This window comes from Simochromis diagramma, unplaced genomic scaffold (assembly GCF_900408965.1).
Source record: "Simochromis diagramma unplaced genomic scaffold, fSimDia1.1 OVJJ01000363.1, whole genome shotgun sequence".
Lineage (NCBI taxonomy): Eukaryota > Metazoa > Chordata > Actinopteri > Cichliformes > Cichlidae > Simochromis > Simochromis diagramma.
This window is the reverse complement of record NW_024386745.1, coordinates 1-65925: the sequence shown is the minus strand read 5'-3', so window position 1 is coordinate 65925 and position 65925 is coordinate 1. Positions and strand designations below refer to the sequence as shown.

The 65925-nt window shown below is 43.5% G+C and overlaps 3 protein-coding genes and 5 long non-coding RNA genes across 8 annotated transcripts; 6 read left to right on the top strand and 2 right to left on the bottom strand.

Annotated features, from left to right (window-relative positions):
- Positions 1-1597: 1597 nt before the first annotated feature.
- On the top strand, positions 1598-6568 carry LOC120724210 (ovostatin homolog). Its single transcript, XM_040016320.1, has 7 exons — positions 1598-1643; positions 2449-2595; positions 2689-2798; positions 2894-3061; positions 3296-3523; positions 6290-6353; positions 6453-6568. The coding sequence occupies exons 1-7, from the start codon at positions 1598-1600 to the stop codon at positions 6551-6553; spliced, it is 864 nt and encodes a 287-aa protein (XP_039872254.1). The 3' UTR covers positions 6554-6568.
- A 429-nt stretch (positions 6569-6997) lies between these two features.
- Positions 6998-8568, top strand: LOC120724673 (alpha-2-macroglobulin-P-like). Its single transcript, XM_040017015.1, has 4 exons — positions 6998-7153; positions 7999-8142; positions 8249-8368; positions 8465-8568. Exons 1-4 carry the CDS (start codon positions 7055-7057, stop codon positions 8528-8530), a joined length of 429 nt encoding a protein of 142 aa, XP_039872949.1. The 5' UTR covers positions 6998-7054; the 3' UTR covers positions 8531-8568.
- Positions 8569-10149: 1581 nt separating this feature from the next.
- LOC120724597 (alpha-2-macroglobulin-like) lies at positions 10150-22293 on the top strand. The gene is given in 18 exon segments (XM_040016898.1): positions 10150-10279; positions 10282-10311; positions 11228-11349; positions 11435-11486; positions 11729-11809; positions 13863-14039; positions 14287-14362; positions 15261-15417; positions 16002-16076; positions 19628-19790; positions 19861-20048; positions 20555-20767; positions 21264-21385; positions 21496-21586; positions 21673-21741; positions 21822-21927; positions 22074-22118; positions 22227-22293. Coding segments are annotated over 17 exon segments (1875 nt in total). The 5' UTR covers positions 10150-10164; the 3' UTR covers positions 22112-22118; positions 22227-22293.
- Positions 22294-44521: 22228 nt separating this feature from the next.
- LOC120724424 lies at positions 44522-46545 on the bottom strand. Its single transcript, XR_005693923.1, has 2 exons — positions 46481-46545; positions 44522-45034 (listed from the first exon to the last, which is right to left on the bottom strand). It is a non-coding gene; the product is annotated as an uncharacterized LOC120724424 (long non-coding RNA).
- Positions 46546-46920: 375 nt separating this feature from the next.
- On the top strand, positions 46921-64812 carry LOC120724282. The gene is made up of 3 exons (XR_005693884.1): positions 46921-46931; positions 59306-59309; positions 64576-64812. It is a non-coding gene; the product is annotated as an uncharacterized LOC120724282 (long non-coding RNA).
- LOC120724492 lies at positions 47157-57547 on the bottom strand. Its single transcript, XR_005693946.1, has 3 exons — positions 57537-57547; positions 54607-54609; positions 47157-47283 (listed from the first exon to the last, which is right to left on the bottom strand). It is a non-coding gene; the product is annotated as an uncharacterized LOC120724492 (long non-coding RNA).
- Positions 47326-48455, top strand: LOC120724373. Its single transcript, XR_005693906.1, has 2 exons — positions 47326-47728; positions 47810-48455. It is a non-coding gene; the product is annotated as an uncharacterized LOC120724373 (long non-coding RNA).
- Positions 60948-61602, top strand: LOC120724324. The gene is made up of 2 exons (XR_005693896.1): positions 60948-60993; positions 61133-61602. It is a non-coding gene; the product is annotated as an uncharacterized LOC120724324 (long non-coding RNA).
- Positions 64813-65925: the final 1113 nt, after the last annotated feature.

Here is a 65925-nt window from a genome sequence, read left to right as displayed (position 1 = left end):
TAATCTGCCTACGATTTGTTTTGTTTATTATTATATAACATATTTTTAAATTGTTAGAAATTTACACATACACCAATTCGTACCGCGAATTTACCTACGAATTCAGTGATTAGTTCAGGATATCATTCGTCTTTTTCTATTTGTAGTAGGGGCAGACTGGACTGACTGGACTACGGACTGGACTGGAGGGGACTGGAGGACAGGAGACGGAAGTACAGGGGGCTGGAGTGAAGGCTGAACAGCAGGTGAGGGAACTGACTGGAGTGGAAGCTGAACAGCAGGTGAGGGAACTGACTGGAGTGGAGATGCTAAGGGATGAACAGAGGTAGGCGAGGCTGACGACGGAGCTGAGGTTGGTGTGGCTAATGGCTGAGCTACAGACTGAGCTAGTGACGGAGATAAAATTACAGCTTGGGCTAGTAAGGCTGGTGCCTGGGCAGGGGACAGTTCAGCTAATCTAACTAGGGATAGTGCGAGGGCGTGAAAGGCTGGGTCAGGAGGTGGATGAAGTGGTGAGGTAGCAGGTGAACCGGTTAGCTCTTCCAAGCCTCTAGGGAGGTCTGGCTGGGTTCTGGCTGCCCTCAGCCTGGGCGCTGGGACAGGCACGGGAGGTGGCTGGACACCAGTCACCCCCACCCGAGAAACAGAAGCGGGTGTGGAGGTAGACTGGGTCACAGCTGCCCTCGTCCCAGGAGCTGGCACAGGTTTGGGTGTAGGCTGACTGATAGGGGTGGAAATAATGACTGGGTGGGTGAATCTGCCAAGTTTCTCAGGGATTATGCTGGTCCTTCTGTCACCACTATTTACAGTCTTGGGGGGAGCAGAGCAGAACAAATCTTCCCAGTCCACAGAATCCTCCAGGAGGGAAACATCCCATGAATGAGATATGGGTTTATTATTGGTTTTAAGTGGAGAGTCAAATGAGGGTGGAAAACAGTCACTGGAACTCAACACCAGGAATTGCTGGAAATAGTCCATTTTATGGCGGCGTGTGCGCCGCTTTCTCCGGGAGGAGGAAGCGGGCGGGGTACACGTCCGAGCCTCTGGCACGGGAACCTCTGTTGAGCCGAGGTGGGAGGCGGAGCCGCTGTGCCGTGGCGAGAGTGAAGGTCCGGTGAATGAGGCAGGTGAGTGTGAGCGAGGAGCGACTCGCGAGAGAGGGAGCCGCTGAAGCGCAGCGCGAAACGTCCACTCTCCGCGGCAGACGCTCCGGTGCAGGTGAGGCAGCAGGTGGGAGAACGCGGTGTCTCCGAGGTCCGCCCAGAGCCAGGCGAGTACCCTCGAAGATGTGCTCTCGCTCCGCGAAGAGCCGCTGTTTCTCCTTGAGCTTTTCCGCCCACAAGGAGAGCGCTACCTCCTGCCGCTCGTAGAGGTCCGAGTCCGCTGGGTTCCAATCGTGTCTTCGTGGCACGGGTCGTGTCATTCTGTCAGGCGTTGTGTGGAGGCGAGGAAGAAGGAACCCAAACGCAGGACTGGCAGGTAGGTGAAGGTTTATTATAGGGAGTGGGTGAACAGAGGGTGAACGGACACTGACTGGCTAGACAACTGAACGGCTGACTGAACTGAGGGAACACACGGGAAGGACAACGTAACATCAATGACACGACAAAGAACTGGTGAAACCGAGGAACTTAAATACACAGGTTGAATGATGACAATGATTGGAAACAGGTGAGTACAGGGCTGAACATAATCTGACTAATGACACGAGAGACAAGCTGACACGGGGAAAAAACAGGAAGTGAGAACATTAATGTGGCGAACTAAACTGAACATGAACAAACTGAAATCACTGGGTCAACGACCCAGGAACCCTGACATAGTACACACTAGTAAGCTATAGTACTTTTTTTTTCCTTTAGGAAGATACCATCTGTGCAGTCTGCAGTTCTGTTGAAGAAAGATGTTGAATCTATTTAATTATTCTTGAAAAATAATTTATTTCTGTGTATTTTCTTTCACCCTGCATCAAGCTAAAGTTGATTACGTCGATTAAGCACCATGAGGTGGAGGGTGGGGGTGGTTCCTTTTTTCTTTTGCTGGGAGTTTGCAACCCTATTAGTTAGGTTGCTTAATATTTCTGCTAAGTACTCTTTAAAATACCAGAATAGGGAGGATGTTGTTGAGGATCAGTGTTGCTGAACTATGAAATGTTTTGGGCGCAGTGTATTTTTTACATACTGATATAACAGAATAGCTTTAGTGTTTTGTTTATTTAAATTTGAGTTTGAACTTATACAAAATGCAGCAAGATATTAAAAAAAAGTTTTATTGATTAAAAACACTATATCGGATTCATATCGGTATCGGCAGATATCCAAATTTATGATATCGGTATCGGACATAAAAAAGTGGTATCGTGCCATCTCTAGTTTGAACTTTTAATATATTTTATAGATTCGATTGTGAATGAGATTTGATTCTAATTTGGTTTATTCTTTGTATCAGTGATTTTCTTTCTTTATTGTTCTTTCCAGGCAGACAAGACTGGCTGTGCAACTGTTTCCTTCAACATGTCAATTTTTACTAAAATAGACCAAAGGAGGCTTCATGATGTTCTGGATATCAGGGCCAAAGTTGAAGAAGAGGGAACAGGCAAGGATTTTTATTTCTTTATAATGACACATCGATGTGTATTTAACCAAAAAGGCATTCACAGGATTGTAACATGAAAGTTTTTACATTCAGGTGTTTCACTCCCTCAAGAGAAGAGAGTCAGGATTTCTTACGTCCTTGGAAAAGTGTCTTTCATTAACGTGCCCAAGGTTTGGGAACGGGGATCTAATGTGGAAGGAAAAGTAAGCCTAACATGTTGTTTTCAGCTCAGTTTGTCGTACAAAGCACATTTAAATTGTTTGTATTTTCCATGATAGAGCATTGTGCTTTTCAACAGGTCAGAGCAGTGTACCACAATAATACACCAGTTTGTGACGCACCGGTCTACCTGTTCACGGGAGAAATGTGGCAAACACGCTCACTACAAAATCTGACAACTGACAGCAACGGTGTGGCCTCATTTTCTTTCAGCACTGATAACTTTGACCAGGATATCCAACTCCATGTGAGCTGACACACTGAAACAATGTGTAATTTAATGCAGCCATGACAGCAGCATGAAGCCACAATTGGTTTCTGATAGGCTGCAAATGTCCAAATACCTCCCACAGTAGTAAGCTGCAATCCTGAAACAGTTTATGACTCATCTTCCTCCACCTTTGCCTTGCTTATAAAGCCTCGTTGTCCAATGTTATTTGTAGATCAAGTTTTTAAATTTTTGTTTCCTATCCCCAACTAGGCAAGCCTGACACCAACACTGGGCTACCCAGGATACAGAACTGCATACTATGACAGGGGAGTTCACACATTATCCATGTCCCAGCCGTCTTCTCCTGATATTAAAACAATCAGCTCTCTAGAGGTACAGAAGAAGGATAAATCACTTCCCTGTGATGAAGAAGAAGACATATCAGTCAACTACACTATAGTGGGAGAGTCTCCGGGGTCTGTGGATGTCATTTATCTGGTGAGTTATCTCTGGGTTTACTACAAAGTTGAACATGACCAGACTTTTTGTGTGTTTGCTAAAAAACTACTGTTGTAAAACCCATCCTAACTGAAGAAGACACTCTCAGTCCATCATTAGAATCCAGCAGCTTCGATCTATTTCAGCATAAATACTGATTCAGCCCAAACTATATGGTTTATCAAAACGTAAAACTAGGGAGGGCGTCTGTCTCCTGAATCACAGACTTCATGTCTGGTCCCTGTGCTTTGTCCCTCATTATTTTCTGTCAGCTTAGTAATTAGCCTCAGTGTTTGGTCCTTTGTTCATGATATCCTTAGTTTTCTCTCTCTGTTAAGTATTTAAATTCTAAGGCCTTCTTAGTTTTAGTCATCTGGGTTCTGCTCTCAGTTAAAGTTGTTTGTATTTAGCCCTCATTATAGTTATTGTGCTTTTCCTGTGTCCCCTGCACTTTTGACTGATTGATTGATGACCTTTATTGACCCAGAAGGAAATTGGGTTAAAGGCTGCCAGCACTCCAGCGCCATCTTACCCTTCCAGCCATACATACATTGCACAAACATCACATGGGGACGACAGGTCAGAAGAGGTAGAACAGGAAATACACAATACACGAGGAAAGATGAGGAGAAAAAAGACCCGCCCAGGACACTACTAATCCATCCCACAAAAGGCTTGCTAGCCAATCAGTGATGTATAGATTGCAGTTCTCTTAAGTAACATAAAGCCATTAATATAACATGAAAAAATAACCATATTTACATTATCTTTGTCCTTATATCAACTAATAAATTAGTATTAACTGAACAGTTTTATATGCAGTAGTCCGTCAACAGTATTCAAGAGTGGCCGATGGTGCAACAAAGCAGCCTCGCTTCTGTCAGTGCGCCCCAGGGCAGCTTTGGCTACAACTGTAGTTTGCCTCCACTATTGTGTGAATGGGCGGATGACTGAATGTGAAAAGCGCTTTGGGGTCCTTAGTGGACTAGTAAAAGCGCTATACAAATACAGGCCATTTACCATTTTACACGAGGAAAGACGAGGAGAAAAAAGACCCACCCAGACTGAGCCCTTAAAGGGAGATCGGTTTGAGAACAGAAAAAAACCTCAGCACACGAATCTTCAAATCTCACAACAAAAAAGACATCAGAGGCATTATTAACCCTTTAAACCCGTCGGAGCGGACACGCTCCATTTTGCGTAACTATTTTTAAATCCCGGTAGCTCTGCAACCACGTGAGCTAGCGCAATCATTTTTTTGCATATGAAACCGGAGGAGTTGTACTTACATCTTATGCCATCAGCTTGTCCTAGGTCACGGTTTCCTTCCACATATAGCTTTGCAAAACTGCATAAAAAGCACTGCAGCAACAAAAACATAATATTCCAGAAACACGCTTTGCCGATCCAATCAGCTGTTTGTAACACTTCCTACGTCCATCAGCGTGAACTATCGCATGTCCACCATGACCTGCCCGAAACCGAAGTGATGTCATTTTGCGGAAATGTAGTTTTTTACCATCAAGGCCTCATGAGCCTATACTGGTGTTTTTAAAAGTTATGTTTGACTTCATGACTTTCTGTGTCGTTTTTCTGGGATGCTGAGGGCTCATATTGCACTGCTGGAAATAGTTTATTTTGATGCCTTATGCTGTTATTTTCATAATTCTTTCATAAGTTTTTTCATAAGTTTTTTCCATAATATTTATTTTCGTTTTTTTCCTGCAGTATACTGAAATTGGTGTATTTCAAAAATAAAACTATGAAGACACTCATAGTCCCACTCACCAAAATATATTTCCTGTGGGGGGAAACTAGTTTGTGCAACTTTTTTGTATTTACAGTTTTGAGGGATCAGCCTCTTAACTTTCTCTAACTAGAAATATATGTTAAAAAAAACAAAAACCATTTTTCACAATTTTTTTTTAGTTATTGCACTTTTTTGCAATTTATGTAATTACTATGCTATATGGTTGTATTGATGTATATCAACTTGGAATGCTCCCAAAAATGGCACTACAGCATGTAAAAATATAATATAAGCTCTGGCGGACTTGGTTCTATGGTAGGTCTTAAAGGGTTAAGAAGAAAAATCTTGATCCCAATGTTCTTTCTAACTTCAGGCCAATTTAAACTTTCTTTTATGTCCGCAATTTTGGCAAAAGTTGTTTTCAAGCAACGTCCGACCTTTTTAGATGTTTGTGGCATTTGTGAAGCATTCCAGTCTGGTTTTAAATCTCGTCCTGAGACTGCACTTTTACGAGTTTTTAATGATCTTCTTATAACTGTAGACTCAGGTTGTTCTGTTGTTTTAGTCCTTTTAGATCTGACTGCTACCTTTGACACAGCTGATCACAACATTCTCTTATGGAGACTCAAGCACGTTGTTGGTCTTAAAGGCTCAGTTTTATCATGGTTTAAATCAAACCTGTCAGAGAGCTCATGTTTGTTGCTATTGGGCAATACCCCTCTTCCTCTGCCCCTGTGTGTTGTGGTGTGCCACAGGGCTCTGTTTGGGGTCCAGCTCTGTTCTCCTCATACACGCTGCCTTTTTTATTTTTATTCCTATATTTAAGAATACAACATTCCCTTTCATTGTTATGCTGATGACATCCAAATGTGCTTCCGCCTTGAATCTGGATGTCTCTTAACCTTTTAATTCAAACACATTGAATTAAAAGGTGTCAAAAACCTTTCACTGGTAGTGATGTCCACAGATATCAGTGCTAGTTCATTCTTGTTTTTAAATGATTTCTGGTCTTCCAGGTGTTGTCCAGAGGAGCTGTCACCATGCAAGGACAAAAACAGGTTGAAGTGCAAGACAGATCGGGTTAAATTCCCATATTTCCACAAATGCCACAGCCAAGAGCATTGACGTTGGTCTGTTTTTTGTTGATTCTGTGGATGCATGTTTGGACCTGTGTTTCAGTGAATGAGGGCCAGGTGTCCTTTAAAGTCAGAGTGTCTCCTGAGATTGGCTCCAGAGTTCCCAGGTTGTGGCTTATGCCGTCCTGCCAAGTGAGGATGTAATTGCCCACAGTGCTGACTTCTCTACTGAACAATGCTTCGCAACAAGGTGAGTGTAATTCTAGAGGTGTGCTGTGTGTTTGGTGTCTGCAGTCATGCCATGTCGTTCAAATCAAAGTCAAATTCAGTTGGCTAAATCACCTGAGGATTTCTAGCATATACTGGTTGTTGTGGACTGGTTGTTGCACAGCTGTTTCTACTCTACCTGAGGACTCAAGCTTCTTTATATGACCTCATGACCCGCTCACTCCCATTTATACAAGCACTTTTTCAATGATGATGCAAGTCCTACCTATCTAACACTGACACAGATTCATACAGTGTCCAATGTAGTGTGCAGCCATCTCATGGGACTCATGATTTGTCACTCACCACAGTGAAGCAGCACATTTAGCCAGCAGTGAGTGGGGACTCATCACAGTAACTTCTACGGGTGTTTTGTGTGTGTGTCAGGTGTCAGTGGAGTTTTCACCGTCTTCAGCCGTCCCAGGTGAAGAGACCAACATGCAGGTGACGGCCCTGCCACGTTCTCTGTGTGGTGTGAGCGCCATCGACAAGAGCGTTCTCATCAAGGAGCCTGGGAAGACTCTGGATGCAGATAAGGTAACTGCTGATATAACACCAGTGAGGTGGACACATCCCTTATTTCCAGAGCCCGTAGTGTCGTGAGTTACCAACAGCTCAGGCCTTTGCTCTGGTACTTGTGTCCTGATAAGTATTCTTTGGGTAGTCGTACATTCAACTGTTTTAAACAGTCAAATGCTGAGTTTGTCTTAAAGCAAACTAGTGTTATTACTACTATTACTAGTAAGTAAGTACCGTGCTTGTTGCTCATGTGGTTGCAGACAGCAATATTTTAATCTTATAAAATTAATTCCCTTTGGGCAAATTAATATTTCAAAATGGAGATAAATCCAGGATCATGACTTTTTTTTAGCAAATAATTCAACCATGCAACAATCTGTAAGTGCATCACCTGCCAGTCAGTGTCTGCTTTATTGAGAGACGACTTCAACTTTACATCAAAACTGCTCAAATACACGAGTGTTTGTTGATGTTAAACACAGCAAAACTTGAAAAAAGTGAGACTTGGTGAGGTAAAGGAGCTACAGAGACTTCAAATGGAGAACACTTACCATATAAGTCACTAAGAAGAACAGTTTATAGAGAAATTGGACAACTTCTGTAAGATCCCTCAACTACAACACCTCATATCTGTGGAGGCTTACTGCTGACTCCATCATTTTTATTTATTTATCTTTTAAGAACCCTTCTTAGGTAAACTAGCAGTTCATTTGAACCTAATCGGTTCTAATATTTACACCAGTACTTCATTAAGAGTTTAACAAATATGTGGACCAAATGTGACCATGATCATGATAGATCAGTCAAACTTCATAGGACTAAAAATGTTTGGAGGTTTTGCTGAACTGCACTTTTCTTTTCAGATATTTGACTTGCTCCCACTCAAGAAATCCTCAGGTATCCCGTATGAGGTTGATGATGCTACAGACTGCCTTAATGTGAGACCAAAAAGATATGTTTTGCCGTACCCCAGTCAAGAGCAAAATGACGCCTATGCAGTTTTCCAGGTATCATACAAGTATACCTGTGAGTCCGTCAAACATAACGTAAATACAATAGTTTTTGTTGTTGCACCAGTTTTTGCTGATCTTTGTGTGCTGCTGAAATATCTAGAATGTCGGACTGAAGATGGCGACAAACTTGCTTATTCGATTGCCTTCATGCCTCAAGTTCAAAGGAAAAGTCTACCATGATGGCCCTGGTGTCTACCATATAACTATCTTGTCTCCTACGGTGACTCATTTGCTTGTTTGCGTTGTGTTTTTGATACAAATTTTCTTTGTATTCACCAAAAAGAAAACCAGTAATTATTTTCCTTTCTTTTCTTAGATATGGTTACTGATCATAGTGATCTTCTGGTCCTGGTCTGGGATCTGCTGGGCATCTTCCTCCTGAAGCTGCACCAATAGTGACAGCTCGCTCTTTCTTCCCTGAGACGTGGATCTGGGATCTGGTGGAAGTTGGGTAAGTATCTGTTGTGAAGAGATCTGGTGCATATTACATTTTTAAAAAGTTTATACGATCACATTTAGAAACCCATGTGAACTTTCTGCTGTGGATTTGCACACATGAAAAACATGAAAATAGAATAATTGTGAGTTTTTTCTTAGCATGTTTTGATGCTTCAGGCTGATGTTTTGTCATATTTAAAGTTTTGTGGGATATGTATTGTTAGAGATGTATTCTAAAACACTTCTTCAGCAGAGAATCAGAGAGGAGAAACACACAGGTTTTCTTGCTAGCAAGGCAGTCACCAGAGCGCTCGCACGAGAGAGTGAGGGCTCAGAGACTCGCAGCTCTGAGACTGCCCTGGTCTTTATTTATACATCAGTGGGCGTTTGTTCCTTACATTGGAATGTGGAGGTGTATATGTGTGTGTGTGTGTGTGCATGTGTGTGTCAGAGTGTGACCCCGTAAACTTAAACGAAAATCCAACAGTTCATCTGTATGTAAAAAAGGGAGTAGACATAGCTACGTTTATCCTACAGTAAACAATAAGACGAGGTACGACCTCTCCCACGCTCCCAGGATGTGGGCGTGAAAGCCAGAGCACTCTGGAATGCACGCAAAGCTTTTGCAGACTATTAAGGATCGCACATCCTATCACTACCATATGTAAACTTATATTATTAAAAGATTATACTGACTACTGAGTACAATTTTCTATTGACAATATTATTTCACTGTCATCAGCAACGTGGAGCTCTTTTACTTTGTCAATGCAACAAACAAGTAATTCACACTGCAGGATGTAACTATGATATACAAGTAATTTACAGACATAAAAACATGTTTGATTATGTTACAGAATGTGTTTGTGTGTATCTGCTGCTTCAGAGACGATGGAAAAAGGGGCGTGTCCCTGACTGTCCCAGACACCATCACCACCTGGGAGACGGAGGCTTTCTGTTTGTCCTCTCAGGGTTTTGGTTTGGCTCCTCGTAAAGAAATGAAAGTCTTCCAACCTTTCTTCCTTGAACTCACCATGCCCTACTCCATCATCCGGGGGGAGCACTTTGAACTGAGGGCGACTGTCTTTAACTACCTGACCAGCTGCATCATGGTAATGAATGATTAAAGTGTTTAGATACATGTCTGTTCATAGCCAAGGAAAACCATACTGAAAAGATGACTTTCTAAGCAAAATTTATATCATAGTTATTAAAATACAATAGAAAATATTTTTTCTGCAATAAACCATGCAGGATGCAGGCCGTTCTTGAAGGGCCTCTGCTCACCAACACCTACAAGCTCACCTGCAAGCACTGACACCAGGATTGCCCAATCACATGTCTTTACACTACCAGCCCTCCTCTAGCTTTCTTTGTGCGCTCATGCACCTTGTAGAACAGAGTTTAGTGTGGAGGCTGTAAGAAAACAGATGGAGGGAAACGATTAGGAAGGGAGTGATTAAAGTATCCAAGTAAAATGAAGGTCTACTTTGATCATGAGTTCATAACATCAAACTTGTGCATTCGTTTAGATGCTTAAAAATGTGTTCACATTTGAACTCAGGTTTAAATGTAGCCATGTCTGTGTTCCTCGTACAGGTTACTGTCACTCCTGGGCCGTCCTCAGATTACACCCTCACGCCTCTCTCTGGTGATCTGTACACATCCTGTTTGTGTGCCAACGAGCGCAAGACCTCAGGTGGACCATGATCCCAACAGCCTTAGGTGAGGATCAGGCTTTGGTCCTCCACACTGCCAGGAAACCGCTGTGTGGCAGGCTGAGTACGACCCAAGTGCAGCACCCAGAAGCAGGAAGTGAACTCTCAGGAAGTGACTTAAAAAGAATCCACATAAGATGGCTAAATAGAATAAATGAGATTAAAACAATAAAGAGCAATTATAAAAGCACTATGTGAGAAATAGCTGAAATAGAAGTTATCATAATGAAATGAGAGAATCTGAGACCCAATAAGCTATATTCATGGAATTTAGAAAGCTGTGTGTGCATTAGACGACAGTGAGTGTGCAGTGTAGAGCTAGGACATGTAGACAGTCAAATGCAGCTGCAAATCCAGGTAAACCAAGAATATAACCCCTGTGTTTGGAAGGCTAAAGTGGGGGTTGTAGGGAGTGGGGCAGAACGTCTATACCTCCAGTCTGAGGGCAGCAGCTGCCTCCATCCTCATGCTTTACTTAATGCAGCTGTCTTAGCCAATTACAAGTCATTTTGAAACCTTCCTTTCAATTCATTATGCATGTTCCCTTGGTCAGTATCATTAGAACAGACTGTTTGCAGTTGCATTGCCATGCAAATGATTTCTTCTTAATCTTAAATGGATCTTATGATTTGCAGTACTTTGGCCTCCAGCAGGACTCAGCAGCAACCCTGACATCATTTTGGACTGTTTTTTTCAGCTCATGTTTTTCATGCCTGATGCAGTAAAATTTCCAATTGTAATTGATCTTACCTTCGATTTAAAACCAACATTAAATCTAGCTTTAGATCTAGTGTGATCACAGTTAACCGCCTCCTTTTGTCCCAACACATTTCCTTCTAGTTTCTACAAAATCTGTAAAATAACCTCGGTAACCTTTATTTTAATGGAGAGACAAAGAAGGTGACCTGTGCTGCTGCTTTTAGGGGCTGTGAATGTGACTGTGTCTGCTGAGGCCGTAGCGTCCCATGTGTCATGCGATAATGAGGTTGTGAGCGTACCAGACAGAGGTCGCATCGACGTGGTCACCAAATCTCTCATAGTGAAGGTCAGTGTCATAAATACGAGACGAGAAAAACATTTTTACTCATAAAATTTAAATTGTTACTCATTTTAAAGATACTTTTCCTCAGGCCGAGGGAAGTGAGACGACAAAGACGTACAACTGGCTTCTTTGTCCAAAAGGTCAGTGTCATGTCCATCAGCACACCAGTTAAATAATGTCAGTAAACAATGACCTAAATGCTCAAAGTTAGCAGTGGAGTGCACTGTGTACATAAAATGTTATTTTTTAAAGTAAAATGTCATCTTTTACTTTCACAAAATGTAACGATATGTGCTGAAGATCAGGCCACCTGGTGACTTTGAACAGTAACTCTGTTGTAGTCGTGACTTCCTGATTGGACGTTTGTTGTGTCTGTACACAGGAAGCCCGCTGACGGAGGCAGAGATACATCTGCCTGAGAATGTGATAGAAGGATCTGCCCGCACTTCTGTATCAGTCCTGGGTAAACCTCATGATTTCATCTCAATTTTATTCAGCCAAATAAAATATGGCAGGTTAAAGCTTTGTTAAAAGGCAAATTACTAAAGCAACAGAAAATAAAAGAGACGTCATGTTCAAGTAAAAGTAAAAACCGTATTCAGCTTTTAAAAGATGATTTCATTTATAAATAGACCCACGTCTTCCTGGCCTTGTGTGAAAAAGAAATGGACCCCAAAAAGGCTGTTTGTGCCATTCTGTGCAGGAAGAACTGCAGTCTAGCTTTAGTCATAAGTGTTTTTGAAACGCTGAGTTTTGGCCCAGTCACACCAGAGGGTTTTCCAGCGCAATCGTTCTGGTCATGCAGAATCATGTGAGTAGGATTTAAGTCCAGATTTTGACTCGGCCACTTTCTGGCGTCCTGGATCATTTCCATCTTAACCCTCTGCGGTCGACAGAAGCGCCGACACGTCAAAATCACATGACCAATTTAAGACGACACAGCCACAAGATAGTGATGGGATTTCTTTCTCTTGTTGGAGAACCGGCTCTTTCGGCTCGGCGCATTAAAAAGAGCCGGGACTTTCAGCTCCCAACCGGCTCTTCAGGTTGTTTTGTTGGTCGAAAGTAACGGACTTCAGACTATATACCAGTTCTTGAATTGTGTCGATGGGCCACGTAAAACCAGAGTTATGATAAAAAATACACGTGTGTTTTCTTCTTTACAAAACAGTGGCGTTTACAGCAGGAAGAAGGTAAAAACGGTGTTCTCTACAGACAGCGCTAGCAAACACTCTCTGCTTGCGCGTGAAAAAATAAAATAAAAAACACTCCTTCCCTATTGTGTTAGAGTTTACCATGTCAGCCAATCAAAAAATGATTTGGCAACATGTGACGCTTGGTTATTTAGGGAGAAAGCATTTTTAGTAGTGACGGAAAGCGAGCAAAAAAGAGAGAGAGAGAGAGTTTTCATATGTCACACATTAGTGACGTTTGGAGGCTGTAGTTAGTGTGTGTGTAGTTATTGTGTTGTATTGTGTGTCAGTTAGACTGCTGAATGTCACATTTGCTCCAAAAACGCCGTCAAAGGCAGAGTCCAGTGTAAACGCTGTTCCCACATGGAAAACTGGACTGATGCTCCTCCTGCTGTCAGACCTGGTTCAGGCCTGTGCTGTTCTCCTCTGTCTTGTACTGAACACGAATAATTTGTGTGCCTTCTTATTTGATGCAGAACTGATTGCTATCTATCTTTGCATTTCAAGTTATGAAAATGGTTCATTAAACATGTTTGTGGGTTTTACAGTAAAAAATGTAACTTTTTCTACTCTGATTTTGACATTTTTGTCTGAATTTAGATCAATTGTGCTAATATAGTATACCAAAATGAAAAAATAACTCAAATTTCAGATATTTGAAGCTGTGCTGAAAGTAACGATACCAAACAAGGCAAGATAAACAGTTTTTAAAGGTGAGATATAGAGGTAAAATCAAAAGTAGTCAAAAACGGCCAATTATACCCTGACCCCAGAGGGTTAAATGCCCAAGTTTTAGATTTAAGGCACAAACTGATAGCTGGACATTCTCCTGGTAGAGAGTTCTTCCCTCCAGGTCGTGGCGAGCTACTGAAACAGCAGAGGCATGATTTAACAGTGGGCACCAGCTGCCTTAACCAGACCCTCCGTCGCTAACCGCCTGATCCCAATGCCCCACCCCTCCCCTGCAGCTGAGCTGCAGACAAACCTACGCCACACAGCCCCAGAGCATCACACTGCTACCACCACTGTTGGTATGATGTTCTTTCTATGAAATGATGCGTCACTTTTAAGCCAAATGCAACAAAACTCAAAACGTTTTCTCTTCAGTCCATAAATATTCTCCAAAATATCTTCTGGCGCATGGAGATGTTTTTTTTAGCTAATGTGAGATAAGCTTTTGTGTTCTTCTTGGTCAGCAGTGGTTTTTGTCCATGAATGCTGTTTTTGCCCCGTCTCCTTTGTATTGTTGAATCGTAAACTCAATAATACAAAGTTGTTTTACGCTAGTTTTGTTAGTTTTAGTGAATCAGTGTTTTTGATCAGGTGACATCCTCGGCCGGGCTCTGAAGAACCTGGATGGATTGCTGCAGATGCCGTATGGATGTGGGGAGCAGAACATGGCTCTCCTGGCCCCCAACATCTACATCCTCCACTACCTGAAAGGCACACAGCAGCTCACCGCAGCCATCATGGAAAAAGCTACTAACTTCCTCACCAGTGGCAAGTTTTTATTGTTTCCTCTAAGAAGGAAATCATTTGAATCACTTCAACACACACGGTTCAAGAAACAAGCCGACAGGAGCAGCATTAGCCACAGCTTTTGGTCAAATGCGTCATTTTCCTCATCTGTCAGCAAGAGTCATTGAATTTCCCAAATCTCGATGTACACATGCAGATCCATAAACAAATGGAGTCCAATCATCACCATAGCAACAATGTCTCGATCATGGTGTCCCTGTTGTTACAGGATACCAAAGACAGCTCAACTACAAAAGTGCTGACGGTGCTTACACCACATTTGGAACAGGACCAGGAAACACTTGGTGAGAACATCACTGATCAAACATGTCACAAACCAGAGAGGTTACACTGGTTTTTAAATGTCCCACCAAACAGAAGACGTTTCTTGAAGTTTGACTACCCATTAAATCATAAACATGTCTACCTCTAATACTTTAAATAATTCTCCATTTAATCCTTTGACTAAGCCAACATTAACAATACCTTTTGGTTATACTGTGTAATTTAGTAGGTAGAAGGAGTATTGAGCCACATAAAAATGTTATTGATCATTATTAGAATAAAGTCGAATTTTAAAGCTTAAAGTTATTTTACTTTAAGAAAAAGTCTAAATACTATTTCATAATAAAGTCTTAATACTGTTATGTGAAAAAAGTCAAATTCAAATCTAAGAAAACAGTTGAAATGATTACAGTTGTTGTTTCAAACGACTGCTATACCCTGTATAAAATGCCTTGAGTAGATGTAGTGAAATAAATCAGTGGTCTTGTGATACAGCATAGATCCTCTTTATTCCACGAGCGTGGAACCATCGGTATCCTTGCATCTGTACTTAGCAGCCATTTCCTTTTATACAAATCTAACCACATGCAGCTTTCTGCACCACTTTCTGCTTTTCAGTGTACTTATACTTACTGCCACGCTTTTTATTGCTACAAGTGACATCAGTTCCTTCCTTGTACTAAAACTGAGTCTGAAGTACGATTTCACTATTCAGCAGGGGAAAGCAACCGTGGCAGTTTGTCCTGAAATAACTGTGATATCCACATTTCTGCTTTTGTCTCAAAATACATTTTCAAATTTAACCTTGAAATTTCAAGTTTATTTTCAAATGATCAGTATTTCTTTCTCTTAATGTGACCTCACAGCCAAACATTTCCATCGTTGTAAGACGTGTAAGTGTTGTTTTCTTTCTGTCAGGCTGACTGCGTTTGTGGTAAGAAGTTTTGCCAAAGCTCAGTCTTTCATCTTTATTGATCCCAGAAAGATCGAAGAGTCTAAGACCTGGCTGCAACATAAACAACAAGAAAATGGCTGTTTTCAAAAGTCTGGGAAACTCTTCAACAACGGAATGAAGGTAACCTGCAGTTCTTCGCTGTTTAGACTGTGGAAAACAGCCTCCAGTGTGGATTCAACAAATTTTATTAATAATGTCATGCATACATGGAAACACTGTACTACATACTGTAATAGCTCACATCAGTATATCCTATTATTTTATTTAAGACACAATTTCCATTCATCTTGTTCCATTCACACCAGCACTGCCTTCTATGTTAGCATTCACACATATTTATACTAAATACAAAGTATGCACTAGAGACCAACTTGGGATTAGTATATTACCCACAAATATTTGGCATGCAGGCTGGAGCAGCTGGGAATCAAACCACCAACCTTCTGATTAGTTAGATGACTACACAAACTGTTTTATAAGGTTGGGGAAACCCGAGGTGAAGAAGAAACATCCATCTCACTGAAATACAATGTCCAGATGAACAAAATCAACTTCCTGTTCATCTCTTTAGCTGGATGTTTGAACATGCATCAAGACATTCATGATATCTAAACCACATGCAGCTGAAAATCATTTTCATGACTTCATATCCCTGAATGTTGGTGCATTGATGATAAAGTGTCTATGATGTCTTCTGTTGACAGGGTGGTGTATCTGATGAAGTGACTCTCAGTGCGTACGTTACTGCTGCCTTCTTGGAAATGAATACATCCCAACATGTGAGTAGAGTCAAAGAATATCAAGGTATTCAACAAAAAAAGGAGTAGAGTTTGAGCTGCTGAGCCATGGAGTTAGGTTTAACCAGCAGTCTAGCACCCTGCTGGTATGTGCTGGATTGTCTCAGGGGCATCTTTACACAGCCTGCACCTGGGGTCTTGCCTGGTGTGATAGACCCCAGCCTCTATGGATCTTGTACTCAGAGCTTGTTGCTGTGCTGCTATGATAGTTGCCTCTGTGCTGTCTTTCAGTCCAGCTTTTTCCAGCCACTGGTAGGATTTCTGGGTATCATCTACTTCCTCTATCTGCTGGTGGTACATACTGTGCAGGGGCCTGTCCTTCCATGATGGTTCCTCACCTCCTCCTCTTTCTTGAGTTTCTGCTGCCTGAGGTATTCACTGAGCACTCCGTCAGTTGGGGCCATCTTCCTCGTACTCGTGGATATTCGTTGTTTCATCTTGGAATGTGGTGCTGACACTCACCAGTCCCTGGCCTCCTTCCCTCCATTTAGCATGCGGGACTTGGGGTGAAAACCCTTCATGAATGGTTAGGAACTTTCTTGTCTTGATGTCAGTGGCTTCTATCTCCTCCTTTTGCTAGCAGGGTACCTGATGATGGGCAGGGCGTTAGGTTTTGATAGGCCGGATCCTGTTCTAAATTCAGCTGACTCCTCAGGATTTGCCTGCCCATCTGCAGGTACTTGGTGGTAGCAGCTTTCCCAGCAGCCTCTTTGTGGTTCTCATTTGCCTGTTGGATCTCCAAGTACTTGTAGCTGTCCTCTATGTCTGCAATGTTGCCTTAGTCGATTCCCTCAGTTCTGCCTACCTTTCCTCTCTTTGTTGTCATCCGACTACATTTCTCCAGTCCGAACGATATTCCAATGTCGTTGCTGTATATCCTGGTGGTGTGGATCAGTGAATCGATGTCTCGTTCACTCTTGGCATACAGCTTGATTGTCATCCACATACAGGAGATGGCTGACAACTGCTTCATTCCATAGTCAGTATCCGTAGGGACAGAGCATCTCCTTGATAGATGGTGATTGTGCTCTGGGCTTGAAGTTGGCCTCTAGTGTTATACGCCACATTCCCATTGAGTTCTTGATGAAGGCTCTTAGAGTCCTGCTGATCTTGTACAGGTCTAGGCATTCCAGGATTCAGCTGTGGGGCATTAAGTCATAGACCCTCTTGTAATCGATCCAGGCAGTCTCGGCTGATTGTTACAAGTAGCTGGTGTTTTGCACCTCTGGTATTCTTGCCAATGAGTGGGGCACAGGAACATGTGTCTGTTCATCTTAGCCACTATGATGTCTGACAGGAGCTTCCATGTGGTACTGAGGCAGGTTATTGGTCAGCAGTTGGATTGGACCGATGGGACCGATCCCTTCAGGACTGTCCGCCCTACAGTTATCCATTCTGGGTGTCTCTCGTCAACTAACAGCTGGTTCATTTGTGCTGCCAGACGCTCATGGAGTGCAGTCAGCTTCTTCCACCAGTAGACGTGAGCCATACTAGTGTATGGCAAGGTGCTGGCCAAGGCTGTTAGTCGTTGCTTGGCAGTTTCCATGGACCGCTTGCTATACTTCTTCTTGGGCACCGTCTTTGTCACACCTTTCTGCAGCTCCGATAGTTGGCTAACCTCCCTCCTTGATCTTAGCCTCTAGTCTCCTTCTCCTTGTGCTGTTCAACCTGTTGCCAAGCATCTCTCTGATCACTGCTGCTGTACTGTAGAATCAGCTTGTTAGTTTCGATAATCGTGGCTGTATGTATCACATTTACATCATCTAGCAGATCTTCACATCTTGGGTAACCAGCTACAGGGATTCCAGTTTTCAAGTTTTGCCATGATCCTATCTTTCAGGTCACTTTCTCTCGCACTATAAGCACTTGGGGCTTGGTACAAATCTCGGGTGGCGGTGATGACATCTCCCCCCTGGACCAGTTGTCCTGGCTCCCCCTTGCCGTAGCATTTGTGTTGCACTTCGACAAATCTCTAGCTGTGAGAGCAATACCCTTCTTTCGAATGTTGGAACACTGAGCTATTAGTTGTTTCACTGTCAGTGTGGGTGCTGGGCATTCCATAGGTCCCTCATCCTATTCATGTAGCCCCTTCTGCCAGGGTTACTTGTATAGTAGCATTTCCAACAACGCCCTATTTTCATCTCTTGCCCACCAATGCCTTCTGTTCCAGTAGTTGATCCGGGTGACGTCCGAGCTTGTCTGCATATCTACATACATACACAAAAGTGTATAAACCAACATATAATATACAATCTAATATAATATTACATATACCCCAAAAAGTTGATTTCTGTTCATCTGGATGTTTCAGTGTGAGAAAAGTTTCGTCACTCATCCACGTGACTTCTTCAGTCTCAGCTGACTGCAGGTTTCAATCTTTATAAACAGGACATTTGCATAATGACTGAAACCAGCCACTGAAGGAACAATGGGCTGGAGGTCAGTTCCTTAATCGTACTTATGCAAATTCTCATGACCATTGATCAACAACCACTGACCAAAACCCACTGATCAAAGACCACTGATCAAGGACCACTGATCAATGGTCATCAGTACCATTCACAGAGAGTTTGGGAATGGCTGCAATCACAGCATTGTAAGATGGTGACAGATGTACCCTTATGCCCCCTCCTCGATTCAGAGATGGTCTTTCCTTTTTCACGTAAATGGCCTCCTTGACTCCGCCCTCAAACCAGCGCTCCTCCCTGTCCAGGCTGTTACATCCTCATCATTGAAAGAGTGTCCACTGGCCTGTAGGTGTGAATTAGACTGCAGAGTCCTGGCCTTGACGAGGTAGCTCTTCTGTGTTGTGCTATCCTCTTAGCCAGAGGTTGTTCGATTTCCCCGATGTATAGATCCTGGCAATCCTCCTGGAACTTAACAGCGTACACTATGTTACTCTGTTTGTGTCGGGGTGGACCAATTTTTGTTGCAGCGTGTTTTGGGGTTTAAAAGCCACAGAGACACAGTGTTTAGAAAAAATGTGCCTCAGCTGCTCCGATACTCCTGACACATACGGGATCACTACAGGTTTTCACTTAGGCAGCAGTTGTCCTTCTCTCCTGGATCGGCTGGAGCTTAGGTTTACGGTACACATCAGCTTTTAAATGTCCTCCATTACTGATGGAAATCTCACAGTCTAAGAAGGCTAACCTGACACTTTTCATATCCTCCCTGGTGAATTTGATGTGTTGTTCCACCGAGTTAATGTGAGCTGTGAATTGTGGAAAGTCCTGAGAATTGATTTTCACCCAGGTGTCATCCACATACCTGAACTCTCACCAGCAAGAACTTGTATCACCACCCAACCTGTACAGTGTTTTTTCAATATGTTCTTATATTGTAAATACTACTAGAAGATTGCTCCAGTCTTTGCTTGATCTGTACTTCCTCTAATTGCTGTGTTTTCTATTATCACGCTGATATTTTGAGTGACTGAATCAGGAACTTGCCTCCTATTCTTCTCACACTGGGTTTAATAAAAGAAGGTTTCTGTTTGTCCATTAAAGTTCTTTGTTTTGATCTTTTTAAAGGATCCTGTGATGAACAAGAGCCTGTCTTGTCTCAAGGAGTCTCTCAGTGACCTGAGCAACACCTACACTACAGCTCTGCTGGCCTATGTGTTCACTCTGGCAGGAGACGTGGAGACCCGAGCTCACCTTCTGCAGCACTTAGACACAGTTGCAGTGAGGGAAGGTGAGTTATCCTTTAGCAGGACATCATTCAGGCTTTATTAGCATCACTGTGACTGTTATTGTGTTTGTAGGAGGTTTCCTCTACTGGTCTCAGACAGCAGCAGAAACATCAGCCTCCCTGTCAGTGGAGATCAGTTCTTATGTGCTGTTGGCCAAACTCAGCGCCTCCCCGACTGCTGAGGATCTGGGATATGTCTCTGGTATTATCAGGTGGCTGACTGGGCAGCAGAACTATTACGGAGGCTTCTCCTCCACTCAGGTACGACACCACCCGAACAGCATGAAGCTCATCTTTGAGTTCATCTACAGTCTTAGACAAAATCAGGGACAGAAGAAATAATACTGGAGCTTTCAGTTTTCTATCAGATATGTAAAACAGATTTGTTTAGCCAGGCAGAGAAGTTTTTATTCTTTAGTTAGAATATGACATTTAAGTTTTGTCTAAAAATTCATTGTTTTAACAGAATAGCAATGTTACCTCAGACTTCTGTACCAACTACACGTAACAGCCTGTAAATAACAGATCACCTGCGAGTTTATACCTGTAATTTCTATACTTGATAATTCTCAGTTAAAGATATTTTAACCTGTTTAACGTTTATTTAACCAGGAAGTGAACTTTGGAAAACTTGAGATTAAGGATCTCTTTTGTGAGAGGGTCTCAAAGTGACACAGGCCGTTTTAACTTAATGTCTATTCCACTTAAGCCCATGAAATATGGAGACATATGCTGTGTGTGTTAACCACAATGAATCCATCCTGTAGGACACGGTGGTGGCTCTTCAGGCTCTGGCTCTCTACTCCACTCTGGCGTTCAGTGCTGAAGGTTGGAGCACAGTGACAGTTCAGGCTCCCAGCAGTCAGCTGACGTTTGATGTAAATCAGGGCAACAAACTGCTCTACCAGGAGGAGGCGCTGCAGGACGTGTCAGGAAAATACAGGCTGGAGGTGAAGGGCACTGCATGTGCTTCAGTGCAGGTCAGTGACAGCATCACGTGAGAAGCTCCTGGTTGATGTCAGAGAAAGGGTTTCTTCTTGTTCTTTTTACTTATACAACTTTAGAGAGCATTAGCATTGTCACATGTAATAAAGCTCATCTTGCACATGTATTGTCATACACAATAAAGACATTAGACCTGGCAGTAATAACTGTAGAGAGTACAATGCTATTTTAAAGTAAATTGGAGAACTGAGCAAAAATAAATGAACTTTCTGTCTGTATCAGAATCAGGGAAACTATTAATCCCAGAGGGAAACTGAGTTGTCATAGCAGCAAATATACAACAAACATCAAGCACTCGTATAAAATGAGTGTAGATATAACAGAGATCCTCATATTAAGATGAATATAGACATATAGGTATGACTATAAAAGTATGTGTGCTAATATGTGTCATGGTGTAGAACAGTGACAGCAGGGTGCATTGAGGTGTGGTTAGTTCTGTTCCACACGTGACCCAAGTGTGTTTCCCAGATTTCTGCCACCTACAACATCCCAACACCTGCTGATGTCACCACTCTCAGTGTGAAAGTCCATCTAGAGGTCAACACCAGTGAATCTGCTAGACCCAAATTCACTGTGCAAATGCAATCACTGTAAGTATGTGACAGGTTAGAGGAGCGCTCTTTACCCGTGTGGAGGAACTGCTGGTAGATGAAAAGCAAGTGTGCACACAGGTCAGTATAATCACACTGTTCAAACACAGGTACAGTGGAAAGGAGGAAACTACAAACATGGTGATCCTGGACATCAAAATGCTCTCTGGATTTTCCCCAGACCCCGAGTCTTTGAAGAGTGTGAGTAATTAGACAGCTTCTTCCAACGAGTGCATCTCATGTGATAATTGTGAGGATAATAATAAAATGATGTCATCTCCTCACAGCTCAAACGTGGCCTCCTGGTGAGTCGTGTTGAGCAAAAGGAGGATCACGTTCTGGTGTACTTAGAGGAGGTAAGTGAAAGTCACCGTGGGGACACCAGATGATGATCTTTGGGACAAACTGTGTCTGCGATTGTTTCTGTCTCGTCCAGTTATCAAAGGACACAGCCATCAACCACAGCTTAGAGATCATCCAGGAGCTCCCAGTGGACAACCTGAAGCCAGCCGTGGTCAAGATCTATGACTACTACCAACCAGGTCCAAGTCTAACTAAGCTTTACTCCAACAGCACACTGACACACTTCAGAGGATCCATCAGACTGAACAGTTCATACAAGCTGATGTTTCCATCAGTGACTCAGAGAAATGACACGTTCATGTTTTTTCTACCATGTTTCTGTCAGGTGACCAGGCTGAGACCCAATACATGTTTGTCTCGTGAGCTGCAGGTACGAAGCTGTAACAACACACAAGGACACCTTTCACACACGTTCATGTTCACAGCATCAATGCAAAGAACTTTGAGCTTTTACTAACTTGTATTCTTCGTCTCACAGTTTGAAGAAGCTGTGGCTGGTCCTGAGGTTTAAACCTGCATTTGAATAAAGATACTTTTTCTGCTCACATGTGTGTAAGCGTGTGTTAACAGCTCCAGTATTATTAATGCTTCTTTAATAACAGGCTTCATTATTAATAATCGGCAGAATGGAAAATATAGTGCTGTGAATGCACCGCTGAGACTGGCCTCATGCTGCATTTCTGTCTTTGTGCAGGTTTAGACAAAAACAAAAAGGTGCAAGTGGGCAACAAGTGGGCAACAAGTGGGCAACAAGTGGGCAACAAGTGGGCAACAAGTGGGCAAAACATTAAAAAAGCTAAACGTGCTCGTGGGAGACATTCAGTGACAGCTGGCAAGTGACGTCCACGGAAATACAGACAGAAACATGATGCTCATGTGTACATGTGTGTACGTGTGTACATGTGTGTGTGTGTACATGTGTGTGTGTGTACATGTGTGTACGTGTGTGTGTGTGTGTGTGTCTGTGGAATCCAACAAAGCTCTTTCACTTGTGTACTTCATGTACTTCATGTACTTGTGTGTTTGTGACAGTGGAACAACATCACAGCTGTTTCCTCCCCAAAGACTGGACACCTTTAACAGTGTACAGGATACAACAGCCAACCATAAATGCTAACTGTACATGAAACTAAAAGTACACAATGATGTCATTCAAATAACATCTAATGGTACATATACATATATACAAAGCACTACAAGTAAATGGCTGCTCCTAACAGGCTGTGCTCACAAATTAGTCTGTTTGTAAAACATTTTTATCATTTTACAGTTTTATTAAACTGTGTGCATGTTTCATACTCCACTGTGTTACATGGGAAAATACAAAGATCAGTTTCAGAAAGCTTGTTGGAACAAATGTGAGATTATTAATAGTCTTGTAACGTTGTGCACACAGTCACTACATGAATCTGTGACTGTTTAGTTCAATTTGATTGTTTGCCATTAAATAATGTGGTGGCAGATTTCTTTTCTCATGTATTAATCACATATTTAATCACATCTCATTAGTTACAGTAATATCACTTTCTCACTTTACCATAGTGAGAGCACTCCTGTCACTAGTTTACATTCATGTGGAAAGTTACCACAGTGAGGCCGTTGTAATGGGAGACGTTAAACAGATAGTGGGACTCCTGCTTATCAGGGATGTAAATCTTTAGGTAATGGCCAAGCAGAAAACAAGGTCATAATTCTCTCTGTGAGGGAGGAGCTATAGCCCCCCTCTCACGGGGGGGATATACCAACATGTAAGAGTTTGTGGATGTTCTTTGTCTGTGTGTCTGTATATAAGATGTAAGGGTGGTGGCCACAATTCAGAGATGGTCCTGGTGTTTCACTGGGATGCTCTCTCCACATTGCAGTGTGTTTATTAAACCCACTTCAAATCAAGCTCACTGACTGTGTTGCAGGTTATTGTTAAATTTTCCAATTTGGCGCTGTCAGCAGGATTCCTCCGGTGAGTTTCACTGAATCACGGGCACGCAGTGACTGGCCATCCTGAGGTAAAATGGCCTCAGTCCCACCGTTGTTTTCAAAAAGGGGAACCGTGGTGTGTGCTTCAGCGACTCACACATGCAGGAGTTTTTAAAAGAACCAAGAGAGGCACTGAAAAGGATCTGCAACGGGGAGATGTTTTGATTTGGGAGCATTTTCAATGGGACCAACAGGGAAAGCCTCGCTTCCTTACTGCTGCAATTATTGGGTGCAGGTTCCTAGAAACTCAGTTTGGGTATTCTAGTGGGTATTCTTGTTGCAGTGGTAAGTGCAGGATCTTAGAAGCTCAACAAGTTCAGCCTTCTAGTGTATGGTTTTTTAGCAGTTTTGCACCAGCAAAAAAGGCAGAAAGGCCGGACAGCAGACGCGCTTGTTCGTACAATGGAAGCTGGGCCCAGCAAATGGGGGCGTCCCTACAGGTGGTCCGGGTGAAAACCCAATTTTTATTTTTATTTTTTTATCTTGTTTTACTTTAATTCTTTGGCCATAGAGTTTGGTCTGGTTTAAAAAAAATCCAAGTGTGAGAAAGAAAGAGCTGTCGACAGAGAAAAGAGTTGTTGTTTTTTTGTTGTTGTTTTATTTTTTTTTGGATGGACCACTGGGAGGGAAACCTCAGGAATTCAACGCCTAATTTCAGGACCGTCATGGGAAGGACTCTGTCCTTAGTTTACGGTGTTTAGCACTTTTGCACCACAAGGAAAAGGCCGGACGGTGAACACGCTTGTCCGCAAAGCTGAGCTCAGCAGTACGGCCGTAGGAGGCATCCCTCTGGGCAGTCCGCGCAAATCCAGGTTTTGATTGCATGATTTATCTATTTTTTCTCTTTCAGAAATATGGGAAAGAATACATGCAGTATGAAGTGTGTAGAAACTGAGGAATGCAGTAAAGAGAAGTGTGTGTGTAAGAGGTGCTGTGGGTGGTGTATAACCAAGAGTGATGGACAGAGATGTGTTAAAATGTGGACAGAAGAATAAGAGAGGGAAAGTGTTAATAAGTAGTGATGAAAATGATATTAAATGTCTTAGTGTGTTTGTACGGGTGGCTACTGTTGTGGAAATTTATTAACAAAGCCTGCAGACACGATGAGCAGTTAAAACCCAACACTTTATTTCTCATGCATGAGGAGAGACGTCAGTCAGCGGGCACTGAGAGTCGTCTCTGACAATGAACAGTTCAGGTCCTTTTAAACACAGTCACAGAACAAAAGGCTTGTACAGTTGCGATTCACAACTTGGCTCTAAACAGAAAAACTCTCTATCACCTGTGTGGATCTCCCCCACTCTGGGGTCAAGTCTCCGTCTCCTGGGAGACATTCAACAGTTTCTCACCATTTGTTTCCCGGCGTGAATGAGGTGTGAACCAGACGTACTAAACTAAGTAACATGAACGCATTTCATCAAGACAATACATTAAAGGACAATAAGCTAAAGAGAAATCCCACAACACTACGGAATTGGATCAACGTCCTCCACTAGCTCAGTGGCCGGAGCAAAATGATAGCTTAACATAATTGGAACCACACCCAGCCCGTGTTTTGGCTGAATATTACACAGCTTCACTCCATGTACATCTTAACCTGAGGAACAAGCTTCAAGGACAATCAATCTCTCCCTGAAGAGAAAATGCAGTTCGAGAGCAACTGCGTCGACTTCAAGAGTCAACAAGGTGAATAGACAGCAACACTGCCTTAAACGCAAACTCAAGCTGTCACTTTGAAATAGTCAGTAATGTAAACGCTGGACCTCTCAGCATCTGCCATTCCCGAACAGACACGTGCGAGTTTGTCCGTGACCGCAGCCGCGTCGTCAGTGTTTTCTCCAGTCATTGGTCAGCATTATAATATATGCAAATACATGCAGGTCGGAATCCCCCGGACGCCAAAACAGTGCCAGCAGAGTGAAACCGAAAAAAAATAGATTGAAACTGAAAAAAAAATTGTAAGCGAAAACAAAAAAATTACAGTTTCAATTAATTGTTTTTCACTATCAATTTTTTTCCGGTTTCAATACAAGATTTTTCAGTACATTTATTTCAGTTACAATATTTTTTTTCGGTTTCAATATTTTTTTCGGTTTCGTTTCAAGGTGGCATCGTTCTGATCCCATATGACTGCAGCACTGCATGGCAGGTTCTAATCCCTACAGCATGTTGTATCACCAGAAAGCAAAACTTTTCCTGTGATTTCTGGCAGATTTGGGGGGGGGGGGTTTGTTGTTTTTTTTAGTACCAGGCTGATTTTGACAGTTAGGTTAGGATTGTTTTCTTTTTGTAAGAGAAACACAGGTTTATTTTTTATATATATATATTTAGACATGTCCTGAACAAGGCCTAATATGATTTTTTTGTAACGGTGCACTTAGGGGGAAAAGAAACCTGCCAGGTATCATCCCTCTGGGGTGAGATTTTGTGTGTTGATGATTTAAAAGCAGGCCTGCAAGATTGGGAGTAAAAGTGTTATAAAATACTTTAATTGAGAGCAAATATAAGGTGAGCTTCTCTAGATTACAATGGGCTTTTGAGGAAATTCACCTACCTAGGATGCTGACCATATCAGATGGTAAGTCCTGTGTTTTAAAAGGATTGTAGCGATTCAATCCATTTCAAAAGAAGAATTGTTTTTTATTTTTGGAATGATGTAATTTTGCTGTCAGTGGATATTTAAATTCATGTGCGGTTTTCCACTATCAGCAATGATTGGTATGATTGCCTGTGACTGGATGAATGCATGTGATTGGACTGTGGCTGGACTGATGATGTGGACTAAGTGTGACTCACTTGAAATTGAAAGACGGTAACTATTTTAGGATTAGTCACTGCTAATGCCTAATCCACCCCAAACAGTGAAAAAAGGGTGGATGCATGTGTTTTTGTTTGCTTGTTTTTGCAGGAGCAGGAGGATGACAGAGACCAGAGGAGGAGAGACTGTAGGTTCACATGAGTGTGGGCAGGCCTTGCAGACCTAACCCTTTAGATAGCAATTTTCTGTGTTAATGATTTTGTGTGGAGAAAACTGTGTACCTGGATGCTTGTTGGTTACAGTAACACACTGTATTGATGGAAAATGTTAAATGCTACAGGGGGGAAATGTGTATTCAATGTGAAACACACACTGTGTTAAAATCAGTATCACTCCTTTCTCAGACAAGGAGGGTTGATTTACAGCAACACCTCTGGAATCTGTTGATCCAGACCCGACCTGCGAGGAAACACCACTGGCTAATGGTGTGTTTTTTTGTTCCCTCTCTAAGGGTTCTGGCATCACACAGGCAGACATGAGTGAAATGAAGCAGGTTGTGCAGTGATTACTCATGATCATATCGTTATTCATTTTAAGGCGCTGAGCTCAAAGTGTGAAAACAAGTGAGTGACATTACTTAAGAAAAGTTACTGGTTACAGTAGTTTTAATTAAACACATGGGTGATCCATGGTTTGGGAAAAGTATGGTAACAGTAGTGTTTTAATGATTTGGGGAAATAAACTGTATATGACACACTTTTGTCTGTGGTGTTGGATGCCTTACTTACTTGGGTACAGGGACGATGGTGGCCATTTTGAAGCAGGCTGGGACTACAGACAGAGAGAGGGAAAGGTTGAAGATGTGCGTGAACACTCCAGCCAGCTGAGCCGCGCATGACTTGAGGACGTGGCTGCAAATTCCCTCTGGACCGGTATCTTTGCGCGTGTTCACCTTCCTGAAGCACTTCCGCACATAGTGTGCGCACTGACATCATCCGCGGTGCGCACACTGTCCGGTCTCATGGTGTTCGCTGCGTCGAATCTAGCGTAGAATACGTTTAGATCCTCACACAGAGAGGCCGTGGTCTGCGGTGTGCTGGTTTTCCCTCTAAAGTCTGTGATCGTGTTTAGTCCCTGCCACATACTCCGAGGGTTGTCAAACTGTTGCTCCACCCTGTCCCTGTACTCACGTTTGGCTGCTTTGATCGTCTTCCGGAGTTGGTAATGTGCGTGTTTGTAGTCCGATGTGTTCGTGGAGACAAAAGCGGTGCTCCGTGCCGCCAGTGCCGCTCGAACATCTCCGTTAATCCAGGGTTTTTGATTTGGGAAGGATTTAACTGTTCTGGATGGGACGACATCTTCCACACATTTCCTGATAAATCCGCAGACTGAGTCTGTGTACTCGTCAATGTCCCTAGCAACCACGTGAAACATTTCCCAGTCCGCGTGATCAAAACAGTCCCGCAGCGCAGACTCCGATTGGTCCGACCAACGGTGCACCGCCCTCAGGGTTGGAGCTTCCTGTTTCAGCTTCTGCCTGTAGGTGGGCAGGAGCAGGATGGAGCGGTGATCTGATTGGCCGAATGGGGCGCGGGGGAGGGCTTTGTACGCATCCCGGAAAGAGGTGTAGCAGTGGTCGAGTAGCCGGTCTCCACGGGTGTTAAAAAGGATGTGTTGGTGGAGTTTGGGTGAGACTTTCTTCAGGTTTCCCTTATTAAAGTCTCCGGCTGTGATAAACGCTGCCCCTGGGTGTGCGGTTTCCTCGCTGCTGATCGCGCTGTACAGTTCCCTGAGTGCACGGTCAGTGTCGGCTTGTGGGGGAATGTAAACAGCCGTAATAATCACTGCTGTAAATTCCCTCGGTAGCCAGAATGGCCGGCACTTAATCATCAGGTACTCCAGGTCCGGTGAGCAGAAGGATTTGACCGGGTGCACGTTCGCATAATCACACCAGCTGTTGTTGATCATGAAACACACACCACCGCCTCTGCTTTTCCCAGTAAGATCCTGTGACCTGTCCGCGCGGTGCACAGAGAACCCCGGTAGTTGTATTGCGGAGTCCGGTACTTTGTCCGATAGCCAGGTTTCTGTGAGGCAGATCACGCAGCAGTCCCGCATCTCTCGCTGGAATGAGATCCGTGCCCGAAGCTCGCACAGCTTGTTCTCCAGAGACTGCACATTAGCCAGTAATAAACTGGGTAACGGTGGGCTGTTGGTGCCAGAGGTGGGTAGTAACGAGCTACATTTACTTTGTTACATTTACTTGAGTAAGTTTTACTTACTTTTTGCTTTTACTTGAGTTCATTTATGAAGAAGAAACTGTACTTTTACTCCGCTACATTTGCAAAATTCGACTCGTTACTTTAAAAAAACATTAGTTTAACACATTAGATAACATGCCGCCAGTGGAGTTTCTGGTAACTTTTTTACCAATCAGATGTGGCCATGCAGTCACATGACCAGTTTGAAACCGTGGCGGGCAGAGCGGCCCAAGCGTTTCAAAGTAGCGACACACGGAAAGAAGAAATATGATGGCAGAGTCTACGCTAGAGCTGAAGAGGATGAACACCTTTGGCCTCACAAACAAAGAATGTTTCTCTTAAAAGCAGCACAAAAGAACAGCTCTGTCTTCAGCGTCGGTGTCTTCAGTGAGAGCCAAAACAACAACTTTTCAGCATGAAACAACTCAGCTCGTGTAACCTGAGGAAACGGTAAGTTTTCTCTAAATATCTTTTAGCTGTGGTTAGCTGGATGTCAGTCTTATGTTACAGCAGCTGTGTCGAGCTCGAGCTGCGAGTCATATTTTCGGCGCTACGTTGTAGTGAGATAAGTTTGTGGGTGTTTTGTGCAGCTTCAGCTGTCTTTTTAACTGCTCGCTGGTTAGCTAGCGTGAGCTATAAGCTAACAGCTAGCCTGATTAATGATGCTAGAGTTCAACGCACATGCAAACAGCTCGTCTCTACTGCTTTAACTGTTAAAACAGAAGCAATACTGCGGGTGACAGGGTTTATTATGTGAAACAGCAGCTTGTTTAGTTTAAACAGTCTGCATTAAGCTGGGCAAACACTGTGCGATTTTTTTCAGTCACGTTATTCAGCTCCTGCTCAAACTGTACAATTAAATCGCAGAAGTTAGAAGTTCATAGGTCACGATGCAGGTCTCACACTATACATCCTGATGCTCTGATGCGAGAGAGGGATATTATACCCCTTATGTCAAACTGGGTGATTTGGCCCCCAATAAAGTTTTATGGCCATAGGGAGTAATAAAGGAAGTAATAAAAATATGATATTCATCAAAAATATGCTCATTGATTTTTCCCCTAAAAAAGAACTAATTGATTATTTAGAAAGTTTCTTATATATCAAATAGCTTTCTTTTATTTTTTAATCCATTAAAATAAAGTTTTTACTTTTTTATGCTTAAAAAACGCCATCTGGTGGTGGGTCAGCGTGTGTGTGTGTGTGTGCGCGGGCGCGTGCCCGAGGCTGTGTGTCTGGGCGCGCGCATGGGCGCGCCTGTGTCTCCGGACCGTGCTGTGTGTCTCAGGCTCCGTGCTTATGTGTGAAAATGTGTTAAACCATAGTAAAAGTGCTTAGTTAAACTTGTGCTTTTGTAACGTTCAGTATGGCCAGAAATACAGGCTGCATGCCTTGTGGCAAAACTTTATTTCAATTTATATGCATTTGTTTAATACAAACAAGGAGATTTAGAATCAAACTCAGAATCGTAAAAAAACCTCTCGCGATCCCACCGATCCCACTAAAATCCTTAGTATTTTTTCTCAAATTCAGCGCCCCGCGGCTCCCACCCCAATCCTTAGACAAAATAACCAGGGAAAAACTCCTGAAAAACCCTCCGTATTTCTCCAAAAACGCACGTCAAAAAACCCTTGTTAGGGACCCCTCTATTCCCAAAACCTATCTTCGATAACAGGGCAAAAACTCCTGAAAAAATCCTTAGTCTTTTTTCTTCAAACCAGCTCTCTTACCAGCTCCGTCTAAAATTCAGCGCAAAGTCTAAGTTCTCCCTTCTCTCTTAATCGCACAGGACTGCAGCCGCTGCCAGCGCACAATCTTGTCCTTGTTGTTTGCTCCCCGGCTCAGCTCCCGAATGCTGCTTACCTAGTTTGAAAATTTGCGCCGGAGACTAGCTGCCTAACTCGCCGCGCTGCCAATCACATAACAAAGGGGCGGCTCCCCTCGCACCCCGGTTAGCCAATCGGCTGCAGGTCCGATGGAGGAGAGATTCATGCTCAACACCGGTGGGCTTTGGGGCTATGCTTTCAGCCTTAGAGAGAGCGAAATCTTTTTCTATCAGCTAAAAGCGGGTGAAAATTTTGGCCCGCTAACACCTTGGATTGCCTTTACTTTGTCTGATTGGGGTGTTTTGATCCTCATCGCTACGCCCGAAGTGCACAAGAGCCTGCGGCCGGTTTATGCGTAACCCAAGGCCTGTTCGGCTAAGCACTCGCTAGCGAGGCACAGGAGAACTGAGGAGAAGGAGCAAGAAGGATGAGGAGACATGGAGAGTCCAAGGTCTTCACGTAGGCCGGTGTTCGCGGAATAGAAATGATACAGAAAAAAATGTTCTCCAGTGAGGCACAGGAAACCGAGGAGAAGGAGGAAGGAGGTCGGGGAGGCAGCGAGAGTCCGAGGTCCTCGCAGAGGCCGGTGTACTCGAACACCGCTTTCTGTAAAGCTAAGCGTTCGCAAGGAGACGAGTGTGATGATAATTATGATGATGATGATGATGTGAAGTTGAGAGTTGTTTCAGTTGCGGTTTGGGGTCCCTCCAGACTCCAATGTTTGCTATCGTAACTTCTGCTGTGGGTTGGGGTCGCGAAATACCTCGGGGATCTCGATCGGGAGAACTTTGGTGTAACGAAAGGTGTACTGTTTTGAAGGATTCTGTATGATGCAAAAGAAATAAATGACATGGATTGTGTGTGATGCATAAGAAATAAATGACATGGCACAGTAATATGCTAGATTTTGTTTGTTTATTATTCTCTTACATCTTTTTCAATGTTAGAAATTATACACATACACAAGTCGACCGCGATTTCCTACGAATGCCTGTGTGGCGTTCAGGACTCATATCTGGCTTTTTCTATTTGTCGTATTTTATGTAGGGTAGTTGCATGATCCAACTGGCTGTGGTTTTGTACTATCCAGTCCGCTGGGTTTTTTTATGGTCCGAGTGGCTGGGTTTTTCTTATGACTCGTTTGTTTTGATCCGACTGGCCGTGTGTGTTATTGTGTGCATGGACGATTAACAATCATGATTGTGTATGATAAACCACAACACAACATTTCACCCAAAATAACATAAAATAAGAAAATAACAGCCAGTCTGAAAATAACAGCCTGAAAATGTATTTGTGAAAACACTGCCTGATTGGAAACTGCTGCCAGTCGGGGCTCCCGGTCGGGAAAACTTTCTCGGTTGGGACTCTTGGTTGGAAAAACTTTTCCGGTCGGGGATCTCAGTCGAGAAAACTTTCTCAGTCGGGACTCTCGGTCAGGAAAACTTGCCCGGTTGGGGATCTCGGTCGGAAAAACTTTGGTGCAACGAAAGGTGTACTGTTTTGAAGGATTCTCTATGATGCAAAAGAAATAAATGACATGGATTCTCTGTAATGTAAAATGCTGGATTTTCATTGTTTATTTTTCTCATCACATTCATCTATATTTTACATCTTCTACAATGTTAGAAACCATACACATACACAAGTTGACCGTGATTTCCTACGAATGCCTGTGTGGCGTTCACGACTTGTATCTGGCTTTTTCTGTTTGTCTTATTTTGTCTAGGGTAGTTGCATGATCTGACTGGCTGTGGTTTTGTTACTATCCAGTCTGCTGGGATTTTTTTTTATGGTCCAAGTCGCTGGGTTATTGTTATGACTCGTTTGTTTTGATCCGACTGGCTGGGTTTGTGCATGGACGATTAACAACACAGATGCGATGCTATATGTAACATAAAGGTGTACTCCATGTTATGTGGAGCTCTGATGTTTCAAGGATTCTCCACATTGTAAATGACATTTGACAGTAATAAGCTGGATTTCGTTTGTTTATTATTCTCACCACGAACACTGCCCCGTCAGGAAAGTACATAGCGCTCTTGTGATCCTGTGCTGAGCATTCTAATGTACGCGCAAACAAATGTCGATTCCATGAAATACAAAGACATACTGACAAGTTTAACAGCTGAATCTTTTACTGAACAAGTTCTCACAATCATCATTGTGTATGAAAAACCACAACACAACATTTCAGATACCTGTAATAAGATAAAATAAGAAATGCCCCTACTCCCTTGCCGAGGTGGCTATGTCGAGATGGATAGATGAGTTCAAACAGAAAAAGTGGCTCATTGTGAAAACCACGGCTTATGACAAAAGAAAACCTGGTGTGTGCTGTGACACCAAACAGGTTAGGTTAGGTACCACTGCACAGGTTGCAAAAATTTCTACAGAGATCTTCTCAATAACAATGTGCCCGTTAATGAAGTTGTCGCGCACGTATATGGGCTGGACTAGAAACATAGAATTGGACGTTGTATGAATGAAAAGCCCTGGCTGTACGGTGGCGAACAACTGTAAGACAAAAGACGCCTGCTGACGTGGGCCTGCAAACAGAATAAAGTGTTTTATATACAGTATAAAGTAGGCCCACTCTCCAGTAACAGCCACGATGGCATTTAGTCAAACTGACTTTATTTTCTCTCACACTGTGAAGAAGGCCACTGATTCTAATCAGCTCGTGATATTCTCCTTGGATCTAACGGACCTTATACAGCTTGCCGGTCACAGCGCTCTTTTCACGACCGACTCGATGATGATGCCTATAGGCAGGGAGCGTGGAACAAGGTACCTGTCAAATTCGCAGTTTTGAACGGAAACAAGACAAGGTCCATAACGTACGATCAAGATAGCCGGCACTGACAGCGAACCCTTCAACCGTTCACTGTCCGTGTACGACGAAGCAAACAAACAAGCAACTCTGAATGTGTTGCAATTCATGATGTCTGAGAGCCTGTGGGTTGCGGACAGAGCTAGAGGGGCTTTGTCCTCTGACGGTAGCGAGTTCCCTATCGATTGCAAAGGCTGTTCGGTGTTGTTTGTGTCAAGAAAGATTCAAGTGGAGCATTCACATTCATTTTTCCACAGTGTGAAGAAGATATGTCCGTATGCATTCCCTCTCACAATCCTGCACACCGACAAGTGGAATATCGCGCTTTGTCTGATATCATGGCTCTTATCCGATGCGCTTGTTTTGACAATCTGGATATCCTGACACATTTCACTAGGATGGTAGGTTCGGGACTACCTGGGTATGATGGACTACACTTTGCAGATTTTCCACCTAGAGACCATTTCCACAGAAAGATTGTCATCCCTCACACGCTCATGAAACAAGTCACCTCTCTGTATCAGACAATGAGTGAATACGGAGACACCTTTGCCGTAGTGGATAGGGCTACGCCCCACGTTAAGGTGCTGATAGAGAGCCCCTGTTATAACATATGTCCTCCAAGCGTACACTGGTGACGATATACGGATCTAGCATCCGCGACATATACAACGGGCTGTTGAAACAGGAAAGACCTTACGATGTAGCCGAAGAAGGGCAACACGACGCCGTTGTCCACATCGCTCAGTTCACGAAGGAGGTGTTTTTGAGACGATCGCCCTTGACTTTTGAAGTGTGTGGTGAAATGGACCTGAACACGTGGCGCAATTACTTCTACAGACGGGACTCTGCATTTCATTGTTGATGAAATTGGATGAGTTTGCATACAAATGTATACGCTCACGCAATGCAAGATATGGTTTATTGTCAGAGTAACATGGAGGTGATACAATGTCAAATAAATGTGAAACGATGATGGAACAATGACTGTGTTTTATTCGTTTTGTGTTTGGTGATCTGTTATAACACAACTCAAATCACGCTGTCAATGCATACAAATCCAATGCCTTTACTTTCACACATGCAGCAAAGAACGTCTTCCATACTCCAAAACCGTAAAGTGTCGCTACAGTCGGAGATGACGTACCCGTATCGGTCGAATGTCACAAACAATATGTTTTCAGCTGTAACTACGTCAAATGGGTACCCGGGTACATCCCTGGTAACGTTATACAAAGTGACTCCAGTGACACGTGATACTTTTTCCAGATTTCGTTGAACACTATATGGTGTCATGTCACAATCGGGAAACTCACCGCATGGTACGTCGAACCATATGGGTAATCTTGTAAGGTCCACCGTTTCATCCATTGCCGATGTGATACGCGACCGTGGAAAAGGATGAACGTACGGTTACAGAACACACGTTGCCAGGTTCGCCAGACAATCCTGCGGTCACAGCCACGTCACCATCTGTACCGTAGAGTAGCATGCAAGTCACTACACTGGATACACAGACGTCACCCCACCAGCAATCATCTAGCTGTTCTATGAAAGGATACCACGTCTCGTTGAATAAAGTCCACAGTCTCAAATCTTTATTGTACTTGGGGTCGAGATGTTTGTCGTAATTGTGATTATCAGAACCGTGGAAATGAAACCATGTGTCTGTCTGTTCTTTCACTTCGGTTGAGTACTGCACTCCTAAAACCGTGTCTGTTTCGGGTGGTCGAGACGTAGGATAGTGATACGGCTCGGCCGCCCCGTCGTTGTAGTCAGGTGTTGCATCGCCTTCGTAGGAGTCGCGATATGCAGCGCAACCATTTTTCAATTTCACGCACAACACCAAGTCATAGTGTGCACCGTTGTTATTGAGATATATACCCTTTTCCCATATCACATCTCGGGAAGTAAAGCGCAACCATCGTTTTTTATAGTACGTGTATACCGGTAACTGTAACATGTCTGACAATGCTCGTATCTCAACCTCGGTCGCCCAAACGCCCAATCGATACATACGCTTGGTGTTGATGTAGTCGGAGCTGGATATGCCCTCAGGTGCAATGTGGCCACGTTTTGAGTCTGTTCTACTTTTCAAAAATGACACAATCGCTTCCCTAATTTTAGCGTGACTGTCCTCATTGTGGCAAAGGGCCTGACTGATAGCCCAGAAGAAACAGTTTCCATCAGGTTTTACTATCTTGAGTTTACAAGGTGGACCCAAATCTACTATATCGGTTAGGCGGTGCTTGGAATTATCCTCTACATAGGGCACCTTTACCCTCTTGCAAGCGAATTCTCGGTAAAGCTCGCACATGGGATTGAATTTGAAAGCAGGACCAACTGAGTTACTCACATGCTCGCAGTCTGAGTCTCGACCACTGTGAGTTCCAGAGTTGAACGGGGAAGCCATTCGCCTAACTGTTGCGACTACCGAGTGATACACACGACAATACAGATGTCCGATGCTGTAAATACTGGTATTTCCTGAAATTCAATTCAATTTTATTTATATAGCGCCAAATCACAACAAAATTCGCCTCAAGGCAAAATGCAATCAATGTGGTACAGGAAACATGAAAACAAGTTCAGGCGAACCCACAGTTGTATTCATAAAAAGACCTTGATCTTGACACTAGGTAGTTCATACCACCACTTCTGTGGAATCCTATACCAATAGAACATAAATGTATTTGAATAACGCTCGTACTGCCCAAGACCACATCCGATAGGATGTCTTTCGCTTGAGAGATTTTTACGATTCCCTTAGTTTACTTCCGAGACCCAGTTCACCAAACCAGCCCCCATACAATACACGCGAACAACAAGTGTGTCTTTTGTATCAGTCTTTAATCATCGACATTAGTCTTTTCACCACAACAGTTACATGTAATCCTGGTACAAACTAAGGTATTCACATGATATTATATATAGTGAGTATCTCGATCGGATTGAACATATGACACAGTGTATCGGCCATTCGCAATGATGCGGTTGAAAATAACACAATGGGTCCCAGTTGCGCTCTCCAGTGTCTATAGTCTTTCGGGTATCATGTGCTCCTTGTGACCGTCATCTATAGTTGTTTCCGCAGTAATCTTCCACCTGAGCTCTGGTTTGTAATCCTCGGACATGGCACAGATGCGCTCGCGCTCGTCGGTTGTGCGGTTCATCCTCTGTGAAGTTGTGCCTTCAGAGATAGTCATAAACAAGTAATCAGTCCCGTGTAACTACATGTATTGGAACAGTATGCGACGTCACTGGACACCAACGAGGGGAACGCGATCATGTACGCTGACATGGATATTGTGTTCACGCCGAACAAGGTTCCTGTAGTGTATGCCAAGCACAGTATGTGTTCGTGGCCTAAACTATGCCATCTGTTCACACACTCCCACTGCGATCTAGACAGCCTGGATCCGCAACTGGCAAAAGTGATAGTCAACCACTTTATCTGTTTTCTGTACACTTGACTCGTTTCTTTCACGAAATAGAGCCTCAGCCGAAACCCCACCCATGTTAAAAAATATATAAAAACGAGCTCCGCGGTCAACATGCACCGACATTCAAACGAGTGTCTCAGACATAGGATCCGCAGACGGTAACATTATAACATGAATAAACAAGATAAATCCCCATGGTCACCTAGTGCTCTTGGACGGTACGCAACCGCGATCGAATGCTCCCTCGAAAAAGGAGGTCCTGTATGAGAGATTAGCAGAATTCGCCAAGACGGCCGATCCATTCACTGTGACTTTCAAGGTCATGATGTCTAACAGGTTTCTGTATAGACAGTCAATGACTGGTGGGGGAAGCAGTTGGTGTCTGGCTATGCTTCATTATGTGCACAAATACCCTCAGGACCACTGCGATTATGCTAAGGATCTTTACATCACTGCTAATACAATCGTAGACTTTCGGGATAAGTTACGCAAAGCTTCAGGTGATCCGCTTTATCCGAAATCATATGCAAATGCTGACAACGTGGAATTAGCCGAGGACAAATACGAACTGTGGTTCGCCTATGAAATGGACCACGATTTCACAATGAGGACCAAGGTCGAGCCTACAGCTAAGTGTCCTAGCAAGACCGCCCGTGTCTTGAGAGAAGGTGTTGTGGATATAGAACCTGTGTGGAAGATGATGAAAGAGATAACAGGTTACATCTGCCTAGGCGCCCTGGAGGCCGCTCAAAAGGCCACTGAGAGGGCCAATACAGCAGAGAGGCCCGGCGCCGCTGAGATCTCAGACAATGGTGAGAGCACTGACACAGCTGAGAGGGGCGACAACGGTGAGAGCGTGGAAAACGCTGGGAGGGCTGAAATGGCTGTGAGCGCCGACACAGCTGAGAGTGGCGACAACAGTGAGAGGACCGATAACTCAGAGAACGAGGACACCTCGGAGAACAACGACACCTCCGAGAGCGAAGACACCAGCGTATTGCACCCGAGAACACGAAAAGTCTTCAGAATGCCGACGAAATCAACACGTTACACGACACTTTAACCCTGATTTCTCCAAGTGTAAAAACAATATGAGTCATACATAATGTTTGTACTCTTTTATTGTTGTCAATAAAACCCGTGATAAAAATGTCTTTCTTTGTGCATGTGTGGTGTTTTTTCCAAAAATACAATAAACTGTACAATCATTGGATGCATCGTTCGTTAATTTGTACAGAATACATTCAGAGAAAGTGAAGAGTGTTGCAAATCGTGACAATAACCAACAGCTTAACAAGAAATGACCGTTGCCTTTTGACAGCACCACCTCTGGGTTCAAGTTTATGTGAGTTAGGATGAGCTGGTGCTTCCACAGGCACAAAAAGTACAGTGCTCACCACGAAACCGTGTCGATGACTTTGTATATGCCTTATTCTGATGCTCGTAATGTCTTAACTGCATGTGTATGTACATGTGTATGGTTGTGAGGAAGAGGAGCTTCATTTAGTGACTTTGAGTTTCAAGCAGCTACTATTTCAGGGAATAAAGCATCTGTGATCCAAGACTTATTACGGAGGGCAGGCTTTCAAAGGCATGACCGACAATGATTGGTAAGGGATAGGGAAAAGCCCAAGGGGAGGAGGTTGGATGAAGAAAGCCTATGTACTTCATGAAACACAACCAGATACTTAGAGGTTGTTCATTTTTCTTGTTTTGCTGTTTCTCTGCAGCTGCGAGTGTCACGGCTGGCGGGTTGAGCCGTGTGGTGTGGAGGAAAAGGAGGACCCAAAATGCAGACAGCCGACTGATGATATGAGTGAGAGTTTATTTACAGGTGACAGTGGCAGGAACAGACAACGAATCATGAGACATACTAACGGAAACCTAAACTGGGAAAACTAAAGAGCAACTAGAAATCCTCAGGACACGAGGTGAAAGGCAGAGAGACGCAGACTGACGGAGGATACCAAAAACGCAGAGATACACGGATGAATGCAGATGAACGCAGACGAGCCGACAACGAACACAGACCGACACCCACTAAATATACACACGCAAGGTAATCAGGTAATCACACACAGGAGGGAAGAACAGCTGAACCTAATACACATGAGGACCGGAGGAGACAAGCTGAACACAATGACAACAGACACAGACTTTCAGAACAAAACAGGAAATCTAGGACCCGAACCGGACACAAGGGGGGAGGACACAGAATAACTAGAACAGAGGAAAATAATCACAAAACACAAAACGCTAGGTCAACGACCCAGGACCATGACAGCGAGGGATTGCTCTGAACTGGAGAAAACATCAGAGACGTCGAACAGAGGGAGGATCGGTCTGTGCTTTGCACTGACAACAGCTCCGCTTGCTTGGTTTTATTTCCTTGTAATCCAGCGATGCATTTGCAGAAGTAGACCTTTCAAATTAAATTATGAGACTGAGATTCTTTGCTTCTGAAATTTATTACAGGGTTCAAATAAAGGCTTACACTGCCACAATTACCACTGTATTTGTATTGTGTTGTGCTCAACATATCAGCTACATAGGCCACTTTCTGTAAGACGTTACAAACATTCGTGGTTATAATCATAAGAATACATACTCTCACACGCACACAAACAAGGTATCAGGAAAGTATCCCTGCGTATATTCGTACACTTTCAGATAGTTTATTTGAAAGCAGGCGACATGTGGTTACATTTGTGGTTATAATCGTAAGAATACAAACGGTCACACAAGCAAACAAGGTTAAGAATGCATATTCTTCATAATCATCAGTGCTGTACAACACTACGCATACATTCTTTGATACATGCAAACTATTCCATGCATTGAAAGAGATTACGCTAACAGGCTGTCCTTCTGCTGCCTCTGCGGTCGAGGAGAGCGAATAGGAAGCAGAGAGCCTCTATGGTCATACTGCTCGCTTGACTGTGGGGACCAACTTTTCCTTGTCCGTTTCATGTGCCAAAATGCCCCCATCGCAATCGCGAGCACGGTGGCTAGTATCAGCCCCAGCCCCAACAATATGCTCATGCAAGAGCCCCCGGTGATGCAGCCAAGCCCGTCCGAAGCCCTTATCGCCGACTCGGGACGATTTTCGATGCCCTTGACAGACCCGTTCGAGGGGTTGGGTACATGGCGGTACATCAGTCTGTTGTCAAAGTAAGCGCTGTGATCTTCTTTGCTCCGAAAGCAAAAAGCTTTGCAAGACTCTGCTTCCCTGACGTGACACGACGTGATGTTTTCCGCTGCCCAGGGACCGTGTAGGGCTGTGTGTCCGCAATCGGCTCAGTGAACTCCTTCGGTGGCGACATAATTTTCTCTAACCACGTACTCAGAGGCGAAGTTTCCACCAATGGTAGTAGCGAAACACCCGACCGCGAAATTGTCCGCATTGACAGTTACCGTGCTCGGGGGAGACTCAGAGAACTCCACTTTGGTTCCGTGTTTTTCAACAGTCCACGTGACTTTGGTCAGCTTAGGACCCCGCCGAGTCGAGTCCGCAAAACAGGTAAAAGTGGAATTGGCTCAGTCTAGGATTACGCGTGGGTTGTCTGCAATGGTGACATTTATGTCGTGTTCAGAACTGTCGATTGAGGTCAAAATGAACAGTCTGTATGGACCGGTGTCGCTTTCAGTGAAGTTGTAAATGACGAGGTTGGTGTTCCAAGGGGCTCCTGGGGAATCGAATTTCTCGCCATCTTGGTACTCCGGGTTCAGGAAATCTGGACGTGGAGCCGTCAAGTAAAAATAATAGACTTTTTTCCAGTTTGAATACCAGTAGATGACCGGGTCTCAGCCACCCGGATAAGGTAATCCGGGCACCACGCAGGTGGAAAAGGGTTTGCAGAACACATTGTTCGCGGCTCCAGGAACGAGAAGCAGTAAACTCACAAAGAAAAACATTGTGCTTCGCATCCAGTTCTAAATGCAGGCACTTATTTCAGTCTATCGCAAAGCCGACTGAGATTCCTTCCCGACCGGCGTATATATCCCATCCTACGTGTACTGACCGGGGTAAGGCCGCACCGACCGAGGGCTGTTTTCTGACCAAGGGCTGTTTTCCGACCAAGGGCTGTTTGTTTCTGCAAACGTGGGATAGAGCAACCATTAGTGACATACGCAACAGGGTAGTGCGTTTTTAAAACGCCCCCCTGTGGCAGTATTTTTTTTTTTACAATGTCAACAAACTGTCTGTGTTTCAGGAGCTCAGTGCTGTACAGCGCCTCCTGTGGACGAACGTGATAGAGCCTGCCTGAAACTAGGAGAAAAATTTAAATGGGCGTGGTATCCGCGGAGGGAAATGATGATGTACGGGGGGCATACCATTAGGGACATGCGCAACAGGGGGGCGTTTTTAAAACGCCCCCCTGTGGCTGTATTTTTTTTTACAATATCAACAAACTGTCCATGTTTCAGGTGCTCGATCCCTTAACAGCGGCCTCCCATGGATGAACATGATAGAGCCTGCCTGAAACTAGGAGAAAAATTGAAACGGTAGTGGCATTCAGGGAGGGAAACGTGGGTGTACAGGGCGGGAGAGCCAACCCTGATGCGCGGCCTGTGAAATGCTACCCAGGGGTACTCTGGGACCCCCGGGGTCCGGAGCTGCCCCGATGGGGAGCACGAGGGTTAATCCCTCCTTGTATTTAGAGAACCACCCCTAGTATGACATTTTGGCGCATCAGCTGTAGTCTGTTATGTTGAAGTTGCCTCGTTCTAATGTTTTCTCTGAGGCTGCTGTACAGGGAGTGCAGAATTATTAGGCAAGTTGTATTTTTGAGGAATCATTTTATTATTGAACAACAACCATGTTCTCAATGAACCCAAAAAACTCATTAATATCAAAGCTGAATGTTTTTGGAAGTAGTTTTTAGTTTGTTTTTAGTTTTAGCTATTTTAGGGGGATATCTGTGTGTGCAGGTGACTATTACTGTGCATAATTATTAGGCAACTTAACAAAAAACAAATATATACCCATTTCAATTATTTATTTTTACCAGTGAAACCAATATAACATCTCCACATTCACAAATATACATTTCTGACATTCAAAAACAAAACAAAAACAAATCAGCGACCAATATAGCCACCTTTCTTTGCAAGGACACTCAAAAGCCTGCCATCCATGGATTCTGTCAGTGTTTTGATCTGTTCACCATCAACATTGCGTGCAGCAGCAACCACAGCCTCCCAGACACTGTTCAGAGAGGTGTACTGTTTTCCCTCCTTGTAAATCTCACATTTGATGATGGACCACAGGTTCTCAATGGGGTTCAGATCAGGTGAACAAGGTGGCCATGTCATTAGTTTTTCTTCTTTTATACCCTTTCTTGCCAGCCACGCTGTGGAGTACTTGGACGCGTGTGACGGAGCATTGTCCTGCATGAAAATCATGTTTTTCTTGAAGGATGCAGACTTCTTCCTGTACCACTGCTTGAAGAAGGTGTCTTCCAGAAACTGGCAGTAGGACTGGGAGTTGAGCTTGACTCCATCCTCAACCCGAAAAGGCCCCACAAGCTCATCTTTGATGATACCAGCCCAAACCAGTACTCCACCTCCACCTTGCTGGCGTCTGAGTCGGACTGGAGCTCTCTGCCCTTTACCAATCCAGCCACGGGCCCATCCATCTGGCCCATCAAGACTCACTCTCATTTCATCAGTCCATAAAACCTTAGAAAAACCAGTCTTGAGATATTTCTTGGCCCAGTCTTGACGTTTCAGCTTGTGTGTCTTGTTCAGTGGTGGTCGTCTTTCAGCCTTTCTTACCTTGGCCATGTCTCTGAGTATTGCACACCTTGTGCTTTTGGGCACTCCAGTGATGTTGCAGCTCTGAAATATGGCCAAACTGGTGGCAAGTGGCATCTTGGCAGCTGCACGCTTGACTTTTCTCAGTTCATGGGCAGTTATTTTGCGCCTTGGTTTTTCCACACGCTTCTTGCGACCCTGTTGACTATTTTGAATGAAACGCTTGATTGTTCGATGATCACGCTTCAGAAGCTTTGCAATTTTGAGACTGCTGCATCCCTCTGCAAGATATCTCACTATTTTTGACTTTTCTGAGCCTGTCAAGTCCTTCTTTTGACCCATTTTGCCAAAGGAAAGGACGTTGCCTAATAATTATGCACACCTGATATAGGGTGTTGATGTCATTAGACCACACCCCTTCTCATTACAGAGATGCACATCACCTAATATGCTTAATTGGTAGTAGGCTTTCGAGCCTATACAGCTTGGAGTAAGACAACATGCATGAAGAGGATGATGTGGACAAAATACTCATTTGCCTAATAATTCTGCACTCCCTGTAAATGCGAATATATTTACTGTGGGTTTTGCTTGAAAAAGCTTTACGTTGTGAAAAACTAAAATCTGGAAATTAGAATTGTTGTGCCTTATTTTGTGGATCTTTTTACATATATTCCTTTTGAAAATACTAAAATTTGTATATTTATTTATTTTTGTTTGTCTGATAGCATTTATTTATAAAATAAATCGGACATTTCAAACAGTTACTCGCTACTTACTCAGTACTTGAGTAGGCTTTTCACCAAGTACTTTTTTACTCTTACTCGAGTAACTTTTTTGACGACTACTTTTCACTTTTACTTGAGTAATAATATTTTAAAGTAATGATACTCTTACTTGAGTACAATTTTTGGATACTCGACCCACCTCTGGTTGGTGTGCCGTCTCAGTCGAATCAGAACGCCAAATCTTCTCCCTCTGCGTCGGCGTTTGCGGCCTCCAGGGCCAGGGAACAAAGGCGTCTCAGGTGAGATGAATGGGGGGTCTGCAAACGGAGGGTCCGTGTTGCAAAGCTTGAACTCCGGAAAGTGATGACAAAGTCTGTCTTTTCTGTCCAGTAAGGTTTGTCGGTCGTACACAAGGAGACATGTGCTACTCGTGAAAAAATAAAGGAAAAGGAAAATTAAACACAAAAACCAGCTGTTGCTTGGGGGAGCTCGCGACGAGGCTGCCATACTCGGCGCCATCTTGCCATCTTGTTGATGATGATCCCCGACCCGGAGTGGGCACTCCACCCTTTTCCGGCTGAGAACCATGGCCTCAGATTTGGAGGTGCTGATCCTCATTCCCGCTGCTTCACACTCGGCTGCGAACCGTTCCAGTGCGAGCTGGAGGCCCTCACCCGATGAAGCCAACAGAACCACATCATCCGCAAAAATCAGAGATGAGATTCTGAGGCCACCAAAGTGAAAGCCCTCCGCCACTTGGCTGCGCCTAGAAATTCTGTCCATAAAAATTATGAACAGAATCGGTGACAAAGGGCAGCCCTGGCGGAGCCCATCACCCACCGGGAACGAGTCCGACTTATTGCCGGCAATGCCGGCAATGCGAACCAAGCTCTTGCAACGGTTGCATGAACCCAAGATGGGCAATTTTTTGAACTGGGGTGGGGGTTCCAGCAACCTGTCCCATGGTGGAGAGTGCACCTCAGTATCATCCCATGATATAAGGGACCGTCAAAGTAAATCAGTAAACATAACAACAAGACACAGACTTGACACTGAGACAAAGAGACATAACTGACCAGGGAGGCAGAGGGAACATGAAGACAAGTGTGACATGATGAGGAACACGAGAAGGACAAAATAACAGAAACCACAATCAACAAGACTAAAAAGCCAAGTTGACAATATTCAGAACATAGAGAAAAAGAAAACCATCATTCTGCTTTATTTCAGGTGTTATACGAGTGTAGTGTTACATGATTATAGCTATATGATTACAGTATTACATCATTGTAATGTTACAGTATACGTTATTACAGAATCACATTAAATTAAAAACAAACAAGAAACATAAACACAGCATATGCAATCATTATTCACTTTCTCTCAACTGATGTATTGTTGGAGGTAATTCTGCCCGCGGTGGAGGTTTTTGCAACCACAGAGGTCTTCTTTGCGGACACGGTGGAGGTCTTTCCGTCTGGAGTGGAGGTTTTTGCAACCACACAGGTCTTCTTTGCGGACACGGTGGAGGTCTTTCCGTCTGGAGTGGAGGTTTTTGCAACCACAGACAATATCTTTGCACTCACAGTGGAGGCGTTTCCACCTGGAGTGCAGTTTTTTGCAACCACAGATGTAGTCTTTGCATCCATAATGGAGGTCTCTGCTTCCAGATGTCAGAAGTCCGTTAGCGTGAGATCAGCAGGAGCCTGAAAGGAGCACAGAGGACACTTTGAGTGCACAGAAATGAGTGAAGTGCAGTACAGTACCAGAAACACGAGGATCTGAGCAGATTTGCTTTATTTTTTATTTTTTTGGTTTATTCACCGATCAGCTGACAGCATCTTGAAGCTAATCAGCTGACTGCATCAAGTTAAAGTGGTAAGTTGAGCCTCTCAGTGTAAGTCTGCTTGTTTCCGATCCACAAACAATTAATTTACAGTTTTGATGCTGTCTGATGTCTCAGAGAGCTTTGAAACTTTTAAGTCTTTAAATAAAACTTCGTTTCTTTTTTTCTGTCAGTGAAAGTAGAATTGAGAATTAACCTTCAGTAAATAAGTCTCTGTGAGTCATGTTAAGTAGAACTGGAACCACGTAAGCTAGCACAATATATTTTTTGAGATATGAACCCGGAGTTGTATTTACATTTTATGCCATTAGCTTGTCCTAGGTCATGGTTTCCTTCTACATATAGCTTTGCAAAAATTGCATAAAAAGCAGCAACAAAAACATAATATTCCAGAAACATGCTTTGCCGATCCAATCAGCTGTTCATAACACTTCCTACATTGGAATAGACGTCAGCGCGAACTATCGCGTGTCCGCCATTACCTGCCGTAAATTGGAAGTGACGTCATTTTCGCGGAAAATTTAGTTTTTTTTACTTTCAGGGCCTTATAAGCCTACACTGGTGTTTTTAAAAGTTTTGTTTGACTTTATGCTTTTCTGAATAGTTTCTGGGATGCTTAGGACTCAAATCGCACTGCTGGAAATAGTTTATTTTGATGCACATGCTGGGTTTGGTTTTTTTTTGCAAATTTGCATTATAATATTTATTTTCATTTTTTCCTGCAGTATATAACAATTGGTGTATTTCAAAAATAAAACTATGAAGACACTCAAAAAAATGTTCCCGTGGTGGGAAACTATTTTGTGCAACTTTTTTGTATTTACAGTTTTGAGGGATAAGCCTCTTAAATTTCTCTAACTAGAAATATATGTAAAAAAAAAACCCTAAAAATGATTTTCAATTTTTTGTAGTTTATTGCACTGTTTTGCAATTTATGTAGTTACTATGGACTGAATGCATACATATTATTAAAATTTGGGCTATCACGGTTGTATTGATGCATAGCAACTTGAAAAGCTCCCACAAATGGCTCCACAGCATGTAAAAATATAAAGCTCTGGTGGACTTGGTTCTATGGTAGATCTTAAAGGGTTAATGTGCATAAAACTTTCGTTTTTCATGAGAGTAAAATGAAATAAAAAATAGCTTATTAAGCTGAAGGTTTCTAAGTTGTGTCTTAAAAAGAGAATAAACCTGATTTAAATAGCCATCCACTATTCATGAGCAGGATCTGTTTCACAGAGTAACAATGATGAGAATATTTCAGATGAGAAATGATGAAGTGAAAATCTGTCACCTTACTCACTTTGGAGAGTCACCTGAGGCTCGTGGTCGTCCAGAGAAAAGGCTCTTTTGAGACTTGCCCTTCAGCAGGTCACAGCTTTATATTCAGGTGGATGGGGAGGAGGTAATAAGAATCTTTGTTTCTCTTTTCCCATTGGCTGTTTTTTAATCAGATGTTGCAAACAGAGAATGTATTGGTCATGAGAGAAAGTGAATGTATGACTCGATCTGTCTGTCTGTCATCAGACTGTCATCAGCTGATTTCAGAGCCTGCAGTGTCATGTGACTCTTCCTCTGTTTGAGGCTGACTTTGAGGCCAGACACTGCGAAAATGAAGGCTGAATGAACTGAGTCTGTCTTCATGGATCTGTTACAGCTGATGGAGAATTTAGAGAGAGTTTAGACCTTGTCCAAAGGTTGATTCTGTTCATCTGGACGTTTTCAGTGGGAGAAACGTTTCGTTGCTCATCCGAGTGACGTCTTCAGTCTCAGCTGACTGCAGGTTTCAATCTTATAAACAGGACATTTGCATTATGACTGAAACCAGCGCACTGAAGGAACAATGGGCTGGGAGGTCAGTTCCTTAATCATAATTATGCAAATTCTCATGGCCATTGATCAACAACCACTGATCACAGTTCATTGATCAAAGCCCACTGATCAATGGCCATGAATACCATTCACAGAGAGCTGGGGAATGGCTGCAATCACAGCATGTAAGATGGTGACAGATGGACCCTTAGGCCCCCTCCTCCATTCAGAGATGGTCTTTCCCTTTTCACGTAAATGGCCCCCTTGAGTCCGTGCTCAAACCAGAGTTCCTCCCTTCATTCAGAAGTTTATGAATGTGTTTAAGGGACAAGTGTCATGGTCCGGGTGAGTGCTGGGTTTTCCTGCGTGCCAGTAAATCCATCACTGGGCAGAGTCACCACACCCCTCATTTGTAGCACCTGTGTGTAATTTGCTGGGAGGCTCTTAAGACCAGCGTTCTCAAACATTCCTTGCTGGAATGTCAGCTAACCCACGTTAGTGAGAGCCATAGCTCGGTGTTTTGGTCACGCTAACCCTGTCTACTTACCTCTGCAGCTTCACAGTGGATTGGATCTTGCTACCTGTAACCACTCAACTCCCCGTCACTGGCCTGCTACTATTCTCGGGGCTATTCACCTGCCTGCCTCCCTGCCCTACACTTCACAGTGAGTGTACACGAACTGGTTTAGCCTCACTCGGACCACTAATCCCCTCCTAGCCTTGCCGTCAACCCAAACAAGTAAGACTATGTATTTTGTTGCCACCACTTCTTGGACTGCTGCATGGGGCACGCATTGACTCTACACTCCTTTCATTACAGTGACTCAGAGAAACCCTGTACCTTGTGTGCCTGCTCTGGAAAATCCCAAATAACGTGCCCAGCCCGATAAAGAGACTATTTCCTTCTGGCTTTGCTGCTGCACACTCAGTGTGATTCTTGTTTATTGGTTTAACAATTATTTTGGAGATGGTCTAGCCAAGACTTGTTTACTTTCTCAGCATTACTGGTAACAGCTTATCTGCTAGCCCTTGCTAATCACAGTGTGTCTGTAGCTACAGATGCTTAGTACAATAATCAGAAACTTTATGTTAGTAGGTAGCAATGTTCAGAGGTCTGTTTTCCCTTTTGCCTTTAGTTCACGTATAGCATTTTTGTTTCTTATACCTCCTTCATGGTGTGGCCTTTTTTTGAGTGCTAAATTGTTCGTTTGCACTATACCTCCAAGCCTCCATGTGGTGTCTGCATTTGAGTCCACTTACCTGTGTCTGGCCGCCCAGTTGTGACAACAAGTGCTAAATGAGTTCAATCCCACCACACAGTGACTGTCCCTTTTACTGGACACAATTAGATAAAATGTTTGTTAAGAAATTGACATTCAGGTTTAACTGAAGAGTTAAACAGAAAGAGCTTACTGGAATATATATTTAATAAAATGCACTAATAATAATATGCAGACACACACATAGCGTGACAAGCTCAAAGATGAGGAAGTGTTGGGTTACAAATTCCTCTGCTGACAGCTGATTCTGGCATCACAAACTGATGGAACGGGATGTGTATTATTTATTATGTATTATTTCCTTTACATGAAAGGAAATAATACATAATGATCTGAATTAAAGTGTAAAACAAACAAATTCCTGTTGTGTGTTGGTCTTATATAGCTCTACTAGATAACATATTGTTATTGTTTCTGCTTAAGAAAGATCAGGTTAGCAGCAAATTGAAACTGTGATGCATTCAGTTACTAGTTTTTTCTGTTTAAACAGCCACTGAAGATTGTTTCCTTTGTTTGATGCTAGCTGAAAACACGTAACCTCATTCAAAGAATTTTTGTTTCTCACGAATGTAAGACAAGGCAGAGAGCTAATGATGACTTAAATGAACAGCTCAGGATCCACTTCATCTCTTGTCCATATTATAAATATTATTGGGATCACTTTAATCACTGTTTATGCCAGCGGGTTTTCTTCCCAGTTACCAAATCAGAATACTTTATTGATCCCTGGGGGAAATTATTTATTTAAAGCAGTTGCTCATTGGGGGGGGGGGTCATATGATTGAGCTTTTCTCTCCCATTTTTTAATTGTAGGGTCTATCTTACAATATAAAGCACATTTAGGCAACTGTTGCTGTGTTTCTGTACTTTATAAATAAAAATGAATTGAAACAGTTTGCTCTCATTGTTCATACTGACAGTAATACACAAGTGCAATGTAAAGAATATGGTAAAGGAAAAACAAGAGCAAAGGTAAAGCAGTAACACAAAAACAACACACAAACTGCTTTGTGTGTTGTTTTTCCACACTAAAAATTACTCTTAAATTACTCTTGTTAAATATCATGAGCCATTAATGAAAACTCTTTTGCTTTTAAGTGGAGTTTTAGAAACGGATTTACTCCAGCGAGTAATTAAGTAACGTTCTGCATTACTTTTAAGAAAATGAACCTGTAATGTACTTGGTTTTTGAGTTACCACCCTCATGAAGCATGTGAACTTTACTCTGACTTAGACTCACTATGAGCAGTCAGATGGCATATTTTAGGAAGGAGCACATGAAGGTGTGAGACACACACAAGTGTGTATTTATATCCTGGTGGGGGACATCTCGTTGATATAACGCTTTCCCTAGCCACTTACCCTAAACCTCCATCCATCCATCCATTCGCTTCCGCTTATCCTTTTCAGGGTCGCGGGGGGGGGGCGCTGGAGCCTCTCCCAGCTGTCATAGGGCGAGAGGCGGGGTACACCCTGAACCGGTCGCCAGTCTGTCACAGGGCCAACACATAGACAACCATTCACGCTCACATTCACTCAAAGATTCACACACCTATGGGCAATTTGGATTAATCAACTAACCTATCCCCTAAACCTCACTGTGGTGGGGCGTGGTCTGCGGTGCCTTAATCATGCCCGCCTAGTTGTCAAATGTGGAATTTAATGTGGAGAATGCTGCAACTCTAGTCATAACGTAGAATTATTATTTTTTTCTTTTTTTTATTTATTATTTTTTTCACCTTTTATTGTTTATTTTATTTTCATTTACTGAATACGGGACAGACTTGACTGGGGGAAAGAAGGGGAGAAAGAAAGAGGGAAAGAGAAACAGCTGAGAAGAGGGACGGGGGAGAAGGGCAAAAGACAAAAACCAACAGAATGAGCAGAAAAAAAAAATGCATCTATCAATCACCTGGATCACCTGCTGAGAAAGAAAAAAGAAAACAAGCAGAAGAGAACAAGAGTAATAGAATAAACAGCATCACAATGATATATGGGAATATGACAGTAAATACTAAATATTAAACATTATTGTGCAGCACATAAGATCAACAGAACACAGTGTGCTTTGAGGTAGGAGCCAAAAAGGGTGTAGTTTGTGGGTGTGATCACCCGTGTGTACACCTGTGAGCATGGACGCGCTTGTTTTTAAAAGGTTCCTTCATGTAATGATCTGCTAGAGGGTGTGGGGGGGCCACAGCCCCGTCCTCCAGGGCATGAAGCAGGTATGGAGGAGATCAAAACTCCAGACATCCAGAGGCCCCCAGAACACAAGAGACCAAGGAAGACCAACAGAGGGGCAGCCGCGCCACTGTCCCAGAAAGAGCTGAGGAGAGTCCCAGATGAGGGCTCACTCAGCAGCCGCGGAGCAGAAGCCAGGGGGGGGTTGCAGTGACGCGCCCGTGAGCTCCGCCGGCAGCCGTGCCTGAGTGATCGAGCCCCAGGCCGAGAGGCCGGGGGCACCCCACCTCCGAAGTGGCCCGAGCGAGCCCCAGGCTCCAGGCCCCGATAAGCGGCCGCCAAGGAGTGAGCCGGTGTGTACCCGGACGCCCATCCCCAGACACAAAGAACCACCAACGCACCGATATCTGAGGGAGTCCGCCACTGGCAGGGGAAGTGGTGGTAGGGGGAGATAGGCCTCCAAACCTTGGAGGGCCTGAGATGTCCCCAGAGAGGTGGCGTCTGACACCCAACCTGACATATAGACACAGACATACAGGCACACACAGACACAAACATCCATTCCCACCCTCATGCTCTCATATGCACTTACTCCACACTCAACCAACGATCACACTCCCCAAGCGTACTCTACGAACCGGGTCTAGGTACCCTTGCCCCTGGAGGGGGGAACTGCACCCAGACCCAGGTGGTGTTACCCTTTTCCCTGCGGTGGGGAGAGGCAGACCGCCCCGACTCCGCAGCAGCAGGGAGGCCCCACACCCCAGACCGCAGTCGGACGGCCAACTCCTCCTCCTAGCCCCCCCGCTCCAGCAGGTCGCAGAGAACGGGGGTGAGAGAAGACTCCAAACCTCCCTCCACCCGCTCATTGTAGTGTTGATGCATGTGTGTTCTAAGGTGCATTTAAAACCCAGGAGGGCATGGAGCTACCTGCCAGAGAGCAGCAGGTAAGCGCATAGCCCCTCCTGCTAGCCCTCAATGTCTACGTGTATTTAACATTGAGAGGTGGGCAACGACGCCAGGGGTGAGGTGTACACCCTGATGGTACTTTGGATTCCGTGTATCGTGCCCACCCCCAAGATCCTATATGTATGTGTAATGAGAGTGTGAGTAATGTAACGTAGAATATTTTTAGTTTCTTGTGGTAGAGCCAGTTCCTATGGCACACACTGGAATTCAGCCTCAACTTATGGGCTTTTTTTTTATCATCAACAATTTTTATTTAATTTTAAAACTTCGATAACAGAACTGAAAAATAAACACATAAATAAATAATTTAAAAAACAAACAAACAATTCATCCATTTCATTCATTGTTAATGTATTTCAAACATGTAAACAATATACAGGTACATTTAGTAAAGAAAATTAGAGAGAAAAAAATACTATACACCCCTTTGCCATCAGTTATCAGTTAATATTTAGTCAGCTTCCTTACTGATATAATCTGTATTAAAAATAGTGAACAGATTTCTGATAGAATATACTATATATACTATATATTATAATATCACATCATGAAATTTTTTAAATGGAGACATTCACTTAATTTCAATATTTTCCCTTTCTTTATAGTTCGAGAAGATCATATTTTTATAACTCTTTTTGAACAGTTTTATGTTTGGACGTTGTTTTAATTCCATTTTCATACTGTTCCACAGTTTCACTCCATGCACAGAAACACAAAAGCTTTTTCTTGTAGTACGTACCTTCCCTGTTTTGAAGTTACAAAAACCCCTAAAATTATTAATGATGGGCCTGTCTAGCACAAACCCACCGCTGGAACGAGACAATTCTACTACACAGCAAAGCAAGACACAAGTAGGCAAAGTTCTTTGTGTTACTCGTGCACGAGGGAGAGAACCGTGATAAGCGCCGCTCCTTCGCTTGACCCCAGTCGCTCTCGTCCTCTACCTCGTAACACTGCTCTTTTATTGAGGTTACATGAATATGCATAAGTTCATTAACATTTGACGTCTTACACAGTTATACATGTGAACAAAGAATACCTTGTCTGTGTGTGTGTGGTCGAGATGTGACCCTGTGAAGACTCCCCAAAGCTGGTGCCAGGAGTCTAGCGGTCCATCTAAACGAAGGGCTCTTACACTTAAACAGATATACGTGTGTTTACTATAGAGATGGACCGATCCGATATTAGGTATCGGTATCGGTCCGATACTGACCTAAATTACTGGATCGGATATCGGAGAGAAATAAAAAATGTAATCCGATCCATTAAATATCAAAAAAGCACCTCACAAAACTTGCGACACGGTGTAACTCGACTCATGACTGTAGCACGTCGGAGCAGTGTGCTCACATGATAGAGTGGCTGTGTGTGTTTGTAGATTCGCTACCAAACCAGCATTTCATCTACGAGAAAGTTTTCCCAGAGAGAAGTAAAGCAAGTGTGTAAGTTCATCTCTGAATGTTTGTAAAGCATTCCAGCATTAAGCTTAACAACCGATATATGGAGCGGCTCCTCTTCTTGCTGCTACTTCAATCATGAAACTGATCAATAATCAGCTGATCGTCTTTTCTGTAGCGAGTCCGTCTCTCTTCTTTGTTTTTGTCTCACTTCGCGCCAGAAAGAGGAAACCAGCGGCTGAACAACAGCAGCACATTTAAGCTTGATCAGCTGTTGTTAGAATGTATTTAATATTACTTTCTACACCAGGATCTTTTTCTACGTAGCTGACGCTGGTAACTGTGCAGGGGCGGATCTAGCAAAGTTTAGCCAGGGGGGCCGATAGGGCATTAACAGGGAAAAGGGGGCACAAAGACATACTTTTCTTTCTTATTCTCATTTAAAATGTCGAGCTTTTAATAAATAATTATCTTAATGTCACACTCAAAGTTTTAATTTGATGTAAAATGAATAGAAGTCCATTACTGTATATAGTAACTGTTAAGTCTAATATACCCTAGTAAGCTATAGTACTTTTTCCTTTGGGAAGGTACCATCTGTGCAGTCTGCAATTCTGTTGAAGAAAGATGTTGAATCTATTTAATATTTCTTGAAAAATAATTTATTTCTGTGTATTTTTTTCCACACTGCATCAAATTAAAGTTGATTATGTCGAGTGTATTTTTTACATACAGGTATAACAGAATAGCTTTAGTGTTGTTGTTTATTTAAACTTGAGTATGAACTTATACAAAATGCAGCAAGATATTAAAAAAAACAGTTTTATTGATTAAAAACACTATATCGGATTCATATCGGTATCGGCAGATATCCAAATTTAGGATATCGGTATCGGACATAAAAAAGTGGTGTCGTGCCATCTCTAGTTACTATATACCATATACCAGCAAGAGAAGATACAACCTCTCTCATGACCCTGGGAGGTGTGTGATCTATGCCAGAACACTCTGAAGAGGAGTGAACGCACTCCCCTCTTCACGCTACACAGAATTGTTACAGACCTCCTAGGATGAGACATTTTTTCAAATCTACAAACGATTATATACTTCTCAATACAAATGACAATAACAAAATATAAACCCAACAACAGCTCAAAACCAACTCAGCCAGCAGCATCTTTATTTGTGGATGGAAATCACAACACTGAGAGTGGATCACATGGTGTTTAAGGTGTGACATGTGACATGTTCAGTATTGTCACACATGTCTAGATTGTCCCTGATATCATAACTGCTGATGATTATATTTGAAGAATTATTACTGATGGCAGCAAAGTTTGAATGGAGCTCTCTGTCTGTGCTGATTTGTCGCCCTCTGGAGGTCAAAGCACAAACTGCATGATGTCACTGTAACCACCACAGTGACAGGAAGTGTTTTTAAATGACTGTCAAAGGAGCTTGGAAAGAAAAGCGTCTGGACTTCTTTAAGTTGCTTGAAGACGTTTCACCTCTCATCTGAGAAGCTTCTTCAGTTCTAAGGTCAAATGGTGGAGAGTTCCAGATTTTAAGCCCTGTGGGAGTGTCCCCGACGAGGGACATGGACGCCTTAACGCCCACTCACATCCTGGGCCATTTGATCACAGGAAATCACATGATAGCGTGGGGCTAGGCTTCACAATGGGTTCACCCAAAACCCTGGCTGATTGTGACCCACACCCGTTTTCACACCTTGGCTTGTGTGATTAGGTAGCGGATCAACAGGGGGTCCGTGTCCCTGAACTTAAACACACCTGCTGACTTCATGTGTTCTGCTCTGACAGCTGCCATGTGTCACAGCGTGCAAATAAGTACAAATAAGTAATTGAAGACATGTGTGGTCTGCAGATGTCAATGTACATGGATATACAAAGGAGTGTGCAAAATGAACTTAATGTGCAAATTGTCCGTGTTGGAGGTGTGTGGGGTCTTTGAGGATGGAGGCAGCTCTCCTCTGGACTCTGCGATGGTAGCTGCTTTGCAGAGAGGGCAGCGGGGTCCTGATCATCTTCTCCACAGTTGCTATCACTCTCTGCAGGCGTTTGCGGTCCATAGCAGTAGTGCTGCCGTACCATGCAGTGATGCAGCTGGTCAGTGTGCTCTCCACAGTGCAGCTGTAGAAGCTGCTGAGGATCTTGGCCAACATACCAAATTTCCTCAGCCTCCTCAGGAAATACAGCAGCTGCTGAGCCTTCTTGACCAGCTGTGTGGTGTTCAGTGTCCAGGTGAGGTCCTCACTGATATGGATGCCCAGATACCTAAAACTGCTCACCCTCTCCACTTCACGCTCCCGGGTAAACAGCGGCTGGTGAGGCCTCTTCTTCTTCCTCATGTCCAATATCATCTCCTTTGTCTTATCAGTCTTGAGGGTGAGGTTGTTGTCCTCACACCATGACACCAGACCAGCCTCCTCTCTCCTATAAGCTGCCTTGACCGATCACTGCAGTGTCATCTGGGGACTTCAGCATGATGTTATCTTTGTTGGCCTGTACCCCGATGTAGGAGTTATTATTTTCCAGGTGGGAGAGTGAATAGTGAAGGGCAGCAGCGATGGTGTCTGGACCTATTGGGCCGGTTGGCATACTGCAGGGGATACAGAGTGTCTGGAATATCACTCTTAATGTAGGCCAGCAACACTTTATCAAAACACTTTGCAATCATTGGCGTGAGCGTAACTGGTCTGTAGTCGTTTAGGCAGGTGGCTGGGCTTTTCTTGGGGAGAGGGATGATGACTGTGGTCTTGAAGCATGTGGGGACGATGCTCTAGCTGAGGGAAAGGTTGAAGATGGAGGTGAGAACATCAGTCAGCTCATTAGCATGTGCTCATGTTGTTCCGGTCGCTGGCGCACAGCGCGAAAACTTTAAAATGGACCCAGAAATGTCGCTCCGTTTTCTTGTACATTTTTAATTCTCGAGGAGCTAGAAAAACTTTATTGTTGTCGCCCGCACGTTTTGTACCTTAGGCTCATCAGAGACAATCATATCCAGGTAAAATAATTTCCTTTAATCTACACGCATTTAGGAATTACTTAGCTAATTACACAGATAATTGAATTATTGCCAGCGTTGTGCCAAAAAAGTGTTCGCCTGCCAAAACTGATTTCCAATGTTTCCGTGTGTAATATGTGTAATATCTTTATGTATGTTGGTAAATAGACTTCGGTGAACATGGTTTACAAAGGGGTTTTATATATACAATAAGTACCTGTTGTTCAAGTATCTTTATAACTCTGGTTATAATGTAGGTACAATTGATATATTTGTTGCGCTGTCTGCTGTCCTCTTGACCAGATTACTCTTAAAAAATAAATTTCTAATGTCAATAAGATTGTTTTTGAACTGGATAAATAAAGGATATCAGAATCAGTATACTTTATTGATCCCTGGGGGAAATTACTTTTTGTTACAGTGCTCCATTATAAACAAGCATTAACAAAGACAGACAACACACTAACTAAGAATAGTACAATATATACAGGCATATATATACATAAAAGTCACTTATTATTAAATAGCTGGAAAAGAACATGTGCAAGAAGGCTGTAGCTGTTGCAGTAAACAGTGTGTTAAGTGGATGCGTTGTACAGGGAGCCACAGGCAGGAAAGATTTCCTGTGTCGTTCAGTGGTGCTTTTCGGTAATCTCAGTCTCTCACTGAACGTGCTCCTGTGACTGACCAGCATGTCATGGAGTGGGTGGGAGGTGTTATCCAACATTGTCTTTATCTTGGACAGCATCCGCCTCTCCGACACCACCTTGAGGGAGTCCAGCTCCATCCCCACAACATTGCTGGCCTTACGGATTAGTTTATTAAGTCTGTTGGCATCTGCGACCCTCAGCCTGCTCCCCCAGCATGCAACAGCATAGAGGATCGCACTGGCCACAACAGACTCATAGAAAATCCTGAGCATTTTCTGGCAGATGTTGAAGGACCTCAGTCGCCTCAAAAAATAGAGACGACTCTGGCCCTTCCTGTAAAGTGCTGTGGTGTTTTTAGCCCAGTCCAGTTTATTGTCAATGTGAACTCCAAGGTATTTATAGTCCTCCACAATGTCCACACTGACCCCCTGGATTGAAACAGGGGTCAAGTGTTTCCTGGTCTTCCTGAAGTCCACGATCAGTTCCTTGGTCTTTGCCACGTTGAGCTGCAGATGATTCTGCTCACACCACGTGACAAAGGAGTCGACCACAGCCCGGTACTCTGTCTCATCATCCCTGCTGATGCATCCAACCACCGCAGAGTCATCAGAGAACTTCTGAAGATGGAGGTCTCCGTGCAGTGGCTGAAGTCTGTGGTGTAGAGCAGCGGTCCCCAACCCCCGGGCCTCGGACCGGTACCGGTCCGTGAGTCGTTTGGTACCGGGCCGCAAGAGTTGAGGCTCGGGTGTGAAATGTATGGTTTTCAGGGTTTTTATCGGTTTTCAGCGTTATTTTGTTATCGTTTTTATCGTTAACTCGGGTTTCCTGGGTCTTTTCACGTGTGTTATGAATAAATCTTCTTTTTTTCGGTACCGGTACTAGTTTTATTTTGTTGTATTTATCCGCGACACCTTAAAGGCCGGTCCATGAAAATATTGTTGGGCATAAACCGGTCCGTGGCGCAAAAAAGGTTGGAGACCGCTGGTGTAGAGGGTGAAGAGGAAGGGGGAGAGGACAGTCCCCTGTGGTGCCTGTGGAGTTTCCACTCCAGCTTCCTCCTGTAATTGTCCTTAGCCTCTCTGATCTTGTCCTTTAGTAACACCTGGACCTTCCTCACCTCCTCTTTGTTGCCCCCTCTGAAAGCCCTCTTCTTGTTGTTGAGGAGGGCTTTGATGTCTTTAGTCACCCACGGCTTGTTATTTGGGTAACAATGAACAGTCTGAGCTGGAACAATGGAGTCGGTGCAGAAAGTTATGTAGTCTGTGATACACTCAGTAAGCCCACTGATGTCCTCGGCGTGAGGCTCACAGAGTGTTTCCCAGTCGGTCACCTCGAAACAGCCCTGTAGTTCTGCTAAGGCCTCCTCTGACCACCTCCTGACAGTCCTGGTGGTCACAGGTTCCCTCCTCACAATTGGCACATAGCGGGGGGTGAGGTGAATCAGGTTATGATCTGACCTACCAAGTGGGGGGAGGGAGGAGGAGCTGTATGCATCCTTGACATTAGCATACAGTAGGTCTAAAATTTTCTCTCCCCTGGTGGGACAGTCCACATATTGTTTGAATGTTGGTAGTGTATTGTCCAGTGATACATGGTTGAAGTCACCCGAGATCACAATAAAGGCACTCGGGTGCTGAGTCTGTAACCGAGCTATGGCAGAGTGGATAGTGTCACATGCAGCTGTGGGGTTAGCAGAGGGGGGTACATAAACAGCCACCAAGATGACGTGAGAGAATTCCCTGGGTAAATAATACGGCCTGAGTCCAACAGCACACAGTTCAGTGTCCGGGCAACAAATCCTTTCTTTGATTGTTATGTTGGCAGGGTTACATCACCGGTTGTTAACTACAACAAGCCCACCTCCTTTCCGCTTATATATAAAATTCACTGCTAAAAACTGACTGCAGCTTCTACCATGTTACAGGGATGTTGCTGGTGGCTCAGAGTGACTAGTTATCCGTAATGAGGGAAACATTTGACACATGTTTCACGTATTATAGAACAACAAGTTATTCACAGCAGTTTAAATACGAGCAATCAGTTTTTGGCAGATGATCATTTTCTGCCACAACATCGGTCATTCTTACACATGTACTGTATCATATAAAATATATAAACCAAATATCTTTGAAACGTATAGAATCTAATCTTTTGTTTGTTTGTTTTTTTACATAGCACTTTATCAAACTGTTGTCTGCTACAGAGTTACAAGTATTATACTAATAATGTAGTGTGGGTTTAGAATATTATTTTATGCCATGTTAGACCCCTAATTAAACTAGTGATTAAAATGCTGACAGTAAACTGGTCAGTCCAGATGTTACCACATTACTCTATGGTACTTAGAGTTAAAACAACTGAGACAGGCTGATTAAAATAACAGCTGTCAGTTCTCTCATTCCTTATATCAAGACTGGAGATCACACTGCTGATTTCAGTTCATTTAATATGTGAGTGCACTGATTCATTCAACTGGACATAAACGATGATCAAAGGTTGTATATATGATGAAGTCATCCAATCCCAGCCTCTAACACAGTGCGCTGAATCTTAGCTTTGAATGTCCAGTATATTCTAATCAGTGCAATGTAAGCATTCACTGAACCTACAGTATCTACACCTGTGTGGCAAATGTGTGGTAAAGATAATGAAATGTAATTATTAATACAATATACATCATGAGAAACGAAAGCTGAAGTTGATTCAGTTTAGTACTTTTCTCTGTGCTCTGTGATTATAAAGGCCTTAAATTCTGTGATATGTTCTGTAAATGATTTTCACAGAGGTCTTAAAGTACTTAAATCACTGCTGATAGTCTGGTTGTTTATATTTTCACGTTTTTGTGTCTGTAGGGCTGTTTGATGATGATTTGGACTCTTCTGGGAGACGAGGACACACCCACATCTGTTCCATACTGCAGCCATGGATGGTGTTACGGCTCTAAGTCAGCTTTGGGCCATCAGACGCACACACTGGAAAACCAGCACCTGGACTTCATGCAGGAGAGACGGCACATCTTGGCTCATGTGATTAGTTAGAGGATCATCAAGGGGTCCTTTTGTCCCTCTTTGGGGGGACACCCCCACTGGGGTTTAAATCTGGGACTCTCCACCATTTGACCTGGATGACTGAGAACCTTCACAGACACAAACATGACAACAAAGCAGGATTCAGGCTCTGTGAGAGGATTTCAAACAGAAGCTGGAGAAGAGAAAGGACTCTGTTGGAATGACTACAGAAAGCAGGCAGCTGAGACCAGTCCAAGTGTTTCCATGGAGCCTGGTCTAACATTCATTTGTGAATTCATTCTTCAACGCTCGATTCTGCCTGAACAACGTAAAAACTTTTCTTATTTTTGTGTAACACAATTCAACACACTGAAGCATCAACTTGTTCCATTGTCCAACAATGAAAACAGGAAACGGAGACAACTGGCTTTCAAAGTAAAAGCTGCTCCTTTTGAAATTGTTGGCGGTAAAATGTAAGAAGAGCTGAAGCACATGAATGATCTACGAACCAAAATATTAAACCCAGGTGATATATTTGTGTGAGTGTTGCACAGCTGATGGCCGATGGCTGCGCCTGCTGGAGTGTTGTGAGTGTTGTGATTCAGGTGTAGATGTAATAATGTACATATAGCACAGTTTCCTGTTCCAGATCAGCTGATCAGAGTCAGGCCAATCTGCTCTGAGCATGCTCAGTCTGAGTTATGGAGCCTTGATACTACGATTCACCATGGCAACGGGTAAATAAAGAGCAGAGGCTCCGTGTGAATCCAGAGGAGCGGGAATGTGAATGATGACAGTAGATGTTTGTGTGAAAGTGCTGGAAGCAAATGAGTGTGTGATGTTCTTTCAGTGTTGCACTTTGTAGACGCTCCCTGAGCACTGGTCTCACAGCCAGCTGCACATAGAGACCAGTGTTGTTAGTCCAGGTCAGAAGATGACTTGTTGGAATGAAAATGAGCTTGTAGTTTGTCTGCTTTAATAATGTGACTGGAAAAAGGTGTTGGACTTCAAATATGTCCATTTCTTTCACACTTCACCTTTAAAAGTGAAGCCATGTGGTTCCTGGAAGGAAAAACACGACTTTTTCAAGTCTTTGTCCTGTTTTTATGAGAAATGTACGACTTTAATGTGAAACATTCAGAGTTTTTTCTCTTGTTGTGTTTGTTTGAAGCTGCTTCCTGTTGGCTTCAGCTGTTTGGAGTTTCCATTTTCTAAACTTCTACATTCTGAACCTTCTTCAGCTCTGAACAGATGATGAAACACTGAATGATTTCAAGCACTTTGTCTAATAAACTTACATCTTTCATTCTTTATACAGATTGGAGAGCTGTGGTTTGTCAGAGATCAGCTGTGATTATCTGGCAGCAGCACTGAAGTCCAACCCCTCCCATCTGAGACAGCTGGACCTGAGCTCCAACAACAAGCTGCAGGATCCAGGAGTGAAGCATCTGTGTGGTTTCCTGGAGAGTCCAGGATGTAAACTTGAAACTCTGAGGTCAGTCAGCATGTTTTAGTTGTGCTGAGATGAATATGATTGTTGTGCTGACACTAAACTGCAGACATCAGGCTGATATTATACTGATCCACACTGAGGATCTTCATGGTAAAGTCTGTTTTCTTCTTCTCTGGTTTAGTCCATTGACTGCAGCAGAACAATGTTCACATTTCAAACCTTCAAAGAAGAAGAAAAATCCTCCACTGGATGATTCACTGTGAAACTCTCAAACTCTTCATTCCACCTTAAAGTCTGTGTGACACTGAAATCCAAAGAAAAATGTGCGTTTGCTTTACAGACAGCAGTCCAACACAAACATACACACAACATCCAAACACAGTCCAACATCCAAATCTCCTCCACTGCCAGCATGAATGATGGGAAAGAGAAGGAGGAACACTCTGACATTCAGGGTTAGAATGAGTTTCATGAAGCAGACTGTGAAGATCAAAGCTGCATTAGAAAGCTTACATGAATGAATGAGTGGACAGAAGTGGACAGAGATCATCTGAAGCACTTCAAAGGCTTTAAATCAGCACATTTCTCTTTATTCTTTATCAACTCTGTTAGTTTCTCTCAGTTTTCTGTGGAATGAAGCTAACAGCAGGCTAATAAGATGCTGACCAACAGGTTTCTATTAAAGGTTGTAATTTGTATATGAAAAAGTGCTTTGGCTCAGCAGGGATCAGCTTACAGGTAGAATACAGCTGCTGGATGGGATTAGCATGTCATAGCTATCTACCAAACTGCTAACTGGGGGATTTCAGGCCATCTATGGATCATTTTTGCTAACTGTTTATTCAGCTTAGGCTCACAGGGCTGCAGCCTGTGCCCTAGCTGTCATAGGGCAAGAGGCGTGGTCCACCTGCACAGGTGAGCAGTCCATCACAGGGCCAACAGACAGAGACAGAGAAGCACTCTCTCACATCCACACCTACGGCCAATGTAGAAGCACCAATGAACCTAAGCAGCATTTCATTGGACTGTGGGAGAACATCCAGCCTCCACAGAAAGGCCAACAAGCTTCAACCTACAACCTTCTTGCTTTAAGGCACTAGTGCGAACCACTTTTCCCCATTTCAGCCCAAATCCTGCATCTTCCTGTTTCTGACTCCAGGCCAGCTCCACTAACACTTTCTCATCAGACACTGCCACCTAGTGGAGGAAGTCTTAGTTCCATTTGAAGCTTCAGATTACAGTTAGTTCCTTTACAAAGAGGTGGAGGTGGTGGGGCCACAGCACCATCATCACTGAGTGCCATAGGACACTTCACCTTTGTTTCCATATGCTGGGAACTTCCTGTTGTTCCAAGGAGGACTGGAAAATGTGTGAAGATCTCCCAGTCAGTTCCTCACAGCACACTTCAATCATTTCCCTCCCACAGCATCAGGACCAGGGCTGGTGGTGGTCAGATGGCCCGGTGGCCTCGCCTCTGTCAGTGCACCCCAGGGCAGCTGTGGCTACAATGTAGCTGCCATTTCCAGTGTGTGAATGTGTGTGTGAATGGGTGAATGACTGAATGTAGTGTAAAGTGCTTTGGGGTCCTTAGGGACTGAGTAAAGCGCTATACAGGGAGTGCAGAATTATTAGGCAAATGAGTATTTTGTCCACATCATCCTCTTCATGCATGTTGTCTTACTCCAAGCTGTATAGGCTCGAAAGCCTACTACCAATTAAGCATATTAGGTGATGTGCATCTCTGTAATGAGAAGGGGTGTGGTCTAATGACATCAATACCCTATATCAGGTGTGCATAATTATTAGGCAACGTCCTTTCCTTTGGCAAAATGGGTCAAAAGAAGGACTTGACAGGCTCAGAAAAGTCAAAAATAGTGAGATATCTTGCAGAGGGATGCAGCAGTCTCAAAATTGCAAAGCTTCTGAAGCGTGATCGTCGAACAATCAAGCGTTTCATTCAAAATAGTCAACAGGGTCGCAAGAAGCGTGTGGAAAAACCAAGGCGCAAAATAACTGCCCATGAACTGAGAAAAGTCAAGCGTGCAGCTGCCAAGATGCCACTTGCCACCAGTTTGGCCATATTTCAGAGCTGCAACATCACTGGAGTGCCCAAAAGCACAAGGTGTGCAATACTCAGAGACATGGCCAAGGTAAGAAAGGCTGAAAGACGACCACCACTGAACAAGACACACAAGCTGAAACGTCAAGACTGGGCCAAGAAATATCTCAAGACTGGTTTTTCTAAGGTTTTATGGACTGATGAAATGAGAGTGAGTCTTGATGGGCCAGATGGATGGGCCCGTGGCTGGATTGGTAAAGGGCAGAGAGCTCCAGTCCGACTCAGACGCCAGCAAGGTGGAGGTGGAGTACTGGTTTGGGCTGGTATCATCAAAGATGAGCTTGTGGGGCCTTTTCGGGTTGAGGATGGAGTCAAGCTCAACTCCCAGTCCTACTGCCAGTTTCTGGAAGACACCTTCTTCAAGCAGTGGTACAGGAAGAAGTCTGCATCCTTCAAGAAAAACATGATTTTCATGCAGGACAATGCTCCATCACACGCGTCCAAGTACTCCACAGCGTGGCTGGCAAGAAAGGGTATAAAAGAAGAAGAACTAATGACATGGCCTCCTTGTTCACCTGATCTGAACCCCATTGAGAACCTGTGGTCCATCATCAAATGTGAGATTTACAAGGAGGGAAAACAGTACACCTCTCTGAACAGTGTCTGGGAGGCTGTGGTTGCTGCTGCACGCAATGTTGATGGTGAACAGATCAAAACACTGACAGAATCCATGGATGGCAGGCTTTTGAGTGTCCTTGCAAAGAAAGGTGGCTATATTGGTCGCTGATTTGTTTTTGTTTTGTTTTTGAATGTCAGAAATGTATATTTGTGAATGTGGAGATGTTATATTGGTTTCACTGGTAAAAATAAATAATTGAAATGGGTATATATTTGTTTTTTGTTAAGTTGCCTAATAATTATGCACAGTAATAGTCACCTGCACACACAGATATCCCCCTAAAATAGCTAAAACTAAAAACAAACTAAAAACTACTTCCAAAAACATTCAGCTTTGATATTAATGAGTTTTTTGGGTTCATTGAGAACATGGTTGTTGTTCAATAATAAAATGATTCCTCAACAATACAACTTGCCTAATAATTCTGCACTCCCTGTACAAATGCAGGCCATTTACCATTTTTCTCTCTTTGGTCCCACTAAGAGATTTCCACACAAACACCTCATCAGTGGGACTCTCAGAGCTACCAGCCCTTTGCTACAATCACAAAGCTCTTCATTGAAATCAATGATATCAAAGCTGGAATCAAATGAGTCCAAGTCTTCTGCTGATTCAGCATCACATTCATCTTTGCTCCTTGTTCTGCATCCCCACCATGGACTTCATTCCTTTCCAAGCCAGCCTTGAGTGTCCTTTATTCAGCTCATCCTCTGCTTTGCTTTTACACCTGATTTTAGCTGCTTTATCTCTCTTTCAACAAGTTTCTGTGCCTCAATCTTTTTCTTCTCTCCCTCATAACAAGACAGCTTCTTCTGCCTGAGAACATGTTGGAGTGATTTACTAATCCAGGGCTGCTTATTGGGGAAAATACTTCCTGTTTCCAAAGTAATCCCCATTTTCCCCAGAAAGAAATGTCAGTAGAAATCGATGATCTAAGTGAGAACATGAGCCTTTAAAAAGTCCCAGTGGGTGCAGTCAAAGCAGTCCCTCAGTCCCAGTATAGAGTCTTTGGTCCAGACTGGAACAACTGTGTGCCCAGTTTGAGCTCTCTTCAGTGCTGTGACCTGACAGACCCAGAGGGGCCATCACATCACATTTAGAAGCTCCCCTAATGGAGCCACAACACATGTCCAACACTTAGTCTGTCTTGTTGGACCAACTGGAAGAAATGATTCAAGGACTTAGTCACAGAACAGAGATTCAAATCTCCAAAATCCAACTGGCTGCATCAGGACATATAGTCTGAAACTCTGCACAGTTTCCTGTTTGAAGCTGCTTCCTGTTGGCTTCAGCTGTTTGGAGTTTCCATTTTCTAAACTTCTACATTCTGAACCTTCTTCAGCTCTGAACAGATGATGAAACACTGAATGATTTCAAGCACTTTGTCTAATAAACTTACATCTTTCATTCTTTATACAGATTGTTTAACTGTGGTTTGTCAAAGATCAGCTGTGATTATCTGGCAGCAGCACTGAAGTCCAACCCCTCCCATCTGAAAGAGCTGAAGCTGTGGGGAAACAACCTGAAGGATCCAGATGTGAAGCAGCTGTCTGATCTTCAGCAGAGTCCAGACTACAGACTGGAGACTCTGGTGTAAGTAGAGTGATGGAGTGAGTGGGTGGTGCTGTCAGCAGTATTGTACCAAACACAGTCAGTATGAAACAAAGATCCAGTGTTTCCTGTAAAGCTGCAGCTTCTCAGTGAAGCTGTGGGAGGAGAACAGTGACAGGCTTCAGGATTGGACACAAACACTTCCTGTTTCTCACCTTTATGGTCACCATAGTAACGGCTGACACGCTCTGATCAAACACTGTCAACAGCCAATCAGCTCTCTGAACAAAGCAGCACGCAGACCAATGACTGCATTGATTTCCAAGTTTAAAGCAGTGAAGAACACAGTCTGTAGGTGAGGAAGAACTTAGTGAGAGCAGATGTTTGGATGGAGTTCCTCCAGTTATCAGCTGGAACCGTCCATCTGGATTGTTGGGCTTGTTGTTGGGGTTCCTACAGAGCTCAGAGTGGACACACCAAGGTTCTTCTAATGAATGAAAGTCCAAACTCAAACTAGGAGGGAAAAACATTTTCAGCAACTTCAATAAAAATCCAAAGATTAGAAAAAGTGAAGCAACAATGAGTCCTAGTACAGTCCCAGCACTGAAGTCCCTGCTGCTCTATATACTGGATGTGCTGCATCACTGACTGACAGCTGATGAAGAAGTCTCTGGAAACACTCGTT

Coding starts and splice junctions, on each gene's coding strand:
- LOC120724210 (XM_040016320.1), top strand. CDS start 1,598: ATGACACGACAAAGAACTGGTGAAACCGAGGAACTTAAATACACAG. Junction 2,596..2,688: donor AGTTGAAGAAGAGGGAACAG/GCAAGGATTTTT, acceptor TTTTACATTCAG/GTGTTTCACTCCCTCAAGAG. Junction 3,524..6,289: donor CTGTGGATGTCATTTATCTG/GTGAGTTATCTC, acceptor CTGGTCTTCCAG/GTGTTGTCCAGAGGAGCTGT.
- LOC120724673 (XM_040017015.1), top strand. CDS start 7,055: ATGCAGGTGACGGCCCTGCCACGTTCTCTGTGTGGTGTGAGCGCCATC. Junction 8,143..8,248: donor ACGCCTATGCAGTTTTCCAG/GTATCATACAAG, acceptor TGAAATATCTAG/AATGTCGGACTGAAGATGGC. Junction 8,369..8,464: donor TAACTATCTTGTCTCCTACG/GTGACTCATTTG, acceptor TTCTTTTCTTAG/ATATGGTTACTGATCATAGT.